General features: G+C 31.6%; 2 protein-coding genes and 1 pseudogene across 2 annotated transcripts; all 3 read right to left on the bottom strand.

The window, feature by feature from the left end:
• Nucleotides 1-38,012: 38,012 nt before the first annotated feature.
• On the bottom strand, nucleotides 38,013-38,556 carry LOC148204407 (dihydroneopterin aldolase 1-like; annotated as a pseudogene).
• A 4,180-nt stretch (nucleotides 38,557-42,736) lies between these two features.
• On the bottom strand, nucleotides 42,737-43,174 carry LOC148204406 (uncharacterized). The gene has a single exon (XM_088104710.1). It carries the CDS (start codon nucleotides 43,172-43,174, stop codon nucleotides 42,737-42,739), a length of 438 nt encoding a protein of 145 aa, XP_087960836.1.
• A 9,760-nt stretch (nucleotides 43,175-52,934) lies between these two features.
• Nucleotides 52,935-66,037, bottom strand: LOC124847173 (phosphoinositide phospholipase C 2-like). The gene is made up of 9 exons (XM_088105612.1): nucleotides 65,632-66,037; nucleotides 65,165-65,361; nucleotides 58,048-58,183; nucleotides 57,740-57,946; nucleotides 57,313-57,500; nucleotides 55,785-55,902; nucleotides 55,429-55,572; nucleotides 55,250-55,336; nucleotides 52,935-53,607 (listed from the first exon to the last, which is right to left on the bottom strand). Exons 1-9 carry the CDS (start codon nucleotides 65,962-65,964, stop codon nucleotides 53,302-53,304), a joined length of 1,716 nt encoding a protein of 571 aa, XP_087961738.1. The 5' UTR covers nucleotides 65,965-66,037; the 3' UTR covers nucleotides 52,935-53,301.
• Nucleotides 66,038-72,089: the final 6,052 nt, after the last annotated feature.

Genomic DNA, 72,089 nt, shown 5'->3' with positions numbered 1-72,089 from the left:
TATCTCATGATTTGATATTGGAATGGTAAAGTATGAATGTGAGCACGCTAAGCTGGCGGTTCATCCTGATATTTCGTGATTACTCATTTCGTACGTAGAAAAGGGTAAGTCATGTGTGGGAATGACAGGAGGTCCTCGTCCTTATGGTTAATTTGGACAGAACGGACTAACCTCGGGTGGCAGTTGTTGATGGTATCCCAGTTACTACATCACCCGGGTGCACGAACGTCGTAGATACACAGAATTCATACAGTCCGGACAGTCAGAGTCTAGTATTAGGCTTTGCATGAAAGAGTTAATGAGTTATCTTGTTTAAATTGATTGAGTGAGATATATGTTGATAATTGAATTAAATTACATAAGCTTACCCTATTTCCTGTCTTGTCCGTTTTGTACGTTCGGTGGTTATCCTTCTGTTGCAATGATCATCTGTGTGGATGTGAGCAGAAGGAGAAGCTTTGCTGGAAGAGGCGCTGGAAGAAGAAAGTTTGGTCTAGGTAGAAGTTAAGACGGAACAGTAGAGCCATTCGGTCAGTAGTTAGTTTCTTTGTGTGATAACCGTTTGGTCATCTGTTGTTTTCTTCTTTTGTATGACTGTTCGGTACGTTTTTTGTAAATCGTTCGGTCTAGATTGCATATTTGTACAGTTTTAATTTCCCCGTTATCTTGTAAGGTCATTCGACCATAAGCGTACGTCTCATCTTTTGTAAGACTGATCTAAAATATTATTAATATGTGATTATTTATAGTTTTTATACTGTATTTTTGACATGTTAAATTACTTCATAGTGTATGTATTGTCTTATTGTTATCTTTTTTTATCTTTCTAGAGTTTAATAAATTAAAATAAAAAAATTTTAAATAGATTTACATAACTTTTAGTTATTTTATCTAAATTTTTATATTGACTATTTATTTAAAATTATAAATAACATCATTTAAATAATATACCGTATGACTATTCAGTTAGTCACGGGATTGGACAATTAATTTTTACCATGACTTTTGAATGAGTCATTAGTAAGATAAGACATTAAAGAAGATAAACTGATCCATAAATTATCATGATAATTAAATATAATGCTATAAATTATCATGATAATTAAATATAATGTTAATAAATTTAAAGATAAAGTATGATATTTATAATTAGATTGTAATTAGATAATTGTAATTCAAAAGTCCACTAGCTTGAACTTCAAGATAATTTTTAGATCCTAACTAAAATTCACTACGGTCGACTTGATCTTATATATTAAAACAAATAATATATTTTTTTACCTCCGATTAATAGATTAATAAATTAAACTTTAGAAAATTTATTTAAAAGCTAGCTTTGAGAACAATTAACATTTTAAAATCTATATGACGATTGGCTATAATACGTTATAAAAGTTATATTTTAGAAAATTCATATATCACAAATCTTAAGAGATTTGTTATAATTTTCCTTTTTAGAGATTTTATAATATAATAATTTTATGATGAAAATTAATTTTGTCACATATTTCTCGGAAACCTTATTTTTCATTACAGAAATAGGGTATTGGTGTGTTAATATCTTTTATATTTATATTTATATTATATATATATGTATGTATATGTGTGTATATATATAATGTAATTTTTTATTAAATAAAAGTAAAAAAATTAAATATATTATTTATGATATATTTTACTTAAAATATATAGTAACAAAGTTATTGATAATGTTGTATTATAGTTTAAAAATATTAGTAAGAGTAAATTAGGAAAATAATATATGTAAGACGGTGTCATTCTTTTCAAAATCGCTCTCTTCTCTTTTGTTCATTTTCTTTTTCAAATTTATCTCTAAATTCCTGCTTCTAATCCAATCAGATGTTTAAATAGATTAAATCCCTATTTACTCTAAAATAGATTAAATTAGCATGTATGACCTAGATGTGAATGCAATCTAGTCTCGCAAGATTAAGAAGTTAATATAATGACTAAGCTACGTACTTATTGAGGTATATAAGATAGTTTTTAATATGTCATTTTATAATTTTGATATGAATATAAACATTTATACTATGAATTTAAATTATTACGATCGAATTGAAACGAGTGAAGAATGAGATTTGAACAAAACCTAATTTGTATTAATTATTTGAATTGTTTAGATATATTATTAAAATCTTTTTGAAAATATTTTTTTAAACTAGTTAATTTTGTCATTATTGAGATTGATTTTTCTACTAATTTTCCTAATGTGGAGCATTTTTGCTCAAGTCGAAGTAGAACATAGATTCAGACCTTATCTCAATCATATATTTTCAAGTAAAGATTTTTTGCTCAACAAACATAAATCCACAACTCAATTATTGAATCTGTCCAAAATTCAGTCAAACAAAAAGAAATTCACTCAAACAAAAAATGTTCACTTAAGCGAGTCTATTTTGACTCAAACTAATTTCTTTTTCTTTAATGGATTGTATTTTAACATTTATTATAAATATAAAATAAATATTAGTTTATATATTTAATTAATTTATAATTTAGTTTAAATTGTGTATGCTATAAAAAAATTATTGTTAAGACTGATAAGAATGGTCTAAATTTGTGGTCATATGTGTGAATTTTGGGTATTAAATATTAAGATTTATGTGTTATAATAGAGATATTGCTGATAATCAAGTTACATAAGATAAGGTGAGAAATGTATTCAGTGTTCTTCTATGTATACAAGCAAATATAAATACATGTGTGATAACATCTAAACAATAATTTTGCGTGGATGTTAATTTACGTCAGTTTTATTTTTTACTTCTAAAATAAACCCTTTTTTAAATCAATATAATAAAATAAAAATGTATTTTTTGATTTAAAATATTATTAAAAAATATATTTAATAAATGTTTAAAACATACACTCCATTGTTTTTCTTCAAAACTTCATATTTTTTTTGTAATATTAGTTATAAAATATATGAAAGGAGAAATCTCCCACAAAATCATTTCCAAACTTACATTATTTTTTATTATTATATTGAAATAATGAATACTTACAAAGACAAGTAAACAACGTAGGTAAGAGTGTTTGTCTTCCATACTTTCACTGTTATGGTTGGGTTATGTCATAACCACTCAACCAAATCATGCCAAAATAAGGTCAGTGTCAAGCTTTTGAGTCTACGGGACCTTTTGTCCTTATTTACCTTTTTTTAATTTCTTAATTATAAGTTAAACATCAATATCTAAACATGTAAATTTCTTTTTTGAAAATTTATGCATCATTTGAATTATAAGAAAGAAAATGGGAAAATAGACAAAGAGACTAAAAAAGAATAATAACAGAAAAAAAAAAGTTATCTAAAGAAGATAAAAGAAATAGTAAAAATGAGTGGATATAGATGGTAAATGTTTAACCATATAAAGAAAAACAGAATAAAATCTATAAAGAAAGACATACATGAATCTAAACTTACATAATGCTAGTTTATCCTTCAGCATTAATCAATACTTTAATTGTTGTGGGTAATAATTTATGCGAATTCTTTGTCTTAGTCAACAAATAATTATTATATAAATACTAAAGCAACTAGTTCAACTTTCACAAGAATTTCTCCTTTTATCAGAAAAAGGAGTGATTGAAGGTTGTCTAGTGAGGTGCGTTGGAAGTAGTCTAACCACAATTGAAAAAGAAAAAGTGATAGAAGATTTGGTTTGAAGAGTTGAGGAATGAAGAAAGATATAAAAGACAATGTTTAATGGAGAAATTGATATTTATAGCTGTTCATGTCATGTCAATGCTGTGTGTGATGGGAATCATCATTATCGTATTACATAGTGGGAGGCATTTCTTTGACCAACAAAAATGTTGTTTAAGGAACTTTTCAGATTTTCTAAATTATTATATCTACAGTTTTTATCGTTAACTTTTTTCTTCCTTCCCTTCGTATACCACTAAACCGTATTTTCCCCACTGGTGAACGTGAGATATGAAAGGGACGAATTGCAAGTTGCGTTTTTTTTTTCATTTATCAATCACTTTAATGGTTACGTGTTTGAAAAATTTATACTTGTAATCAATTACTGTGAAAATTAATGAAATTATTATGTAGTGATTTATGATAAGAAAAACTTTTTGATTTTATTAAAGCGTATTTCAGACTGCATTGTTTGTCGGAAATCCATTAAATAGTTGGTGAATTGTTAGTCAAAACAATGGACCGAACCAGATGAGATTTCTAGAAAAGACTATCCTTGGTTTCATCATGTTTTACACCTAATGACAAGGTCTTAATTAATAGGGTTATTAGTTTTGTAATTGATGAGTTTCAGGTAAGTAATGGTGAAAATCAAACCGTAGGACTCTTACTTTTGAAAAACATGTTCAACTCATATTCGTGTTCATGAAAAAGTTTTCTAATGCATAAGCAATAATATATTATCTTATATCTTTATTTATACTTTTTTTAATTATTTTTTTAATATAATTGACTTAATTATGACTTAAACTTTCCTAACCTTGACCAAGCAAAATAGTTTATTCTTATTCTTTCTAGTAAAAATACTATCTTGGCTGCTTTGTTAATTATGGCAAAATAACCACCTATTTTGTTTAAGATTAATTTCATCACTTCTATCACAACCTACTCCAACTCCTAACCTAACTTGCTTCTTATTTTTGTGACCTGGTTATCGAGTTTACCCAACTTCAAATCTTTAGTTTCTCCGTGCAGCTCAATCGATCTTTTGTGTTGGTTCGAGAATCCAGATTTGGCATGACCACTTTAAATTAACATATTTTTTGCGAGGGGACGTACAATGTCATTTTAAGACCAGTCGCATAACACTCCCTGGCAGTCTTTTGATCAACACAGATGGTGCAAATTTTTTCATATCTTAAAGGAAATTCATAACCAAATGGAGAGTGAACACTATTGCCTCAAACACATTTAGGCATTGTCGATCAAACAACATGTTAAAGGATCAAATTTGTGTTTGTAGGTTGAGATATCTCCTTGTATAAACCCGTTCATCGAAGAACCTAACATTTTGCTCATTATAGGGTACAATAAGGTTTCTAGATATACTCATCTTCTGGAAAGTTTTCCAATGATGTTGACCGAGTTGCCTTGGTCCACCAATACTTTGTCGATGCCATAATGAACAATCTCAACAATTATCACCACAGGATCATCCTCATAAGGAACATGGGCCTTGAAATCTTCATTTGTGAAGGTGATTAGGGGCATGATGTGTACCCTTTTCTCCACTAAGAGCATGGTCTTAAACAACTAGATATATCTTTTTCGTGCAGCTACTAAGGACCCTCCTCCCGCAAATCCTCTGAAAATTGTATCGATCATACCCGCAGGGGACTGTCCGTACTTTGGCTTCTAGTCCAACTTCGTCATTGAGATGACTCTTTGTGGCAATTAATCCTAGGTGCTCGTTGGGGGTTGGAGTCAGACTACGCCTATGAGGTGACCTTCTTCCCGACCGCTCAATTTTGACAAACTTGGTTAAGTGCCCCACCTAGATGAGTTCTTCAATCTTATATCGTATGGAAACACACTCTTTAGTGGTATGTCTGCAGTTGTGATGGTATAGGCAATGCATATATTTTTCTACATTTAATAGAGTTGGCTTCTTTCTTTGCGTAGACTATAACATCCTAATTTTCATGGTGTTCAACTATTGTAAGATATATTACATTTTAAATAAAACAAAGAATTTGATTCGAGGAAAAACGTATAAACTACTATTACAATTATCCAAAAAATAACATATACTTTCTTAGAATTTTATTGATTTATCTGTGTTATATGTCTACTTCTATAAACTTGATATATGATTATTTTTGGTTTATTAGCTTACTCTTTTTTTGGTCTGTTTGTGTCTTTCTTCTTGTTTGCAATGACCACCTTAATGGTGTAAGTAGATGAAGATATTTCAGTTGATCAAGTGCAAGACAGGAGTGGTGCTAAAGTTTAGAACATGAAAAAAAACCCTAAAATATAAATTAATCATGGATATCATTTAAAATCTTCTCTATTTTCCACCCCTAAAGTAGTCAATCTAGCTATATATGAAAAAATTTAAAATTCATGATCTTATATAATTACAAACATTTTTGTCATTTTATCCAAGTCTTCAAAGAACAACAAAAAAGGATGAAAAAGCTGAATAAAAAAAGTATACTCACATTTTATCCAAAGTTTTCTAAAATTTGCATTCTAAGCATATTCCCTTCGTGTATCATTCTTAATTTTAACATAAATAACATTATAAATTCATAAATAGGATGTAAAACTAAAATATATATTCTCCTTTCCTATCCATGAAAATGGTGGCACTAGCAACAATACTTATGACATCTTTTAGCAGCACCATTACATTACAAAAAGAATTGTTATATAGTAGAGGTTATTTTGTGGAAGTTATAAAACCCTCCACAAACTAACATAATTTATGATGATTATGATATATTGTCTAAATAACAATAATTGTGGAGGTTTTACTTCTTTTTTAAAGAGGTTTAAAACCTACCCAAATCATAATACCCTTTTCACTTTCATTGTCCCATTTTTTTACATTTATTCCCTCCCAAAATTTTACACTTAAACTTTTTTTCTCAAATTCCAAAAACACTATCTAAACCCTAAGCGCCAATTTCCCCTCCCTTCTTCCTTCCCAAATTTCCTAATCTCCTAGTAAGTGCATTTGGGGTTTGTAGACTATTCATTTTCTTCCTTCCTTCCTTTATTCATCGCTCCAATTTCCCACTCCCTTCAGACTGTCCATTAGTAAACATGACAACTTTTACTATTTTTTAAAGTTTACTATTTATTTTAACTTTTTTTTTATTTAGTTTGTGGAAAATGGAAAGTTGCCTAGTCATGGAAAGATATACATTGAAACTCATAAAAGAAAGGATGAATCATTTGTAAATGACGTAGCAAAAGATATAGCGGTTAGTTCTACTATTATATGATTTTCAAACATTTTTCCTCAATATTTAGAGTTTTAACTACAAATTGTTATATGCCTATAGGCACAAATTGAAGTAGGTTTGTCTCAAAGCACTCTTAATGAATCAGAAGTTTCTCATAATGATGTTGTTGGTAGAGTGTTAGGCCCAGAGCATTCTAAGAGAGTGTGATGCATGGGTTTAGGAGCAACTCTTACTAACTCATTTAGAAATACAAGATTTCAACTTACAGATTTAAGCCTTGCCTCATTACCATTGCCCTATTATCAATATCTTCTAATCAATGACAACAGAACTACAACAATTTAGAATCCTAGATTCAAACAACCTTAGGTGCACTAAAAGAAAAAATGATAATAAAGGAAGGAAAAATTCTTGATAAATATGTAACATTCTTTGATTGTCAACCTCAAGTAAGTTACTAGAAAAGTTGAAACATTATGCTTGATATACTCTAATTATAAGGAGTCTTTATACTCTTAAGTGTCAATGCAAGTGTATAAGTGCATCCATACACTTGCAAATTACACCTATGCCACTGATTATTTAACTTTAATATTTTTGTTTCACCATTTTAAGAAGTTGGCGATGCAAATGAGCCTAAGTCTTCTTTAGGTACAATAGAATCATCTTGTGCTAGCAACATTTGGGGAGTTTATGATATTTTTTAGGATGAAACTATATTTAGTCTATGGATTTAGTGTAATTATGGAATAAGTTGTAGTTGCATTTCAATTTAACTTAATTTTATGTACTATGGTATTTTTGAGAATGAAATGTTTTAATGATATATATTTGAATACTTTGGTAAAATAATTTTGTCATTTTTTTTTGTCTCCATTGGAATCTTGCTACAAATAAATAATGTTGACAAAAATATGAGCATCTTAATGGTGAGATTGTCATGTAACACAAGCAAAATAAAGTAGTAAACTCACAAACTAAATAATACAAACGAGGTAGCTTAAAACCTCTAAATTTTAACTGTCAAATTGAATAGGGTATTGACTAAAAAAGAAGAAGAGAAAACATAGGTATTATTTTCAGTAAAATAGTTGAAAATAAATTAGGTTTAAAACCTCTACTGTAACATCCCATTTTGGTAGAATAAAACTACCAAAATAAAACATTACATAAATGACAACTTACTAGAAGCTATAGACTACCAATGAAGAAGATCTCACACTTGGAGTACAAAACTCTATCTATGCTTGATATGATCATAGATGGGGCAAGAATGAAGAGTTTTAAGAGTGACAAGAAACATAAAAAGAAATAGCATAGGTTTTATTCCTATTCTAGTTTCTAGTTTTAAGTCTCACATCTCTTAATTCTACACCATCTTAAGGGTATATAAGCTACCTAACTAGTCTAAAGATCAAAACTAAAACTATACATGAGATAACTAGCAATACAAGCAACTAAAAGAAGAACAGAGTTATTTATTCTTCTTTCTTTTAAGTCCAAGCTATGTGAAGTCTCACATTGCTTACACCTTAAAGAAAAAAAGACTATATAAGCTTCTTTACAACCAAACTAAGAGAAAGAAACTAGAAACTAGAATAGGCAAAATATAAGCCTAAGAAAACCTATGTTATTTCTTTTTATGATTCTTGTTACTCTTAAGACTCCTCATTCTTGCCCCATCTATGATCATATCAATGTTGCTACTTCACTATCAACCTCACTGTGAAACAATTGAAAAGACGTCCTCCTTAAGCTCACATCATTTAAGGTAATCATCGCAAGAAATCACACACAGACCAAAGACAAAAACAAGGGTAAGTTAAATGTACAAATAATTCATAATACGTCCAAAACATGTTAAACATTTTACACAAGAGACATATATCACATCAAACCAACCAAACACTTTATGCATAACAACCCTTTTTACTGACTATTCAGATTAGTATGAATATTGAGCTATGGTAGTTCGTGTTCTTGTTGTGGTAAAACAGCTGGCTCACCCCAACCTCACACAAGGTTAGTCCGTTATCACTCGCCTTAAGCCAAGGTAAAACCCCTATACTATGACCTCTTGTTGTTCTCATGACATGCCTTACCCCTCTCTACTTGAGAAGGAATGGAAATTAGAATGTCAAGATGAACTCCAAGACTGAGCTTCCCATATTCATACTTACAATATTTGAAACCATCACTGAGAATTCCTCCTTGGAACTCTCTTAATCAACCTTGAAACCACATGACACCATACATATGTTCATATATTTTCACATGAATTACCAACATATAACATCACTGATCATACTTCAAGGTACCATAAGCAACCATACCATTAATCTCAAATCACTTCAAAAATAAGTATAAAAGCATACAAGGTGATGCCCAGGCGCCCAGGAGTTGGTGCCTAGCGCCCTAAAACACAAAGGTAGTGCCAAGGCGTTAAAGAGTTGGAGCTCAACGCCCAAAAACAATGATGTAGCGCCCAAGCGTTGGAGGGTTGGCTATCAGCGCCATGACAAAAGCAAAACCTCTAAAAACCATACTTTGGACACTTCACCCCCAACTTCTAAATATCTCTAGGACCCTCCAGATTCTGAGAAAACTCTGAAAACATTGTTGTAACTCAAATTGACCCATTGAAACCCAAATTCACTCCTATAAGCTACCGAAACTAAATTCTAAATTTTCTAACCCCCATATCAGTTTACCAACTGCATAACCAAGTCTATATACACTTGTTAGCACACTCCAACACCTTAGTTTCCTTCCAGCAATCCTACTTTCAATTTCCAACACCTAAAACCTCCAAAATGGACTAAGGTGTTGATAGGGAGAGAATGTGTGTTATGAACCCAATCTCTAATTCTTCTGACACAACAAAAATCTTTATTTTTGTTTGATACATATGTTGGTTTACAAATGTCTCTATATGGTTAAATACATATGATATCATGTTTATTAGTCTGCATACTACTATGATCATAACTGTGTTTATATATTCTGTATGCATGATAAATGTTTTGATAAGATAAAACATCAACCACAAATCAAATTTGTATGATAGAATCGATTACAATGATGTTGTAATCAATTAAGCTCATCAAATAGCTTATGTTTTAAATTGTGACAGAACAACAAGTTTTAAATTGATTACATTAAGTATAAAATAAATTTTGATATGTGCTACGATGAGTTTTGAAGAGAAAAAGTTTTCAAAATTTGCTAAAGTGTTTAGCTTAATCGATTACACTATGTATGTAATCAATTAAGTATGTTATGTTTTGAAAACTATTTTAAAGCTAAGTCATCACTGTTCTAACGGTTATATTTTTAAATATGTTAACTGACATTTATTGCAAATCGATTAAATTAATTGTGCATTCAATTAGATCTGTTTGAATTGTAATTTTGTTACATCTGTCACTTATGTAACCGATTACATTACTAACGTAATCGATTAATCTGCAACTGTCATGATATAATTATATATTGACGCACTGCATATTGAACTTAACGAATTAATCATTCTAAATTTTCATATTTTATATCTTTGATTTGAGAAAACTATTACAGGTGATTGAGAAGCTCCAAGATTCAGAGATTTGGAAGCAAGACTATGGACGTAATTGACTGATCATACTTTGCACTACTGAGGTGTTTCTACATTGATCAAAAATGTGTTTTCGCAATCTCAGATTGTTGTTCCTTGTTTGTGTGTGTCAGGAAGAAGAACAAGGGGTTCTTGACTTTGAAAGGTGGTCTTAAAGGGTTCTGCAACAAGGACGTGTGGTCCTTTGCGCATGTGTTTTCTTTCTATATTTGATTGTTGAGTGGGAGAGGTGTTTACATTATGATAGTGTTCTCTGTAAAACCTTTGGTGTAAATATCAAATCATTATAGTGAAAGATCCTTCAATCTAAGGTTGATTGGAAGGGAAACTGGATGTAGGCATTGAGGCCAAACTAGGATAAAAACCTTGTGTTTGATCTTATTTCCTTATCTCTTTTACTTTAAAATTGTGTGTGTTTATTGCTTAGATTACAAGAAAGATTAAAGATCATTTAAAGTTTGTGAGAAGATTTAAAAAGCATTCGTTTTTAGTAATCACCAATTCAACCCCGCTCTTGGTGTTAGAAACAAGGCATTTCTTTTCTAACAATTGGCACCAGCGATGGTTTTTAGAAGTTATTTGAAAAAAATAATCGATTACTCTTTTTGTAAAATCGATTAAGTGATCCTGATGGCCTATGTTTCTCTAATAATGAGGAAGAGTGAATTTGAAAATGATTATGTGCTTGTTACTTGTAATGATAAATGCATTTTTGTTACTAATGGTTTTCATGAAACTTTTAATATAGGTATATTTCAGAAATCTTCCCAGGAAAGAAAGATTGGGATCAACATTCTTGAAACCAAAGAAAAGGAAGCAGACTTACTGAAAGAAAAATTTACAAGATTCCTGAATATAAAGAGGACAAATACAAATCTCAAGAATGATCAGAATATGAACAAGGATCGAGCTTTACAGGATGTTGATCTCAGTATGATGGCCAAGTCAGACACAACTAGGCTATGTTCTGAACAAGAAGAAAAATAATCCATGTGGTATTTGGACAGTAGATGTTCGAGAGATATGATAGGCGATCCTACTAGATTCACAAGCCTTTCTCACAGGACAACTAGTCATGTCACTTATGGTGATAATAACAAGGGTAAAATCATTGGAATTGGTAAAATCTAAGCACGCTCTTCATATGAAATTGAAAATGTGTTTCTTGTTGAAAGTTTAAAACATAATCTGCTTAGCATTATTCAACTTTGTGATAAAGGGTTGAAAATAACGTTTGAACCAAATCATTGTCTTATAAGTAATGGCTCTACAGATGAACTTTTATTAATTGGAAAGAGATACAATAACATTTACATCATTGACTTTAGAAAAACCTCATTTAAATCTGTTGTATGCTTACTTTCTAAAGAGGATGACGCTTGTCAAAAAGGGAAGCAAACAAAGACATCCTTTAAAAACAAGAGAGAGATTTCTACCACTAGACCTCTTGAACTTCTTCATATGGATTTGTTTGGTCCCTCAAGAGTCAAAAGTCTTAGAGGAAATCTGTATGGATTGATAATTATTGATGATTACTCTAGATATACCTGAACATTTTTTATTGCTTCCAAAAGTGAAACCTTCAGGGTATTCAAGAAGTTTGCAGCCATGATACATAATGAAAAGGAGCTTAAAATCAAGTCAATTAGAAGTGATCATGGTAGGGAGTTTTAGAATGAGTTGTTTGATGATTACTATGCAGAAATGGGGATTTCTCAAACCTTCTTTGCACCCAAAACTCTTGATGGAAGAAGGATCCAGCTGGTTCTGGTGGTGGAAGCTATCAACCAGATCTTCTTCTCTAAACATATATGGATGCAACTGCTTCTATTTTTACAACTAAATGTCCGATACAAGAAGCTGGTTATGTGAATGAATGGATGAAAGAACGCATCAAAATGAAGAAGGATTGAAAGAGTAGGTGTGTTCGGTGGAATGCATAGGTAAGGAATCAAGAGGAATTGAAGCAACACTCCAATCGGTGGTGATAAACTGATGAAGCGGTGATGGAGAAAAGTGGAATGAAGGTAGAGATCTGGGTGTTGAAATGTGATGCAGATGGGTGGAGAAATGCTAGGAATGGAGCCTAGCTAGGGAGAGAGGCTAAAGGAAACTCTCAAGCTCTCTCTCGATGCCTTCAACAAGAAGAAAGTTCTGGAGAGAAATTGACATAATCAATTCTTCATTCAAATCAAAGGTATCTTTTACAATGGCTAAGCAAGCTATTTAAAAAGGAAAAATACAAAGGTCTTGGTTCACGCCTTCACTTGGCTAACATTCCAGCAATGCCAGCTATGCAAGGGTGAATAAACGTGAAACTCCACGTGGACAATAAGCAAACAACTTGGTGAATAAATGTAGTGGCTACGTGGGCAACAAGCTAGCAACACATGGACAACAAGTTTGGTGCAGTTTTAGCCACTGAGCATAAACTCCCTTCTGCTGGGCATCAAGCTTCTTTCGTCTTCAACAAAGCTGCTAGAATATGGCTCATGTTGGGCTTCCTAGAGTAGCTTGCTAGACAATTCTATAATGAATCCAAGTGAAGATTTAACTTGATTCTCCACTCTAGAAGTTTCCTTGCTTCTTAATTCATCAAGCTTCTTGGCTAGTTGATCCATGATTTCTTAGCCTTATTAAACCCTACAAAACATATACAAACATATTAAAGACAATCCTTCTAAGACTTTAGAGAAAGAAAATCAAGAAAATGCTTTTTTAAAAGTCCTTTTCTTAGCCTTAGGTTAAGTTGGTACTCCTTTGAATGGAATGCCCTAAATGGGTTTCCATCAACTCCTCAACAAAATGAAGTTGTTGAAACGAAAAATAGGGCCTTGGAAGAGCTTGCGATAACAATGCTTAATGAAAGGGATTTGCCAAAGTATTTTTGAGCAGATGTAGTCAGCACTGCATGTTATGTACTCAACAGGACAATTATCAGATCCATGCTAAAGGTTACACCCTATGAGTTGTTCAAGGGAAGGAAACCAAATATCACATACTTGATACTCTTCGGTAGTAAGTGTTTCGTGCTCAATAATGGTAAAGAGAGCCTAGGCAAATTTGAGTCTAAAGTCGATGAGGTTATTTTTATTGGATACTCTCTTTCTAGCAAAGCATAGTGTTTAATAAGAGAAATCTGTGTTGAGGAATCTATGCATGTTGCATTTGATGAATACCTTGATAATTCTACTAACCAAATTCATTCTAGAAAGTGTGTAGATGTAGGTGATTTTTCAGGTGAAGAGGAAGAAAGTGAAGAAATTCATGAGAATGAAACTCTAGAGGCTACTACTAATCCTCCTAGAGCTGAATCTGTGAAAGAATGGAAGATTCCAAGAAATGTGTCTACCAGCAACATCATTGGGGACATCACAAGAAGAGTGTCTACTCGAAGGTAGCTCAATCAGTTTTGCATGAATGTAGCATATGTGTCACAAATTGAGCCGAAATTTTTTGATGATGCACTATCTGATGAAAACTAGTTAATGGCAATGCAAGAGGAGCTAAATCAATTAAAAAGAATCATATTATGTTCTCTAATCTTCAAACAACTGGGTACATTCGTCAAAATCTTAGAAACAAAACCATAGGAAAACATGAATAATTTTAGGGAGATGATGACCTTTATAAATAAAAATTATTTAATTGGTGATTTTATTTATAAACTCAATTTTTATTAATAAAAAATCAAGTTTATTTTTAAAGACCACATTTGTACTTTTTTCTATTTTTTAAATCTTAAAAAAAAACTTAAAGATAATTAAACATAATATATTTCTTTTGAATAACAAAATATTCTGAACTCTTTTATTAAAGGAGTTGAATGATTTGTTAGTGTTTTTGAGCTTAACTTGACAGCATTTTCTATCGTCTAGAAACAAAAATGCGAAAATAATTGAATGCCTTTAGTGTTGGTCATAGAAAATATATATTGTTCTTGAATAAGCTTGAAAATACCATTTGTTTCTACCACACCCAATAGTTTCACATCATTTAGGAGTCAAGGTCTAAGGCAATTTAAATACTTCTTCCACCCTCGAAGACACCTTTTAACTATAAAACCATGATAGAGTATAAACTCCAAAATAGACAATACCTCGGATGCATGGTGATTGACGTTAACGATGTAACTTGACGGACTTTAGATTAAACATTGACACCCACCATGAGGTCAATAACAACGTTCTAAATAAATCATTAGTCCCCTAAGTTCTTCCTTGAAGATAAACCATCATTTTCCTTAAACCTCAACTAGAAAACTTATATGTTCCTATCATACTCTATAGTCTCACATCACTTAGAAATTAAGACCTAAAGCAATTTTTTCATTCTCTAAGATGTCTTTAAATGACAAAATCATGACGGAGTTCAAGTATCCAAAACGAAAAATACTTCAAAAATACGATGATTAACTCTAACAATGTCACTCAATATAGTTGAGATCAGAACACCATTATTTAACATTTTCTTAAAAAAAAAATTAGGAGAAAGAAGATCTCCTTGTATCACACTTCCATACGAAAGAAATAACACACAAAACTACCATTTATTCTAAAAGAAAAAGTGCACAGTTTAAATTTCCATTATCATGAAGTAAAGATGTTATGAAAACCAATACTATTTAAAACTTCCATAAAACAATTAATTACCATCTAATTTAATAAGTTAAGTAATTATATATAAAAATTAAAATAGTAAATTTAAGTTGAATGGATGAATTTTGATCTGAACCGATCCAACTAACTGATGAGCAGACCTAATTAATTTGCAGTCCCACTTTAAGATATGCTATTATTGAAATGACGTAATTTTAGGTAGTTTTAGATATAACTAAAACTTAGGGCTGAAAAAAAAAACCGCTTGAATCCGATCAAATTCGAATTAAGTTTGAACATATAAATTTGATTAAATAAATATATAATGTTATAGACATAAAACTAATAACATGGACAATTAAAATCAATTTTAAATAACGATTAAAATTTTATAGATATTTTACTAAATTTAAATTTATATTTTAATATTTATCTATTTTTAAATATAATTTAAATTTTATTTTTAATATCATATTATTAAAACTTAGTAAGTTATATAAAATAATTATTATTTATTCATACATTTTAAAAATTCATTATATTTACATTATTTGTTCAAAAATAAAAATATTTTTATTAAAAAGTTAAATTTAATATAAATTTATAATTCGAAAAACTGTATTGAATTAATTTTAGAATCCGAACAACTCCAATTAAATTAACCTGATAAATTAAAGGAGTAAATACAAATTTTAAAATTTTAAATTTAAGTTATATTAAATTAATCTGAATATAATTCAACTTATAAAAAGATAATGTAATGAAATAATAATTTTAAATTTTGAAATAAAATTAAGAATTAAATATATTTTTAGTTTTATAATAAAAAAGAAAATCAATTTTTTTCAAAATTTTAAATTAATTCAATTTTTATTTTTAGAGCAATTAAAATTTAGTTATTTTAATCCAATTTTATTAAATTTATGTAATATATCAAATATATTTTTTTAATTAATAATAAAATAAAAGTATGTCAAACGAGTAAAGAAATTCAAATATTATCATATATTTAAAATATCAAATAAATTTAATATAATTTAAGTTGAAAAATTAAATTCATATGTCTCTACAATAAAGAAATTAGATTAAAATTAAAAAAAAGAAAACTATTTTTAATTTTTATTTAAAATTAAAATTAGTAGACAAAAATATATTTAACTTATAATTAAAATATTAAAAATAAATTAATTAATAGAGATGATGAAGTTACGGACATGTCTGAAGAAGTCTATGCTGTTTCATGATTTGATTGTAAACTGGTACCGTAATTCGCGAATATGCCATCTTGGTTGGTTCTTTCTTTCTGGCACACCCACACGTACAAAGTAATCAAAAGTTTGTATTCGTGGTTCGAAAGCGCGTGCATGACACTGTCCAATCACTACCCAACAACACAACGCTGTAAGGTAGAGAATTAACGGCGCGTGAAGGGAAGAAATAGCAAATGTAATTAAAATTGAAAGAAAAATTAGTGTTAGTGGTGCAGGCAGCTTTGGAAATCATAATTGATTGACTTTATTGAAGTTAGCTATGAGAAGAGGCTCACTCACTCACTTTCGGCACAAAATGGACATTTCTTATTTTGGAAAAAATCCAACTTAGTACATTTTCCACTGTACCACATTTTAAGGTCAGACAAAACCCTAACTCATAAGTTAACTGTAGGTTTCACAGGTCGGTCGCACTTTTAATTCACCAACAACCAAACTCAAAATATACATATACAATGTCAAAATCAAAATTAAAAGGGAAAACCTATGTTTTAATTCCATTATTGGTGTTTGGGGACTATTTTTTATTATCTATAAAATAATTGAAAGAGAGACGACTTTATATATTTTATAGAATTTAACAAATAATTCAGTCATTAATTTATAGAAAAAAAAAGAAGATAAAGGGTTTTAAGTACACATTTAAGAAAATCATTTTTTTTAAAATTAGCGTTATTATGTCTTTGTCTTTATCTTTTGTTCCAAAAGAAATGAAAAGGTTGAAGAAAAACAAAACTTGATACAAAATAATAAAATGTTTTTTTTTTCTTTTTGTTGAAATGGTATATAGGAAACAGAAAAAGAATTGTATTTAAAAATACAAAAAAAAATATCTATTTGTGTTTTTTATATGTATGTTACTTTATTTATCTTTTCCTTTTCCTTCTTTTTAACATAACGAAATACTTTTTTAAATCTTAATTTTTTTTTCGTTAATCTTTCCTTCTTCCACCAAACATATACTCTGGGTGCATTGAAGTAGACTTTATATTTCAAATTCAAGAATGTTATCACTAATTTGATAGACCATCCTTGTTGGATTAATCAAATCCAAAAAGATTAACCAAAATTGTCATAATTGTCATGTGTGAAGCATTACTCTTTTCCTTTGTCATTTCTAAAGTTAAAAATATTCTCAACTAGTCTTAAAAAGTATACCTAATATTACTTTAAGTGTTGAAAATTATTCAAATTTATTTGTAAATTATTAACTTAGGTATTAATTAAAGTAATCAAGAATTTCATTTATCGTGTTTAACTTTGTCTTTTTCTTATAATAACACATGCTTTATATATACTTTACAACATTTACTACTTGTAAGTACTTTCAAACACAAACTTCTTTTTATTCTTTTATTTCTAAGTTTTTCTTATAAATAAAAGTGTATATAAATAACATAATATAATTATATTAAAACCACTGTAAACACTTTCAAACACAGACGTCTTTTTATTCTTTTATTTCTACATTTTTCTTATAAATAAAAGTGTATATTATTAACCGAATATAATTATATTTAAACCATAATTAATGGAAACTAAAAAATCATCATCTTTTTTTCAAGTCAATCGCCAAGTCGACAAGTGTCACACTTTCTATTTTATGCAATTCTGCCAGAGTCATTTTCTGACACTTGATTCCACTATCACTCAAAATTATTCAATAAACTGAAATGAGGAAGAAAAGTATACATAAATTGTTTTTAATTTTAACTTTAAAGTCATATAACATTATTAAATGTGTTGTAATAATAGTATTAGACTTAAAATAAAAGTACATTTTTTTTCGTGTAAAGGGATATATCCCTTCATATAATTTAGTGATTTCTTAGATAAGAAATGATGGTCAAATGTAAATAAAAAAATGAACATAATTAAATAGTTACTTTTATATATTTTACAAATGAAAAAAAATTAAAATAAAGAAATTTAGAAATTGTAATTCTGAAATTATGTAATTAAGAATAATTTAATAAAATTTATTCATATTACATACAAATAAGATGATCTACTTTTTTATAGTCTCTTACTCAGTAACTTCAAGATTAAGCATGTTGAACTTGAGATAATTTTGGGATAACTTATGGGAGAGTAAGGGCCAATTACAGACAAGAAACTCGTGTTGACAAAGTTTCTTAAAAATCCTGTATTTTAATTTCACTTTTCTTAGTTAATGTTTTACACTATGGTAAAAACAAACTAAATGAATTTTTTATATTTTTTAAATGTAATTTTTAAGTGTTAATTGAATATATCAAAAAGATTATAAGATATTTACTATAGAAGAAATCACTAACATCAATCGAATTTAGAGATAAAAATTAATTAATTATTATTGACTAATTTACATATTATTTTATAAATTAAGAATTATTAACATCTAAAATACTCTTTATTATTAATAAAAGAGTACAACTTATTTATAAATTAGAGTCTAAATTATATGATAATACCATATTAAGTTTTCACTATATCATTACATCTGCCATATATATTCTATGCGCATGACAATAGTCTAATATTAATCTTCTGTATATCTCATGTAAAAATATTTATAATAAGATAATCACCTATACATATTATTGAGTACGAAAGATTCTTCATTTCAAATATATGATGGAAAACCTTGATCAACTATTAATTTTATACATTATCTTGTAAGTAATATCTTTCCGCATCTTTTTTTGACAATTGATTTCAATCCATTACATTTCATAAAATAATCTTACATAAATACAATAATTAGGAATAAACAGATATATATATATTAAAAATAATTTTGAAAAGGAAAATAAAAGATATATTAAATAATATTGTTTTTACTTAAACAATATTCTTTATGTAAGGCCGAGATTAATACTTTTATAAGAGAGAAAATTAATAAGACCCAAATTCTTATTTCAACTATGAAATCATTGTTAAAGGAAAGGATATTCTCTGGAGCCCTTACAGGCATGAAAAATATTTGTTTATTAAGTGTAATATAATATAATTATTAGAATATATAAAATTTAAATTATATTTTGATGGTGTTGAATTTAGCACTTGTGTGATCCATCCACATAAGTAGAGAAGTTTTATTTGTTAGTGTTTGCCAGAAATGGAGTGTTGATGAGTTTAACGATAAGATGTGGATTTGGTTTGATGCGAGTGATGTGACTTCCATTGTGAACATTAGAAAAAGCTTTAAATGGTGCGAAAAGATGTAATGAAAAGAAAGAAAACGAGCACAGATTGTCTGGGACCATTATTTTATGTTTAAATAAATCTATTATGTATCTTTTAATGCTGTAGAATATATTTTCATCTTTAAAAAATATTGTAATAAGCTATTATTAATATTTTAAATGTATTTATGTAAAGTATCTCCTGAATAAATAAATAACTTTAATATCTCCTCAATTTAGTCTTAATCATCTCATGTAAAACTTTTAGTTCAATTAACTACTTTTCATGATCAATTATTGAGATCACACTATCACATATAATTGACTTTACTTTTGAAGACTTGTATCTTAAATTAGATTCCAAGATTGTTTTCATCTATCATACTACCTTACATAAATATACATACAAAGAACTAAATATTATTTTTTATATAATATAGTAAATTCTCTCTAACCTACTAAATAATTCTTTTTCACACGAAAACTGAGTAATAAGACACCTAATGTAATCAGTAAAACCAAAATAAATCTCTTTTCATTTAACGCACGTCCTATAACTTATACTTCCTCATTGGAAATATTACTATTCATAACAAGTCATCTCATTTTCAATCATATAACATTTTCATCTCCATTTTTAATTCAATTTATCACACCACTAATAGAAATAATCAGTCATCGTATATCATATCAAAAATAAAACAAATATACCATCTTTTGAAATAATTTTACTAATTTATTTTTCAATGAATGATCTACAAGGAAAATAAAATGAAATCAGAAAAATATTAATATTTCCTTAGAAAGGAAAACTATTAATTCATTTTCTTTTTTTTATAAAGCTAACATTAAATTTACCAAATAAGTACTAGAAGAAAAAAATATTAAAAAATATATATACTCATTAGAAAAACATAAAATAGAAATTCTTACTTTTTTTCATATAAAAGAAAAGATAATACAAAAATAAAATACATAATTAATTATGTTTTTAATCTTTTATTAATAATTACATATTTTGGTTATAATAAAAATAATCTCAAAAATCATAATAAATTAATATTTTTTCTTTATTAAAAAAACTTCATATTAATCATTGATTACCATCGTTTAGTGATATTTTTAAGAAATATGTGTTGAAAGTCTCCTATTAACTAAAATTAATATCAATATAAAATATAGAAATGAATGCAAACTTTACTTCAAGTTAGTTTTGTAGAGCTGAATTAGGTTTAAAGTTCATTCCTTAACATGATATGACAATTATATATTAAAATCTATTCTATCGAATTTATCTTTGTTAAACATATTGTTTTGTCCTCTATTGGACCATTATCAAAATATTCATTAATGTTAAAATTTACTTGAATAATAAATTTAATAAGTAAGTAGTAACTGAAATAATTAATTAGAACATCAATATTTATCTGAGATTAAGCATATAGGTTTTAGAAAATAACAATTAATTAAAAAATAGTAAAAAGTATACTATAGTTTAATTAAATTTAGTGATTTCCATCCATTTTTTTTATCGTACATATTTAAAAAGTTAAATATGATACTACGTATACATGTTTAAAATAATAAATTGTAAAGTTATTTAAATATCAATTAATAATTTATTAATAAATTATAACAACTTTACTTTTTATTTTCTCTTAAAAGTGTAGCCATCTTACATAGGAAAAAGTAAAATTCTTATATAATAATTGTTTGGATCGGTAACAACCATCAATTTCAAATGTAGTTTGTCAACTTCCTTATCATTTTCTTATATCCTTCTCATTGGTCTGATATGCACTTGGCACCCTCCCCTTTCGTTTGTCCATGCAAATTCATTCGTAATTATCTCCTACTATTGCTAATGGATCATTTTGATAAGCTAAGCTACTTTGTACCTACTATTGCTAATGAATTGTGAAATTTATTATTTTTTTAAAATTCAATTTCTCTTAAAGGAAATTGATGTCATTGGAATATTTTTACATGGTTAAATTTGTAAATACATATAGAATCTAATCAATTAAAATGAATTTCGATTAGTTTAAGAACGAATTTCTCTAACTTTTGTTTTTGTGTAAGATGTTTGTGAGAGACGAAGAAAATAGATTAAGAGTAGTGTAATTTTTTTAAATGATACTCTATTATTTTATTTTTAAAAATATTAAATTGTAAATAGGTTTTTTTAATAGCCGATTTCATTTTATTAAAACTTATCATATCTCTAAAAATAATTTATGTGGATTTTTTTTTCTTTTTTAATAAAACAACTCTAAGCTTTGGAGCTGTGTAATGAGTGAGTTGTAGTAGGAGTTTCTTAAGATAATGGAAACTAATAATTTATTTTTTATTTTAATTATAATTACATGAATTGAAATCTACTATGAAGATGAAGATGAAGATGAATATAATTTTAATTTTGATTTGGATTGAATTGTGGTTGTGTTGATGAAAATGAGATGTGCAATATTGTTTTGGGAGTTTGATGTGACAGAGAAAAGTTATAATGGTAGATTGATAAAATTGTTGGATGAAGAAGGGAAACTTGATCGTGTATATTGAGAATATGATCATGTATTATAGAAATAGAAATGGTATTGAGAGAGTTGAGTTATGGTTAGATCTATATTTTCGTAAGGTTGAGATTCAAGTATTTTGATGTAATTGAATTGTTCTATGATATATGTACTTGTTTGAGAATCGTGGTAATTTGAAATTCTACAATATTTTAGAATGATTTCTATGCACCATAATTTATAAGATTGGTATATAGTATTATTGTGTGTAAGAATGCATTGAATTGATACTTCTCATAGAATATAGAGTCATATGGAGTGATATAAGTGTTTGGTAATGATGAAAAATTCCTAGTCATGGTCAAACACTTTCAAAAAGAGTGGAAATCATCCTTGAAGATGATACCAACTCTACCTTGTGGACCACCTTTGGAACCATCATGGAACATAGCTTGAAGAGTAGTATAGGTTCTTTAGGCCATTGTATTCAGCCATGTAGTATAGGTTTTTTAAGGCTTGTATTAAGACCTATTTAGCATAGGGTTTTCTTTAAATTAGACATCCAAACCAAGTGGAAAGTGTGTGTCATGTGTCATGCTTCCATTTGAGAGGATTTGCCTTTTGTAGTGGCCATATGACACTCTAGGATTGGAGAGGTTTTATTTTTGGTAGTGACCACATGTCCCTCCACCATTAGAGAGGATTTGTGACACTTGTCTCCATCTGAGAAGGGTAGTATTTTGGCCAATGAGTGCAAAGGTGAGAGATTATGCTTTTAGGGTTTTTAAGAGATACCCTTATCTATATATAGATTGTCTCCTCTCTTATAATTATCTTGGAATTTTATTAATGTTATGCTGCCCAAATTTGGCCATACATTTCCTAGATCAAAACTAAAGCAATTCTAGAGGCCCCTCTAGTCACCTTCCTCCTTGAGTTGGCCTCACCTCTCTTGGAGCTACCAAACACTACACCATCACCACCATATCTCCTAGAGGTCATGAGCTTCTACATCATCCACACCTTAGTTCATCATCCTTGGACCATTTACCACTAGTTTTTCACATTCAAGGAAACATCCTTCCATACACATCTCCTAGTTTTGGTTCAACCTAATTAAGGAGGTTGCTATAATGTAACTAGTATAATATGAAAATTTAATGTTATTAACATTTTATTTTTAATTTTTTTTTGTACCATTAGGTGCAAGTGTGTGACAATTGGGCATCACAATGAAGTTTGAGAAAGATCAACCACTATTTTTCTATTGTTAAGTGTGCCTTGAGTATCATTAGGAGCTACAGTTCTAGTGGCTTGGGTGTTGGGCAGTGGAAAAATAATGTTAGGTGAGATTTTAAATAAAAATTTAGAGGGTTCTAGTGGAAAATGGCGTTGAGTACTAGGCACAACTTGGATAGTGAGCCATTATTTTGATTGCACTAGACAAACCTTTTATAATGTTGGGCAGATTTTTTTAAAACAAATAGTTCTTTTGTTTTATAACATTGGGCGGTGGATCTGTTATGCTAGGTGATTTTTAATTTCCTTTATTGAGAATTTTAAGTTATAAGAATTATATTTGGTTTGATAGTGTGAGGTATGAGTCAAAGTAGTTATTTTCAAGGGAAAATACTACTTTTGTGTGTTGAAGTGTATTAAGGAGATTTCATGAGTGAGATTATCCTAACTCTACTAGTATTCTACTTATTTAGAGAAATTTATCTAAATGGTAAGAGTTGAATGAGACTTCACAAAGTAGACATTATGATATGACAAATGATCATACTTATATAACTAGTAAGGTTAACCTTGTCATGACTTGATGGAGGATATTGCTCCTTATATTGTTATAAAATTGAGGAATTAGAAGTAAGTATGATAGTTGCAGAGTCTCATGAGTTTATTTAATATACTAGTCTACCAAAAATAGGGTCTAGCTTTATTTTGTTGTTTGAGCCGCTTTGGGTTAATTTCTTTTAATAATGTAGGCAAATACTTAGTATTTGATTTGATGAATGAGAACTATTTGTGTTATTGGGCCAATTTCTACAATGAATATTTTTGTTGAATGAGCCATTGGGCTGAAGTTTGAAGAGAGATTATGAAAGTTGAGTTAAGGGTTGATTGCATCTTAGATAGAAGTTCAACATTATTTTGATGTGTATACACACTTTTAAAAGACATTAATTTTTTTATGCATTAGTTTACCCTCACATTCTTTTATTTTGTGTTTTTGTTTTCTCTTTATGCAATGATTATATGATAATACGTGAGTAGAGAAAGACATAAGTGGTTGTAATAATAAAGGCAGTGATACATGTTTAGAGGTATCAAGGCAAAAAAATTATATTAAGTGGCCAAACATTTTGAAATATTTTTAAATTATATGTAGCAAAGATTTTATAAATTTTTTAAATTATATATAGTATATTAGGAATTGATGGGAATTAAATTAAACATATTTTTATTTCTTTTATAAAGCTTAACATTTAATGTTAATAAATACAAAATACAAAATCAAATATAATAAAGAGTAAAAATATATGAATATAGAAAATAGAGTATTAGAGTTGATAGATGTTTTAAATTAATGAGACCATATTATTTTAATGTTAAAATAATTTAATAATACAAATAGAATTTTATAAACGCGTCTCATTATCTAAGACACTTATTATCTCTCTAGAAACTTTTCTCTAGACTTTCTCTCCCTTCTCTCTAAGTTTTTTAGCTCTTGAGTTATCTCTTTGACGATCAGAAGGTGCCTAGACGATCGCGGCAGTGAAGTCTACAACTTCATCCGATCAATTTCTCTAAGAGTAAGTTAGCTTATACTCTTTTCTTTGATCAATTTTTTTTCCTTACATGCTAGCTCTCTTTGTTTTGAATGTGAAGTTTGAGTCTTCTATACGACTCTCTACTAATTAGTGGTTTTAAGGTATACCATGATCATGTTTTTGTGAGTTGTAGGTGCAAATAGAGTTCCTTGAGCTGGTGGAGTCATCTTAGCTCTTGTAGAGCAGTTTGGTCCTTTATAAGGTAAGAGAAACTAATATTGTCCTTAATTTCGTGTTATGATGCATGAATTTATGTTTGCTATGTTGTGAGGAATTATGTTTGGTTGAATATGTTATGATTGAGATTATTGTTGTGTGATGTTTACATGTTGCTGAATAGTATTGGTCATGTTTGAGAATTGTATTGGTTTGAATGTTTCATGTTGTTTTGGAGTATAAATGGTATACATTGATATAGTATTGGGAAGTAGAGAGTAGGCTTGGTTTTTGGTCTAAAAGGAGGGTTTTGATAGGCGGAAAGTTGAGTTAATGATCAAATGGGAGAAACTGAGATTTTGGGTCTGTCTTATGGTTATTTTTAAAATTGTCTAGGCCTTATGTTAAGCAAAATCTGAAATGGAATTAGTCAATGGTTGATAGGTTTATTTTTGTGTTGTTTTTTTATGAAAATGAAGGTTTGGGGTCTGTTTTTGAGTCAATTGTGACTTGTTTAGACCTATACTTTGCAAAGTTCTAGTTTAAAATATGTAGAATCGATCTTAGGTACTTTTGAGTTGTTGAGTTGTCTAGTGTATCTGGTTTCTAACCAAATGACCAACGTGGTACTCCATTTCCATATATAAACATATTTTCACATCAATCCTAGTGTTAGAGAACCTAAATTGATCATTTGGATAGGTCTAAGGTGCACCTAAATTGATCAAGTGTAATAATAGATTATTTCAGTCAAAATGTTATCTTTTCTTTAAAACTCTCTGGAATAATCAATTTTTAGGTATGATAATTGATTATTTCAATCAAAAGGTCCTCTTTGTATGAATTTTTTCTGGAATAATAGATTATCAAGTGTGATAATGGATTATCCTAAAGAAAACCTTAAAATTTAAATTTATATTGGGCATCTTGTATGCATGTTTGCTTTCTTTTGTTTTCTTTTTTTCTGTTTCTTATGCATGGAAATGTAATGATAATGTATGACTTTTTTAGTAATTTCAATGGAATTTTTATGAGGTTTTATGCATGAAGTTATGTATATTTCCAAGTATGGTTTGGAAAGGAATTCCAAGGAGAAAATTCTTAATGGTTGTCTCAATGTATTATTGTAGGAGCTTAGTTTTTTGGGTTATACTGACACTCTAATGGTCATCCATTCAAAAGTAGAGAGGGGGTCATGTGGTGAGAGTGGTAAGAGGTCCTAGTCTGGGAGCCGATACCATTGGCAAAGAGAGATGTTTAACGGACTAAACTTATGTGGTTGCTTGGGGTGTGCTAATTGTTCCACCACCACAAGTGCACAACCCACCATAACTCGACAATAACACATGAGTCCAGATGTTATAATATGTTTTGGCGTTGTACTTAGTTTGAAAGTGAAATATAATATATGATAGTTTTATGAATTACATGTTTATTCTTTTGATATTAGCTTATTCTTTTGTCTTTGTCGGTTTGTGTGTGCTTGTTTTCTCTTTTGCAATGATTATCTTAAATGGTGTGAGCTTAGAGGAACGTCTTTCCAGTTGACCCAACGCGGGGTTGAGAGTGAAACAATGACATAGTTAGATGTTAGTTCTCCATGTGTAAGTCTTTTCCTTTAGAAACCTTTAGGTTTTCTTATCAATTATGATGTTTGTAACACTAATTTTAGTAGTTTTATACTAGTTAAATGGGATATTACAAAAAACATTTATTAAGATATTTTTTTTATTTTCTCTTCCATTGTTTTTGAGTTTTTCGCTCGTCTTTCACTCTCACTGATTTTCTTTTATTTCTGAAAAAAAAAAACTTGTTATTTCTTCTCTAATTTCTCGTTTATTCTCTTCCATTCTTGAACAAAACAAAAGGTAAGTCTCACTTAGTAGTAAAGTATTAGTTCAATAATTATTGATAAGTTCAAGAATATCAAAGAACAAGGACAATCCTTTAAATATATGTGATTTCTTTTATAGTTATGATTATACTAAATTATGTATTCTTTTTTATTGTATTAATTACAGTAATTAAATATATAAATATTCCGAATTAAATAAAGTAAGTTAATTCAATTGAGAAAACAAACTAAGCTTTGTATGCTGTTTTTTAGTACCATATAAATTATAGATATATGTATATATAAGTGGTACTATGATCATGATAACCCTATGTACTTTTAAAATGTTTTACTTTCTAAAACAATTCAAACTTATTGAATATCATTAAATGCATCCTCTACCTTTACCGAAAAGGAGAATGCATAGAAAGATTATTCTTCTCCTTTGCTAAATATGGATTTATTGGGTTATGTTGCACAAAAATTAGTTGAAAATCTTTTATATTTTATTCCAATGAGCTGAACCAACATAAAAAGACGAAGAAGCGATGAAAGCTGTACTTTTAATTTACATGTACTTTTAAATAATTTTTAAATCAAATTATTAATTATATTTTAATTCAAACATGATAAATTTGAGGATTGGAAAGACAATGACAAATTTTAGAAAATGTTTTAGAGTTGTCAAAATTATTTTTTATGTGTATAAAATTTGTGTGTATATATATATATATATATATATATATATATATATATATATATATATATATATATATATATATATATATATATATATATATATATATATATATATATGGATAAAACATTTTGGACCAAAGCTTTCCTCACATATTAATAAACTCTACCAGCGGAAAGTTGAAAGAGTAGTGTAAGATAGTTTATTTGTTTACTCTTCTAGTTTATAATTTAATGTAAAATAAGTTTAATTATGTTTTAAGTTTTTATAAATTTGAATATTTTTAATTAAGTTTATATTTTAGAATTGAATCATAGCCTTTAAATCTTTTATTTGAAGTGACTATCTTATTTAATCATCTTGTTTATTTATCTCTACGTGTAAAGAAATATAAACTTTTATGTTAATATAAATCGGAAACACGATCGGAAACACGATTAATGAGAGCAGTAAAAGTCACTTAGAGTAATAAAAATTATATGTAAAACAAGATGAGACAAAAAAATTAAATAATAAAGATTCAATTAAAAAATAAAATAAAATTTAAATACAAATAATGAAGACTTTCAAATTGACATCATAAAAACAATTCCTCATAAAAATAGCAATCACGAAACACAAAACAAAGGTAAACTTCTCTTACATTAGGTGTGATTATTTGCATCTTCTTCCTAGAAACCGATGGAACACCCTGCAACCTTGAATGAGCTTCCAAAGACCTATTGATAACAGTTGAAAAACTGTTATTTTCATGCTTAAAATTGATACTAAAAGCAACCTTTATACTTAGAAACTAGCTTGAAATCATGCTTTTCTTCATATTTTTAGAAATAAGAGAGCTGGACAGGTTTATGCTTGATTTCAGTGTTTTTGTGCAGGTTTTAAGGTGAATTTGGTGAAAGAAGTGAAGAAGGAGAGATATGGAATCAGAAAAGACATCAAAAAGTGCAAAAGGAGAAGCTGAAGTCACCGCTCAGCGGCAGTTTACCGCTGAGCGGCACTCAGGAGCTCACGGGAGGACCGCTGAGGGGCAAAATGGCCGCTGAGGGGAAGAAACGTGACACGCACTTACCGCTGAGCGGCACTTTAATGGGCTTGGACCTAATTTTCTGTAATTTACGAATAATATATAAGCTTTAGGGTTTCCTAGGGTTTGTATCTTTGGCTGGAACGAAGCAAACACTCTCTCTTCCACCCCTTTGAAGGAGGATCTTGGATGTTGAGGCTTCCTCTTCACCTTTTTAGGGTTTTATCTTTCATTCTTTCATTGTTATTCATCTAGGTTCACCATGAATATGGTGAACTAAACTCTGTATGTTTGTTGGGGAATCAATGTAATCTTTTGAAGCTCTCATATATGGAATTTGTTTTTACATCTTTTATTTAAGATCTATGCTTTCTTTCATCATTAGTTAGGGTTTTTCCTCTTTGCTTAATGCTTGCATTGTTTAACTCATTCGATGCATGAATATTGGTTTTGTCGATACGGGCGCGTACGGGGAAGTCTAGATCCGGGGAATTTCTCCCAATTTCATATTGGTTGTCGTTAAGCTCCTGCACTTATGAACTGATCATTAGGAATGCTAGGAATTGTATGAACTCGTGATTAGGGAGAAGCCTTCTTGAAAGGTACTTTAGAGAGTGGCATTAACAATGATGATTTGAATGTTGAATTCCTAAAATATATGAGAGTGGATAAGATGAAATTGAACCCCAACAAGATATTCATACATATATTTCATTGAAAGTGTTTATCTTTTGCTTTTGCCATTGATAAAAACTTCATGCATACATATTTAAATTTTCGTTTCTTGCATATAAAATCCAAATATTTCGTCTTTAAGTCATAGCTAATCAATAAACCACACAACTAAACTAGGCCGTGAGTCCTTTGGGAAGAACGATACTTGGTCTTACCAAGTTTATTACTTGAACGATTCGGTCATACTTGCCGATTGAAAAACAAGTTTGTGACATCATATTTTGATGTTCATAAATTTGTCCATGAAGTTTTTGGCGCCGTTGCCGGGGACTCGTGGTTTAACTGGTTAATTTGTGTGATTATTGATTATCTTCGACTTTAATTTTGAATTTCTGTTTTTATTTTCTGTTTTTATTTTTTTTTTCGGATTTTATTTTATTTTATTTTATTTTATTTTCTGTTTTCTGTTTTTATCTTCTCCTATATCTTTTTGTGCTAACCAAATATTCTAGGGTTTTGTGTTCTTGTGTATGCAGGAGGCAATTCGAACTAGGAGCAAGAAAACAACAGAACCTCTTCTTGAAGGTCTAGACGAGAGTAGACGGAGGAGAAGAATCCGAACATCTAGAGAACTTTTCCCTCCTCCGGAAACTCTGTTGCAACCATCACCACAAGGTTCTGTTCATAGCACAGAAAATATGGAGAACAATAATATCAGAAGAACTCTTGCTGACTACACCAATATAGCTGGACCTCAGCACTTTAACAGTATAGCTAGACCTAGAGTCAATGCAGCTAACATGGAGGTCAAACCAGCACTGATCCAACTGGTAAAAAGCAACCAATTCAATGGGTTATCTCATGAAAGCCCATATGAGCACCTCACAACCTTCAATGAGATTTGCAACACAGTCAAAATTAATGGGGTGCCAGATGAAGCGATCAAACTTAGTTTGTTTCCTTTCTCATTGGGAGGCAATGCTAAACTTTGGTTAAATTCTTTCCCAGAAGGAAGTTTCACAGATTGGGAAGCAGTGGTAACAAAGTTTTTAAACAAGTACTTTCCACAATCAAAGGTGACAAAAGGCAAGCAAGAGATATCTTCATTTAAGCAGGGCATGGAAGAATCACTGGGGCATGCATGGGATAGATACAAAAGTCTACTAAGAAAAACACCCACGCATGGCTTTGAAGAACAGGAAGTAGTCTTAACTTTCCTTGGAGGGCTTGGTTCACAAACCAAGATGATGCTGGACGCCTCAGCAGGAGGCAATATCAAATGGAAAACTCCAGAGGAAGCCACAGAAATTATAGAAAACATGGCTACTAGTGATAATGAGCTGCACAGTGAGAGAGGAGCTCCTATGCAACAAAAAGGGGTTCTCCAATTACAGACACATGATGCCTTGCTAGCTCAAAATAAAATTCTAACTCAACAGCTGGAAACTCTAACGAAAACTCTTGCACAATTACCTAAAGAGTTGAAAACTGCTGCACAGGTACAAACCCAGTTGTGCGAATTATATGGAGGTGACCATAACAATGGTCAATGTGCCTTTCCAGTTGAAGCTGTAGAGGACGTTAATTTCATGGCCAATCAATTTCCATACCGTCAAGGGAATTACAATCAAGGGTGGAAACCACACCCAAGCATTGGTCAAGGACAAACTGGGCAAGCTAGTCAATATAATAAGCAGCAGCAGCAACCAACCTTTTGACAACAGTTATCTATGCTTAATGAAAGATCAACAAGGTTGGAAGAAACTCTTCAGCAATTCATACAGAAAACTGAATCTTCTCAAAAGAGCACTGAAGCTGCTATAAAGAATTTGGAGATTCAAATGGGTCAGATTACCAAGCAATTGGAAGAAAGGCCAAATAGAAATTTTGGGGCTAATACTGAGGTTAACCCCAGAGAAGAGTGCAAGGTGGTAAAGAGTGTTGATGATGATAAAGTTGAGTTAGATACAGAAGAGAGAAGAGACATAGAGAGCAACAATACTTTTCCTTTTCCAATCCATCAAGGGAAACAAATGGACTTCACAGAATTATTCAGAATGGTGGATAATGAAGCACCTTGGGAACAGATTCTACAGCAAATTGCAGTTTACACAAAATCTGATGAAGAAATCTCTACAAAGAAGAGACGTAGAGATGATGAGGCAAAAGAGTGTATAACTGTTAAGAAAGAGTCATTCCCTCCTAAAGCATCAGATCCAGGAAGTTTTTCTATCCCTTGTACCATAGGGAAGAAAAAGGTAAAGAAAGCTCTCCTTGATTTAGGTTCAAGTGTTAACTTGATACCTTATTCTTTACTGGAGCAAATCGGCAATGTTAAAGTGAAACCTGCAAAGGTTAAAATAGTAATGACCGATGGATCTTCAAAGGAGCCATGTGGGATTGTAGAGGACATTATAGTTTGTGTTGGCAAACTTCAGTTCTTGGCAGACTTTGTGGTGATGAAGATGGAGACAAAGAAGATACCTATCATACTTGGAAGACCGTTTATGAAAACGGCCAGAGCTATCATTGATGTAAATGAAGGTATAGTAGTGCTTCAGGACAGAGAGGAGAGAGTGGTGGTAGACGTCTTCAAAGATGAGACGCAAGCACAGGAGGAAGAAGCTAGTTATAAAGCTGCATTTCAAGATGCACCCATGACTAGCCGTAAAGATGAAAATCTCAAGGTTGCAGGTAACCATTGTTTGTTGTTTCAGGTACCCAAGGAAGAAGAGACTGGAAGAGGAGAAAAAATTCCTAGTGACTGGGAAAAAAAGAAAACTCCAACTTGGCACACCTGTAAGAATCAAGAACAAGTTGTGGGTTGTGAAGGGCTTTAAAGAGAAGGAGATGATAGAGATAGAGTCTCCATATTCTAGAAGGACCAAAACAGTTCAAAGGAAACAGCTGAGGAGTTGGTGGAATGACAACATCAACTATAAAGAAGATGGAACTTGAACTTTATTGGGTCAAGCTAATGACGTTAAAAGAGCGCTTGCTGGGAGGCAACCCAGTGGATTTAAAGACTTTTGATTTGGTTTTGTAATTTTTAATTTGTGAACATTATTTTTGTAATTATTTTGTTGGAGATAGCATCTACTGAAGGATGCTAGGTGGTTAAGTATCTACTGAAGGATACTATGTTTGCAACACCTGCTGATGGGTGGTGGTAAGAAAATTTAACACCTACTGAAGGGTGTTGGTGGATTTTGGGTCAGGCTCGTGACGTTAAACAAGCGCTACCTGGGAGGCAACCCAGTTGATTGAATCTTTCTGTTTGTTTATTTTAGTTAGGGTTTGCATAAGCATTTTAAACATTGAATAGCAGGGAACCAATAAGAGGCATGTATGGGAGGCACGTAGGTTAAGAAAAGAAGGAGAAGAGCACATCACGAAAGTGCCGCTGAGCGGTAATTTACCGCTGAGCGGTACTCTCGCAGAATGGGCTTTAGTTCCCCTTAGCGGGACCCGAGCCCATTAGGGTATTTTTAAACCCTAAGCTGCGCACTTGCTCACACTTTCAGATTTTTCTCTGCACAAACACCCTCACATACCTTCTCCAAGGTTTTCCACATATTTTCACTCTTTCCTCTTAAGAAAATTTCTCTTCCACTCACTTGTTCACTAGTGTGTCATCAAAGTTTGGGGTTGGAAGAGAGCATTCTAGCTTGGAAGCATTCTTATTGCATCTAGTATCTCCACCCAAGTAAGTAAAATGCATTTTCTTCATTCTAGGGTTCTTGAATTTGAATGTGATTGTCAAAGCATGAATATTTAGGGGTTTTGATTTCTATGCATGATTTGATGATATATTTGATGTTTGAACCGATTAAACTGCATGATTATGAACTGGAAAACTGAAAATTGCATTTGGGTGGAGTTAGGACAGCTTTAAAACAAGATTTTCAAAAATCTGCAGAGTTACCGCTGAGGGGTAAACTGCTGCTGAGCGGCACTCTGCCAGATTTGGTTTTTCTGAATTTTTGCATGTTGGAATGTGGCACTGGTGGCACTGAGGGGGAATGCTGGCCCTCAGCGGTGGTTTAGCTTCGAAAGGAGTTGTGTTCTGTGTTTTACTAATGATTAACATCATGTTCTGTGGTTTTGTATTTGTGTTTTGAATGTAGGAATGACATCCTCTTCAGGAAAAAGATTGAAAACCATGGCAACCAAGAGAAAGGAAAAGGAACCAGAGCAACCCCACTCTAGCAGGTTCCTCTCTAGGAAACATGAGAAGCACTTTAGGGTGGTTCAGGACAGGAGACTTCTGATGGAGAGAAAGGTTGGAATGATACCTAACTTTGCTCCTCAATTTGGAGAACAAGTGTTAGGGAATGACTGGGGAAAGCTAGCCACCTATCCTGCACCTGCCAACATAGCTGTGGTAAAGGAATTTTACACCAATGCAAAGAAGATTGCTGATTATCCAGCTGAGAATTATTTGGGCTATGTCAGAGGCCATGCTATCAGGTATGATCCTGATTCTAGCAATAACTTCCTGGACACTGTGTGGGCTGGTGAGCAATGCCAGTTTGCTCTTTGCATGGAGGAAGGTGCTGATTATGAGGATGTGGAGAGAGTACTGTGTATACCTGGAGGACACTTCCAAAGGAATCGATCTGGCTCAGTGGTTAACATTAGGAGGACGGATTTGACTCCTCTTGCAAAGTATTGGATGGCGTTTTCTCATGCCAACATTCAGCCATGTTCACATGTGTCAGATATTACTCTCAGCAGGGCACTATTCATCTACTGTGCTATCAGAAACTTGAATGTTAATATTGGGCATGTGATAGCTGATGAGATTAGTGTGTGCGCCAATACCTCAAACAACAAAGAACCACTAGGACATCCCTCTTTGATCACTCACCTTTGCAAGATAGCTGGGGTGGACACTTCTGCTCCACCATTTGAGAGGCCAAGAAAAGCTATTGATGAGGCTTATTACAGACAGTATTGTGGAGGTGAGGAAACAGCTCAGCCAGTTCCACCACGCCATGCTCGTAGAGAGAGAGGGCCAACACAGAGCCAGACATCTGCTGAGACACATGAAGCAGAACCATTCCAGATGAGGGACATATATATGTCTCTTATAGGTGCTCAGTTGCAGTCCATTCACAGAGGGCAGGTGGCCACTGCTGAGATGATTGTGGGGATGTATGATACACCTCCAGCCCACAGGTGGACTATGGATGAATTCCATAATGTGGTAGCTTGGCCAGAGGAACCAGTGCATGGAGAGGAGCTGGAGCAGCTGAAGCTTCAGCTAGAGAGATGGAAGAAGATGAAGCTGATGATGATGATGCATTTGAAGATGATGAAGATGAGGAAGAAGAAGAAGATACAGAGGACAGCTCAGACTGATGAGGAGCTGAGATAGCATTTACTGATAAATGCTATCATATGATTATGCTTTTGTGGTTTAAGTTTTCTGAACTTATTTGTTTTTGTTTTTAGATTAGGGTTTGATGTACTCTATTGAACACCTGGTTTGTTATGATGGTTTGCTATTAATTGTGATTGTGTGATAAGTAATGCTGAATGATGCTTATTGATTGATTGATGTTGAGATGATGTGCACATTAAAATGCTTATACAGGTGATTCACAAGCTTTGTGAACAAATGCATGATATTATGATTGTGATTGTGAGATTAAGCAGGATGTGTATGTCAAATGTGGATGAGCTTATATGTGAGGTTTTGAGCTCCAGAGTTTTTGGTATGATTGAATGTTATTACTTTGGAAACATGAATGACTTTGCCCAGGTTTTCTATGATTGAATCAATTGCTTGTTTTGCATCATATGATCAAGGCCGTCTGTTGGAACCCTTTTTATTGGCCAAATTCATAAAGTTAGCCCACTAAAAGAGAACACTTTGTGTTCTATCCTTTGAACCCTTAGCCTTGAACATACACTGAAACCCTTGATTGAAAATCTTTACCTTGAGTTAAGTAGAAAATATTTTGTGGTATTGTTAAATGTTCAAGTTTGGGGTTGTTTGGAAAACATGAAAAAGGAAAAGCATTGAGCTAAGAGCTAAAAAGTAAGAATATGCAAAGAAAAAAGAAAAGAAAAGAAAAAGAAGCAAAGCTCAATGCAAATGCAAAGGCAAGTTGGGAAAAATAAGAATAATTGTGTGTTATGATTCTCTTAACTCAAGGATTTTGTGATCCAGAAAAACCAATTTTCTTGTTAGCCCAGCCACATTATAAGCCATTGAAAAGTCCTTGTGATGATGCATGCTTGTGAATGTTTTTGATTGTGGTAAAATGAAAGGCAAAGTTGATTCATGTGACATTGTGATAGTAGAGTGAATGAGTGATTACCTCTTATACACTTGTGTGTTGAGTGAGACACTTTACCTAGTGAGGAAATATTCCATTAGCACATGAACATCCATGCTTAATTAATTGGTCATTCATGAAAAAGAGCATTTGTTGGGTATTAACTGACTTTGTGAAACATTAAAGCATGTGCACATCTTGATTGAACTCTTGGTCATAAGTTTGATTGAAGTTTTTACTTATCTAAAAAGAGGATTTTTGAATGAGTGAACCATCATATGAATTGGTTGAAGATGGAGTTACATCTTGTTTGCTTGAGGACAAGCAAAGTTCTAAGTTTGGGGTTGTGATAACAGTTGAAAAACTGTTATTTTCACGCTTAAAATTGATACTAAAAGCAACCTTTATACTTAGAAACTAGCTTGAAATCATGCTTTTCTTCATATTTTCAGAAATAAGAGAGCTGGACAGGTTTATGCTTGATTTCAGTGTTTTTGTGCAGGTTTTAAGGTGAATTTGGTGAAAGAAGTGAAGAAGGAGAGATATGGAATCAGAAAAGACATAAAAAAGTGCAAAAGGAGAAGCCGAAGTCACCGCTCAGCGGCAGTTTACCGCTGACCGGCACTCAGGAGCTCACGGGAGGACCGCTGAGGGGCAAAATGGCCGCTGAGGGGAAGAAACGTGACACGCACTTACCGCTGAGCGGTATTTTACCGCTGAGCGGCACTTTAATGGGCTTGGACCTAATTTTCTGTAATTTACGAATAATATATAAGCTTTAGGGTTTCCTAGGGTTTGTATCTTTGGCTGGAACGAAGCAAACACTCTCTCTTCCACCCCTTTGAAGGAGGATCTTGGATGCTGAGGCTTCCTCTTCACCTTTTTAGGGTTTTATCTTTCATTCTTTCATTGTTATTCATCTAGGTTCACCATGAATATGGTGAACTAAACTCTGTATGTTTGTTGGGGAATCAATGTAATCTTTTGAAGCTCTCATATTTGGAATTTGTTTTTACATCTTTTATTTAAGATCTATGCTTTCTTTCATCATTAGTTAGGGTTTTTCCTCTTTGCTTAATGCTTGCATTGTTTAACTCATTCGATGCATGAATATTGGTTTTGTCGATACGGGCGCGTACGGGGAAGTCTAGATCCGGGGAATTTCTCCCAATTTCATATTGGTTGTCGTTAAGCTCCTGCACTTATGAACTGATCATTAGGAATGCTAGAAATTGTATGAACTCGTGATTAGGGAGAAGCCTTCTTGAAAGGTACTTTAGAGAGTGGCATTAACAATGATGATTTGAATGTTGAATTCCTAAAATATATGAGAGTGGATAAGATGAAATTGAACCCCAACAACATATTCATACATATATTTCATTGAAAGTGTTTATCTTTTGCTTTTGCCATTGATCAAAACTTCATGCATACATATTTAAATTTTCGTTTCTTGCATATAAAATCCAAATATTTCGTCTTTAAGTCATAGCTAATCAATAAACCACACAACTAAACTAGGCCGTGAGTCCTTTGGGAAGAACGATACTTGGTCTTACCAAGTTTATTACTTGAACGATTCGGTCATACTTGCCGATTGAAAAACAAGTTTGTGACATCATATTTTGGTGTTCATAAATTTGTCCATCACCTATACAAAAGGTAGACATCCATTACATCATAATAATATTATAGGAAGGAAGAAAAATAGAAAGGAAAACTTACGCTTCTAATATATTTTTGATGGACAATGTGTTAGTTTTCTTATGCAAGGAACATAAGAGAACTACAAGAGAACGATCCGGAACAATAACTAGCAATTGCCAATGACCCCTACAAGTTCTTCACGGTTTCCGGTTTAATAATAAGATATGCCTCGGATAAAGTAAAAATATATGGCAAGTCAAATATATAAAAGGAGCACTTCACATGGGTCCAAATCTGGATCTAGGATCTGGTCACCAATAACTGCTTCTGCCTAATTTGCTCCAAACCTTGGGTGGAGGCAGGATACAAATAGGGGAGGACGATTGTTAGATCCTACACATATTACAATCCTCAGTACGTTACTAAACAGGATGAAAATAGAGAAACTATTATGAGCATTTCTTCCTGTCATACCAAACATAAACGATGACTATATTATATAGGATGTCTAAATTTTGGAAGATGAGAGAAAAGCAATACTTAGGCAACTCTATCAATAACTCTCTAGAATGTCTTTTTGTTTTGGAGAGACCAAATTATCTTTACAGTTTATTTTGTATGCCTAACTTTTTAACTTCTAATTTTATCAGCAATACTGACTCATGATAGAGAAAAAATTAATGGCCAAGGGAAAAAGTTATATTACTTTTGTGTCAAATGGATCTTGAAAATATGAGAGTGGAACCAAAACACATATAAAAGTTTAGCCTGACAAATCGCTTCTCTGTCTATGAATCTCAACGCCTGAGTAATCAACTAGACCTTAAACTGCCACATGAGGCTTTTCAACCTTCACTCGAACAACAAAAATTTCTTTATGATTTGTTAGAGTAGTTATTGCAATTTTTTGGGCCACTGATTCCAGAAGGTTGTGAGGTGACCTTTCAAGAACTTCCTTAACTATACTGCATCACAAATTATTGACATGTTAATCGGATTATACCTACTAAATTAAGACATTAACCAATATGAAGAGTGACACTAGAAATTCATACAATCAAATGATGAAAGCAGAACCAAGACGTTCTAAATTTGTTGGTCGCTCACTCATATATTGTTATGTAACTAACTGTATCAGATAAGTGATCAGCTTTGCCAGCAGTTGCAAGATCCATCCAAGCATCTATATCTATCACGAACTTCTAGCCCAGTTTCCTTTCTTCTGGCTTTGCTCCATGAAAACCATGGAATGACAATCCCCTCAGTACGAGTTTGTCTCCACATGCCTGTGCATCAAATTCCATTTTAGCTAAAATAATCAGCAAATAGAAATAAAAAGGTGTATTTTATTTTAAAAATGAAATTAAATAGTCCTTAGTTAAACTATCTCATACTGATTCATATAATCACTAGTACAAAAACAGCGTACAATGTCGAATATTTTTTGCCTTTCACGTCGAATTCGAGAATGACGTCATATCGGGAGACATTAAATTGACGTTGAATTTAAAAAATCGATGCGTCGAATTTTGTCAATATACGACGTTAATTTAACGTTGAATTTTGTCAATATACGACGTTAATCAATTTTTTTTAAATAATTGTAATCCTTTTTTACAAGTCTACGAGACCTTAAAAGCAGAACTATGAACGGTAATATAGGATCAACAACAAATGACAATAACAAACAACAAACAAGTTCAATCAAACAACAAACAAGTTCAATTAAACAACAACAATAAACAAGTTCAACCAAACAACAATAACAACAAACAAGTTCAACAAAGAAAGCAACAAACAAGTTCAACAAATAAGTTTTTCAAAACGAAAACGAAAATTAACCTTCAAAAGGTGGGTTCATCGGAATAAAGGGTTGCCACTAGTGAGAGAGAAAGCAGAATGCGCCTATGAAGGACAAGAACACGAAAATAATCAGTGAAACAAACGAAAATCATACTTAAAGTAGTTAGTTAACATGCATTTGTATCAAATGATAGAAAGATTACATGTGATGGTCGTCAAACTTCGTTCGAGAAAAGTTTGAGCAAAGAAGAGGGTCTCGTGCGCTAAGATAAAGTGAATGAATTTTCAATCTCCCTCTCAAATCTTTATTGAATTCACTAACCTTTTGACGTCTAACGCTGAGGCATTCGACGCTTTATTTCCTTTTACGTCGAATTATAATTCTAAACGACGTTTAATAATTGCATTTATTTACAAAATTGTCATCGGTCATTTTTAACGTTGACTATTGAGTGGTTAGACATTGAACGTGTGACGTTATATGCTATTTTTGCACTAGTGAATAAGCAAATAGGAAACCATGTATGTCAAGGCAGCAGTAAACCAAAACAACAACAAAATTAAAGTATAAAACATGTACATTGAATTTCTCAACAGAAAATGCTTTAGCTGATAATCAAGATGGAAATATAGAACATTAACTTGCTCAGTATCATATACATGTACACCATGTACATTGGAGTCAAGAATGTAGGCTCTTAACAAAAACAAGTATGTAATAAAAACACAATTTGTCATCGTTTAACACCTCTCTACTATTAGGGGAAGACAGGTTCAATACTGAAAAAGTCTTTTATCTGAATTTTAAACAACCAAACAGAAACATAAACTCCAAAAACAAATTCCCAGAGATTTTCTTCCAGCCAAACCAAAAATACCAAAAGCATGTAATTTTAATTGAAATAACTAAAATCAAATTTCATATAGATAACATCATTATGGTGAGTAGAATAAAGGGCTAAAGGCATCTTTGTCGCGGTCTAAAATCGAGTCAGCGAGCAAGGACATAACGGAAGACAGTGAAATCAAAGGTGAACCCTAGATTCGAAGGTTTGTTCGGAGGAGATTCTAGGGTTCGAGGTTGGAAGGGATTTAATCGGTGGAAAAGGTTGGAACAGAGATTTAATCGGTGTAAATAGATAGAAATTGATCTCAATCGGTTAAAAATGAAGGAAGAGGCAAAACAATCGGTCAAAAGGTGACAGATAAGGAAAACCTAGAGGAAAATGAGGTTTGGTGTTTGAGGCGACGCTCGAGGTAGCGAAGAAGATGTAGTTCGGTGAGGAGCAAATGCGAAATCGAGAGTGCTTCGAATGAGATTAGGTTTTGGTGTCCTGATTCTCTCAAGGAGTAGAGAGCATGAAGATGTGGTTCGGTGATGATAAGGGAGGAGTGTTCTTGGAGGAGTGCGTGGTTTAGAGAGGAAGAGAGGAACGAGAGTGAGAGGGAACGTGAAATTAGAGATAGCGAGAGGGAAATGTGAAAAATTAGAGAGGTAGAGAGATATTATGACTGATTTTCAAAACTTAGTCATAATACATCAAGAAATTTTCACACCTTGTGATAGGTGTCCATATCACGTAATAATAGGTTTTGAACTTTTTGACAAGTTTGCCACCGCGTTTCATATTATAACTGATATACAAAAATACGTCGTAATATGTCTTAAACTTATTTACAAGTTTGCCACCGTGTTTCATATTATGACTGATGTACAAAAGTACATTATAATATGTCTTACTTTTATTACAATTCTGCCACCGGTCAACCTATTATGATGGATAATTTTTATCCGTCATAATAGGTCATCATAGAAAGGTATTTTTCCACTAATGAAAACTTCATTAAGTTTAAAAAGTCTTTCATAAATTAGGATACTTGTAATTGAGTTTATGTTAAAGTTTTTTCATCTATTGACAAGTCAAAAGTTAAATATTTTTCAATTAAGTTCCTAAGATTGGATTTTTTTTAACCAAGTGACGTGATTATTATCATATATATGTGTTAAGAAATGTGAAATTATATGATTAACATAAAAATAAGGTTTAAATGCTTACTTCGTCCCCATGTTAAGAGGTGAATTTCTATTTAATACCCGATTTTAAAAATGCCTCTATTTTATCCCAAAGTAGTATAAATTGTATTAATTAGACCCCTTCCGTTAAATTCACATAAATGGAGTTAACTCCCAACTAACGTGACAAAGGAATCTGCACTTTTTCTTCTCTCTCCTCTGCTTTTCCTGCAATGTCCCAACTTTTTCTCTCTTTTCTATATCTTTATTAAATATTTTTTTTCTCTCTCTTCCTCAAAAGCTTATCTTTTCGAACACAGATTCACTCATTATTCAAAGTAGTAGTCTGGTTCATCCAACCGTTTGGTGTTCTCCTCATGCTCCCACTACCTGTGACCGTTCGGTCCTTGTTGCTCCCACTGCATGTGACCGTTCGGTCCCTTCTGCAATCACTGCATGTGACTGTTCGGTCCCTTCTGCTCCCACTACATGTGACCGTTCGGTCCCTACTACTCCCACGACCTTTGATCGCTCGGTCCCTTTTGCTCCCACTACATGTGACCGCTCGATATTAACAACGGTGATTTGTTTTGTTTACAAGTTGCAGCACCCACCCGATTGCGTCGTCACCGACTTCCTCTGCCCCTAGGTTCACGACGTGGCGAACAATCTCCACATCCCTAGACTCGCATTCAATGGCTTCTTCCTCTTCATCATGGCCGCCATGGAGTCCGTGAGATCGAATCCCGAACTTGTTTCCGACGCTGGCCCCTTCGTGATCCCCCATTTTCCCCACCGCATCACCTTGTGCTCCAGACCACCAAAAGGGGTCACCGCCATCATGGAGAGGCTTCTGGAAGCAAAGATGAAGAGCGACGGTCTCATCATGAACAACTTCATGGAGCTTGACGGAGAAGAGTACATCCAATACTACGAGAAAGGCAAGGCCCACAAAGCTTGGCATCTTGGGCCAGCATATCTGGCCGCGACAGTCAGTGAAGAAAGGGCCGAGTGACTCCAGTCCGAGAAGATCTGGTCGGGGCGGATCCGCGTCGTATCTCCTTGGGACCATTGCGAGATCCGCCTTGAAGATTCAAACTCCGGTGACCCCTTCGATGCGTCACATTCTCAGAGTTGACCGTTGCAAGGACCAACCCCGCCGTTGGAGTCACAGTCTCGGAGTCTTCGAGTTACACTCTGTTCCGTTCGGTCAAGTCTTCAACAGACCGTTCGGTTCAACAGTTGAGCTCAGCTTCCACAGACCGTTCGGTCATACATTACAAAACCATTCTCGTGCTCGGCCATTCTATGCAACAGTGCTCAACTGGTAGCTGACCGTTCGGTAGAGGTTCCCAATAAGACTGTTAGACGACTCGGTCAAGTATTCACAGTTCATGCGATCCAACAGTCTCTAACCGTTCGGCTCTGGCAGTATCAAACCGTATGGTTCTGTGCAGTACGTTCAAACCTTCTCAACCTTTCAAAGAGTGACTGTCCTGCAAATAGTAATTGAAATAATTAAGCCCAAATAATTCAAATTAATTAAAATAAGAATTAGTCTTGAAATTAAATCCAAATAGTGAAAATGCAACAATAATTGAGAATTAAGCACAATTCACTAACAAAATATGGCGCGGAAAGCTAAGTGTATAATGAAAAATGGTGACTCATCACTCCTCTTCTTCCTTCAATCTACCAAGCTCCAGCTCGTGTTCCCTGAGCTTACCAAACAGTGTAGCCATATTCATGTTAGTTAAATCTTTGGATTGAGATATAGTTGTTACCTTTGACTGCCAACTCCTGTTAAGACTCTTTAAAATCTTGATGTTGATTTCCTCCTTCCCAAAAGCTTTGCTGAGAGCCATCAAGTGGTTGACAATGTGAGTAAACCTCTTCTGCACATCATATATGGTCTCTCCAGCCTTCATTCTGAACATCTCGTACTTTTGTACCAAGGAGTTCTTTCTCGCTCTCTTTACCTCATCTGTTCCTTCATGTGTAACTTCAAGTACTTCCCACATCTCTTTGGCACTCTTGCATTGTGAAACCCTGAGAAACTCATCCATAGTAAGAGCAGAAGAAATAACATTTTCTAGCTTTAACATCATATTGTGCTCTTTTGTTTTCCTCTTGACTCCACTCATAAAAGTTTTTCAAAACAGGTTTTCCGTCAATTAATTTAGTGGGTTCAAAGGGACCATTTAGATTAGCATCCCACACACCTTTGTTTACTGACTCCAAAAAGATTTGCATTATGATTTTCCAAAAAGCATAAATTTCGCCAGCAAATAGAAGTAGTCTATTTGTGCATGCACCTTCGTAGAAGGTTTGAGAAACAAAATGTCATTTCAGGATCAAATAATCGATTATGCAAAAAGGGTAATCGATTTGTTTTTCAAATAACTTTTGAAAACCAGCTCTGGTGCCAATTGTTAGAAATAATGAGGCTTGTTTCTCAACACAAGAGGGGGAGGGTGAATTGGTATTTTATAAAAACTTGCACTTTTCAAATCTTTTTCGTAAAGTATAAAGTTCTTGAAACCTTTCTTGTGCAGTAAGCAAATATGTGTGCAATGAAACAGTAAATGCAAATATAAAGAGATAAAGGAGAGAAAATCAAACACAACTTTTATCCTGGTTCGTGCTCAATGCCGACATCCAGTCACCCTTCCAATCAACTACTGATTGAAGAATATTTCACTATAATGATGGGAGAATTACACCAAAGGTTTTACTGTGAATACACCCTCATAAAGTATACACATTTCCCACTCAAACAATCAAATATAGAACAACACCTGCAAACACAACACCCCACAGTCTTGTTGCAGAAACCCTTTGAGAATCCCCTCTTAAAGTCAAGAGCACACTACTCTTCTTCTTGAAGCGCACGTTTAGGGAAACATCAAGTCAAAGATTGCAAGTCTTCTCTCCTGATCAATACAGATACACCTTCAATTGTGCTAATGTGATCAGTCAATGTAATCTACAAAGATGCCTTACAAGAATTCTTCAAACTCTCTGCATTCTTGATTCTTGGAGCATATTAAGTAATCTCTAAACTTTCTAATATCAAAACAATCAAGTATGAAAGTTTTAGAATGATCAAAAGTTACAGAAACAAACCAGTGCGTCAATTTATAGTTACTGTCATATCAGACACAAAGTAATCGATTAGGTTAGTAGTGTAATCGGTTACATAAAAACTATTATAACAGTATTACAACTAACTCAATACTTAATTGAATGTATAATTAATGTAATCGATTTTCATTTAATGTTGGTCAAACATATTTAAAAATATGACCATTATAGCAATTATGACAAGCATGAAATCATTTTTCAAAGCTTAACAGACTTAATTGAATACACAACACATGTAATCGATTAAGCTTAACACTTAAACATATTTTGAACAATTTTTCTTCCCAAAACCTCATTGCAACACATTTGAAAAAGATATTTACAAACACACGAGTTTTAATCTATTCAATACCTTATGTAATCAATTCAAACTAGTTTTTTTGCCACAGTTCAAAACATAAGTTGTTTGATGACCTTAATTGATTACTAGAACATTGTAATCGATTATGTCATGCATATATGCTTTTGTGCTTGTGGTTTTCAATACACATAAACATACAGTGTGCATACATAGATATAATCATATCATAATCACAATAGTATGCATAAATCACACAGTATGTCCAACATATGCATTAGTCACAGTATATGCATTTATCACAGTAAGCATGTACAAATTCACATATGTATAACACAACACAGAAACATTTTTCTGTTGTGACGTTACAACATTCATGTGTTGTTGTTTTTAATGTGTTTTCATCATCAAAAACAACATAACAGAGATTGGATTTCGCTGTCACATTGCTCCCCTATAAACAATACTACTTATATTATAAAGGTTTAATAGGTTCGGAGGTCCCTATATTTGCGGGTTCGTTTCACTTGGGTCCTCTAATTTTAAAAGTGATCAATTAGGTCCCTAATTTAACAAAATTGAGTCAATAATACCCTTTCCGTTAAATGCAAGGGAATCTGAATGCAAATTAAAAATTGCAGAAATTGCCACGTATTAAGCTCAAACTCTGCCACCTGCAAATAAAATGATGCCTCAGCATGCCACCTGTTTAATTTGTATTCAGATTCCCTTGCATTTAACGGAAAGGGTATTATTGACTCAATTTTGTTAAATTAGGGACCTAATTGATCACTTCTAAAATTGGAGGACCCAAGTGAAACGAACCCGCAAATATAGGGACCTCCGAACCTATTAAACCTATTATAAATTAAAAATCATTTTTATTGCTCTCTTGTTAAAAACTTGTTAAATAATAAAATTATCTTCCTTCACATAACTTACAAATGCCCAAGGGACTATCCTAATTGTAACCATTCACGGGATCTTATCCACTATGTTTTTTCAATAAAAAACAATAAAAATTATTTATCATTTTAAATTAATCACAAATCTAATTTATATTATCTACAAAATATTATTTTCTTAATACGTAAGAATATAACATCCCAAAAATACAGTCTAAAACTATATAAGAGAATAATCACATTAAATAATAGGCTTAATTACCTACTTAGTCCCCATGTTCGGAGGTAATTTTCTGTTTAGTACCCGGTTTTAAAAATGTAGGCATTTGGTACCTATGTTTTGAAATTTGTATCGATTGAATCCTATCCAGTTAACGCCATTATAATTGATAACGTTTTTTTGACTGTGTATGTGATTTGTGCAATCAATTGCGTCGTGGCAATGAGGTGGCTTAAGTGACTTGACGTGGCAGGCTGAATTGGGAATTTGAAATGGGGTTACATTTTTTAAATTGGGGAAATAAACTAATTAGGGTTTTTTTTATCGTACGTTAAAAAACATTACGAATAGTAAGTTAGAAATTGGGGATTTTTCATTCATTGTTGTGGTTGATAGTGTGGAAGGATTTGCGAGCAAAGGTTGATACTGAGTGAAGGATTGTCGTGGTTGTGGAACGAGATTTGTTGAGCGAAAAGGCGTTGTGAAGTATCTTGCGGTGTGTCAGCTATTGCGGCGGGTGAGCGATAGCGATAACGGTATCCCTTTGGAGGCGGAAAGGTGAAAGGTGCAGTTTTTATGAGTTCTTTTATGTAGTTTCGGTCCCCCATGGTAATATGTTGGATTCTTGTCCCCTTAGTGTGTCATGTTGTGTTCCTGTCGTGGTCCCCTTTGTTGTGTTTGTAGTGGTCCCTTTCTTTAGTGCCTGTCGTTTTCTTATGCTTATTGTTTGTATGTTTTTGGTCTTAGATGCAAGGGGGAAACCAATCATAACAATGTTGGAAGAGATTCGTATATACTTGATGAAGAGGTGGGCATCCAATAGAGAGAAGATAAGTAGATTTCAAGGTCTCATTTGCCCCAAAATTCAAAAGAGGCTACAAAAAGAGTTACAGAACACAAAATATTGGCTACCAAAGTATGACAACTTGTGATTTCCTTTACTATTGTTGTTTATACTGTTTCCATTTAACATTCATTCTTTATGATTTTGCAGTTGGTCAGGGATGCAAATATTTGAGATCTGCCATACATCCAACATAGCTGAAAAGTATGTCGTTGATTTAGAGAAAACAGACTGTAGCTGTAGAAAGTGGAGTGTATCAGGAATTCCTTGCTCTCATGCACTCACAGCAATGAGGTTTTTGAACATGAATCCAGAAGACTTCATCCCGCACTGGTTCAGAACCTCCACCTATGAAGAAACATACATTCCAATAATTTTCCCTCTCAATGGACCTAATCTATGGCAAAGGACTTCATATCCTGATATTTTGCCTCCACCAAAACGGGTCTTGCCAGGTAGACCAAAAAAGAAAAGAAGGCTCGAGAGTTGGGAGCAAAAAAAGGATGATACACAACTTGGACAAAAAGGAATCCCTAAGAGATGTTCCATATGTAGAGAACTTGGGCATAGAAAAACTAAGTGCCCACAGAGAAGTCAACAACAACACTACCCACACCCTTCTCAACCAAGTCAACAATCAAACGAAGAACGTACACCAGACCCAACTCAAGCAAGTCAGATAACTCAAGAACCCCAGACTGATGAAATCACAGCACAACTTTAGATTGTTCTAGTTTCAAACATTAAGTACATCTTTGTTCTATTTTGGATATGTACTTTGACTTTAAATAGTGTTGCTTTGCTTTCTGTAGTGTATTTTGCACTTAACAATGTATACATTTTGGATGATATCTGAACTATTTTGGATGATATGTGATGTTTTTTGAAGTATTTTCTGTCATATTCTATTGTCTGATTTGATATTTTGCACTTAACAAACGCTCGCCAGGAGAACGAACGTCCAATTCACGCTCGTCCAGCGAGAACAGGACGCTCGCCCTGTGGACGCAAGTACGTTTAGTGGACGCTCGTCCAGCGAAGCGAACGCCCAGTCAGGCAGAACAGGACGCTCGTCCAGCGAAGCGAACGCCCAGTCAGGCACAAGAGGAGGCTCGTTCAGCGAACTAAGAGGACGCTCGTCCACAACCGCTTAGTGGACGCTCGGCATCGAGAAGTGGGACGCTCGTCCACGCTCAGTGGATGCTGTTTTTCCACTTGTGGGGATTTTGAACTGGAATTAACACCTATAGGAGATTCGGTCTGAGTATAATAGGAAGGTTGGAGATTGGGTCTGAGTATAATTGTAAAGTGTACTTGAGCCATACTAAAAAGAGATTATTCTTAGTGTAAGTGAGTTAAATTATTATACGGTTGTAAAGTGTTACATGAGTGTCTTGGGAAACATAACACTTCTCTGAAAATTAGAACGATTTGGTACTTCTTGCCAGAAACATAACACTTCTCTGAAAATTACATTCTAATATAACCATCTTCTTCATTAAATACAATGGCATTAGAAACACAATCTCATTACAATTTAACTAACTTCTTCATCACAAAATGTGACTGATACAACACTTCAACAAAATTAAAACATAACACATACAAAGACGATATTAATCAACCCCATCAAACATAACATCCAGATTAAGACCTTTTCCCTTCTCTAACAAACCAAAAGTGATTTTTCCAAATTCATAATCTTTCTCCTTTGCCACCCAATTGTAGTATCCCTTTCATCAACATTATCTTCACTGGCCCATTTGAAGAAATTACATCCTCGCACTTCTTCATTTCGACTACGCTGTACAAAACATGCAACCAAAATCATCTAAGCCAAAACCAAATAAATGTATCCGAAAATAAAAAACACCACGAAGGGAAGAAACCTTGTAATTAGGGCAGCCCCAAAAAGGCTTGCCTTGGTTCTTAGCAGTTTTTGCGACTCTCAATACGGCAAGCTCTCCACAATAGCATATTTGTGTGCCAAGCATTCCTCTTGATGAAGCACCACGACAGCTCCCCCGTGAGCAAGACGAACAGTCATTCGTTGACATTGCGTCGTCGTCCACACCAACAAAACAACCCCAACCCCAAAAATGAACCACAATCAGAGAAGAGAACAGGGATACGACACCCACCTCAGACGAAGCAAAGAACGAAGGGCACCCCACCTCAGCGACCTTCTTCACCTCAGAAAACAACAATAGTTACTCAACATAGGGCACCCACTTCACACCAACCAAACAACGAAGGCCACCCCCACCTCAGTTCACCTCTTTAACCTCTGCTACTAGCTACCTATAAAAAAAACCCTAATTAGTTTATTTCCCCAATTAAAAAAATGTAACCCCATTTCAAATTCCCAATTCTGCCTGCCACGTCAAGTCACTTAAGCCACCTCATTGCCACGACGCAATTGATTGCACAAATCACATACATAGTCAGAAAAACGTTATCAATTATAACGGCGTTAACTGGATAGGATTCAATTGATACAAATTTCAAAACATAGGTACCAAATGCCTACATTTTTGAAACCGGGTACTAAACAAAAAATTACCTCCGAACATGGGGACTAAGTAGGTAATTAAGCCTAAATAATATTACAGATCAATCTTACATTAAAAGAGAAAATGTGCTTATGGTCGAACGGCCTTACAAAAAGAGCTAAAAAATTAAACTGTACAAGGTAAGCTATTCTGACCGAACGGTTTACCAAAGCCAACACCGGACGGTCATACAAAAATCAAGGGAAAAGGGTGATCGAACGATCACCTTGCTATCCAACTAAACAACTAACCGAACGGTTCTACTGTTCGGTCTTAACTTCTACCTCTACTAAGTTTTCTTTTTCAAGCGCCTCTTCCAGCAGCTCGTCTCCTTCTGCTCACATCCACATGGATGATCATTGCAATAGAAGGACAACCGATCGTACAAAACAGACAAGACAGAAAGACATAGGGTAAACTTATGTAATTTAATTCATGTATAAACATATATTTCACACAATCAAAACCAAACAAGATAATTCATCACTCGTTCATACAAAGCCTAATACTAGACTGACTGTCCGGACTGTATGAATTTTGTGTAGCTACGACGTTCGTGCACCCGGGTGATGTAGTAACTGGGATACCCTCAACAATTGCCACCCGAGGTTAGTCCTATCTGTCCAAATTAACCATAAGGACTAGGACCTCCTGCCGTTTCCACACATGACTTACCCTCCTCTACTGAGGATGAGTAATCACAGAACATCAGGATGAACCGCCAGCTTAGCATGCCCACATTCATACTTTACCAAATTTCCAATATTCATTCATGAGCTATTTCTCCCCGAAACGCTCGTTCATAATCCAATTCATTTCATACACATCATCTTTCATTAACAAGACCTCAATGAGATCAATTTGAATAAAGTTCTCTGAAAATACCAAATGTCGAACGTTAACTTCTACTTGGAACAAGACCGAATGCTTGGAGTGAGACCAAAGGTCTCCAGTTCCAAGCGGATCAAAACTGAGACAGAGAATCATTGATTTAAGAAAGGGAGTGATAACATAATATTTCTCGAGGATGATTAGAATCAAACGTTTAAATACTAAGTGAGCCAATTGGATGAACTGACTCACGAGTTAGACCGAAAACTAATAGGCCTAGGCCGAATACCAAAACTCTAGGCTGAAACCAATTTAAGACTGACACTGTGAAGATCTCAAATAAGGATAAATAATTGAATCAGGTGAATAAATCGAACGTCAATAAATATACTTAGCTTTTGAATGAATTAAACATCAAGGACAATTAGAATGTCAGTCGAAGACCGAGCACCGAAAAGGGCAAACCCTATTGAGTTTGAACGAATGTTTATATTTATATATATATATATATTTTTCAAAAATGATAATGAGTACCTGGTGTAAGACCGAGCACTTATAGAGAAAAGACTTGATAAATATAATAAGATACCATTTGAGTAGTGTTTTAAAAACAAACGAAAATATACAAATACATATAAATATACTTAAGTTTATAATCGAATACCAAGGAACAACTACGCTTGGCCGAACGCTCACGCATAGTATTACAAAACGAAGACACTCGTCCTCAACTAGGATTCTTCCCAAATTAAAGAATCCAATTCCAATCAAGTTCACCAGAAAAACCGAACGGTCAAGGACCGTTCAGTGACGAACGTACACTTTCATAGGAAAATTTCATATTAGAATTCTTTATATCAATTCATTTCTCAACATCTATTTTCATAAAATCAAACATCTATATCATAGTAAATAATCATACTTCATATAGACAAAGCATATCAACAATCATACTTCATATACATTCAGCCACTCAACAACATGCATTCATTAGCAACGTACGTACGAACGAACATACAATTAAATTAGATAAGTTTCCCTTACCTCTAATGTGATCGAACGCTCAGCTCGTATAGAATAGTTCCCCACCAGAAATCCTAGAATCTTACGGTTCACTCTTTATGAAACTAAACCAAACAAAAATACCAGAAATGGCTCAGAACGAGATTTTGAACTCATGCAACCAGAACTTGGTGTGCATGTTCCAGAAAAACGTACGACTGAAAGAAGAGAAGAACTTACCAGCTCAGCTTCACAAACCGAACGGTTTAACTAGAAGCTCTTGACGCCGGAAGTGCTTTTGCGGTGGCTGAATGGTGATCGGAGAAGAGAAAGTGAGTGTTTTCTTAGAGAGAATATGAAGGAAATGTAGTGAGAAGGAGGAGAAAAATCAGATTTTCAGAATCTGGGGAAGAAGGGTGCATGGAGTGAGTGGCGTGGATTTCTGAAAATCAAAGTTTTGCTTCAACGTCAAAACGAGCGTCCGCTCATCTGCCAACACCTGCCTTCCGCCAGTTGAGTGTCGAATCCTTCGCTTGACACATAGAATCCACTCAGAGAGATTTTGGGTGCGTTTTTAACTAGTTCTGACAAAAAACAAATAAATAAGATAATATAACAATACAACATTTTCCTTCGTCACTAAAAATAATCAAATGATAAAAATTGATTTAAAAAATATAAAAACTATAAATAGTCAATAAACTAAAAAGAATTAATTGAGACTAATTAAAATATATAAATTTATGAAAAAGTCAAGCTTAATTAAACCTTATATAAGTACGACACGATGCTTACTAATAAGATTTTTATTTATTTTTAAAGTAATTATTTTTATTAGAGCAATAAATCAACTTAAAAGAAAAGAATAATAAAACGGTAGAACGGAACACAGAAGACAGATTGCGTTAACCATCTTCAAACTTTACCTTTTTATCCTAAAAGAATTTGAATCCGAACCCGATCAACTTGGTTTTATCCATCAACAATCCTAGGATGAATGCGTGTCGATTTTCTGCGGATGTGGCCTTTTTGACACCCTTAAGCAATTTTGTAAGACAAAGAAAACATAAAAGTAAGATTGAGTTGTGTTTCTTACAACTTTTTGTCTTTGATTTTTCTAAATAAAAAAAAACTTATGAGAAAAGGGAGATAGAGACACACGCTTTTCTATTAATTATAAGAAAAATTTTCCCTAAAATTTAATGCAAGAATAATTTTGGGATACAGAACGAAATTTAAACAATTTATTAATACTATAATTCTAAGCACCACACCATAGTATACATCTAACACATGTCTGAAAAGTTTAGAAAATAAGCAATTCAAAATGAAGTTACACTATAAAATGCAAATTTATTACTTTAATTTGAAAAGATAGAAGTCATATTTTTTAATAGGGAATTTGGAACTAATATAGATTTTTTATGTTCATAATTCAGGATAGCAAAAGCTGTACTTTTGGAGTATTACTTTACCACGTAACTATTTTTATGTGAAACAAGTTACACTTTAGAAACACGAATTTTCTTTTTCGTTTTCTCAGAAAAATAAAATGATAGACTTCAGTTAATTTGTTTCAAACTTTTTTAGATTTTTAAACTAATCTCATGGTTGATGATAAACTCAAATTTAAGATGAAACTTATTGAATAGTTAATTCGAATGGAAGATTAATTCATTGGGTTGACAATGAACAATAGCTTTGTGGAAAGAAAGTCTAAATAAAATGGCTTTAGCCTTTATGACATGTTTGAATGATAAACATCCACCACATTTTAGATTCTTTGGTACAAATCATGAAGAAGTTTTGCCAACTCAACATTTCACCATGTACGAAAAGAAAAACAAGAATGTACACATAGGTCTTCTAACTTAATTCGAAGACCTTTCTAAGATATGTCCCACAATATTTATTTCATGCCATCCTTCTAGCTTGCAACTTCTACTAATAATATCCTTCAATGTTGGGATTTAAATGACCTATAATGATGACACCTCATATTGGAACCAGTTTTTGTTAATGTTATTGTTTGCATTTCATCAATCACCCATTAAATATCATGATCCAATAATTCCATTTCAAGTCCAAAAGCAATAATACAATAATTGTAATAAATATGCTAATAATAATAGCAACATTAAAATCTTACCCTCATTAATAAAGAAAAATATATAAAGTTCATTTTGGAAAGAGCATTTGGTATTCTCTAAGTTTCTATTTCTATAAGGTTGCTTCTTCTAAGATGAGAGGGCAAATAGGAGATTTCATTATTGTATGGAGGTGCAGGAAGAAGGCGTGAAAGATAAGTGGAAAAATACGTTAAAGAAGAAGCTGTCTGCATTAAGTTATGGAGTTGTTAACATTGTAGCAATGATGATGAAACATAGGAGTTTTAGTAGCGAGGAAGATTGATTTTTGTGGGATACGGAAATGTTTGTTCTAAAGAGTGTTAGGAAGAAAGTGAAATTGGATGAGAAGTCTGACAGACTTGTAAAGTTCGCCCTTGCGGTTGCGCAAACGAACTGCACGAATGCCTTGTCGGAGTTGAGAGACAGGTAAACATGTTTGACCGCCAAAGTCACCGCTTCCAGAAAAGTCACGCTCAACAACTTTGATGTATAGAAGAGCCAATTCAGGAGTACTCAATGGGAAACTGAACTCTTCATTCCACACTGGTACCCAATCATCTTCAATTGTTCTTGTGTATTTCATATTTCTATCAGCGGGAACACCGTGAATGCCGATCTGCACATCATCATTAATCTCAATACCTACTAATCGGATTGAAATTCTTTTTTCTTTAAATATTTATAACCCTTCTTTGAATTTGGTATTTGAAGATTAAGGTCACACTTTACTAAATTAAAAAGATCAAAATGATTTTTTTTAATTAAAAATTAAAAAAAGTTTATTCAAAATTTTAGAAATTGAAAGGATAACTTAACCAAATTTTAAAGATTGTTAATTTGGAACGAGATAACCAATAAAAAAATTAATATTTTTTTCTTTGCATTATCCTAAATTTTAACTCAACTCTAAAATATAAATCATAGAACTAGATTATCTCTTTACTTATAATATATCTAGACTATTTTCATAAGAGTAAACTATAGTTTTAGTTTAGAAAGATATATAACACTACTGTATTAGTCCTTATAAATTAATAATAAAAGTGTTAATGAGAGTTAAGTTAATTGACATTAGTTAACATAAGAATAATTTATAAGTAAATTCAACTCGATTTATTTTTTTTGGTGAATTAATCTATTATAGACTGATGAATTAGATAAGTTGATATATTCTATATACGTAGATAGGTGAGTTGGTTCATCCATCGTAAACTTTACGATTAGGTGAATCAATTTATTATAGACTAATAAATGATTGTTTCACCTTATACTGTAATCATTTCATTTGCATTTTCAATTTCTAAAAATAGTTTTTAGAAGATAAATTTTTCTTTACTGAATTTCAAAATTCGTTGAAGAATTTTTCAAAGACATCTGATTTTGAAATTTGTTAAAGCATTTGAGAAAAAAATTCTATCAAATTTAAAAATTTAATAAAGAAAAACTCCTTAATTGAATTTTGAAATCTAATAAAAAAAAAAAGAATGTTGGGTTTTTCGAATTGTGGAGAATAGTTTTGAAATTTAAAAAATGTTTAGAAGGTAAGATAATTGAAGGTGTAAAATAAAACAACCCTAATGAATTAGGTGAGTTAGTCTACTAAGGAATAACTCAAAAATATTTTGTTATTCAAATTTAGTTTATATATTTATCACACTATAATAAAAATAGATGAACTCAATTCATTTTTCAATCAAAATACACATATTTCATCAAATATTATTATAAAAATAGTAATTAAAAATTAAATTTCATCTTACATAAATATTTCTTAAATAATCAAATTGTCACTCTATATAATTAGGAAAAAAATTTATAAAAAAATTCATTAAAAATGATAAAAATAAGAACAAATTATTGTTAATAAACTGGTTCGAACCCAATTAATCTATCAATTTAATATTTAAAAAAATTAACTTTTTTAACCTAATCTGACTTTAAACCAATTTTTACATCTCTAAAAGAACATTTGAAACGAAGTCAATAAAAATATTTAATAATTTAATCTAATTTTTAAATTTATTTTTAGTCATTTTAGTTTTTATATATATGTTAAGATTATCATTAAAGTAATATGTTTTTTTTAATTTTTTTATTATACAATGAAGAAGTCATTTACTTTTTCTTAATTTGATGAAAATAATAACTTGCTCATCCGCCAAAATATTTTCAAAGTGAGGTGAAAGAATGAGTTGTACAATAACAAAATGATCCAATATTAAACTTTAAATATTAATTTTGTTGATGAAAAGTATTACCTGTACACGGAAGTCAGGAGGAGAATAAAAGTCAAAATGGGTTGGGCTGAAATCTGAACGCCACCCATCACCCATGTATACCAAAACCTGCTTTATCAAATTTAATTGGATAAAACTCATTTGAAAAAAAAAACAGCGTTTTTCTTCCTACACCCCAAATTTAATGTTTTCTTGTTTACCTGAAGAGTTGTTTGGACTGGCCGAACCGCTTTTGGATCAAAAACATCGTTGACATTCAATAATATGTTTGGTTTTTTAACATAACCACAACCACCATTGGCTCTGAACATTCCTTCCATGTACCTAAGATAGTGCCCTCCTCCCTTAAACAAAACAAAACATACATACACAATAAGAATATTAAGAGTACTACTTTCTATATAATGCCCTTTTAGACTATTATCTCCTTTAAACCTTATAATTGCTACAAACCTTTTCATTTTCAATTGTCAAATACGTTGGTCTTTTAAATGTTATATATCTTTTAAAAAATTTCTTTATTTTATTAAAGTTTAAAAAGTGAAAGTCCAATTACCTGCATATTAAATGCTACCATTTGAGCTCCATGCATCCATCCAATCATGGGATCGTAATTAGACGAATCCAGACGAGTTCCTTTTGGATATATTCTAAGCAAATTTCTTTGGGTGAATCTACGTGATAGAACAATATTATAATAGTTGTATTAATGAATATTATGGTAAAAGAAAATATTGTTTTTTTTAAATATACAAGATGTCATTATGAAAAAATCTCTTAAGAGTAATAAATGTTGAAAGTCTCACGTCTACCAGTAATAAAGTGAATTAGAGTATGTATGTGGATGAAAACCTTACTTTAAAAGTCGATTTTGTGGGATTGAGTTAGACTTAAAATCAACCTCTTAACATGGTATCATAAATATGAGTTAGAACCCATACTAGCAAGATTTGTGTTTGTTGGACATATGATTTCATCTACTTTTAGGCCACTATCAAACTAATAATTAATGTGTACTAATAATTAATGTGTAGTTCCACGTTCAAGATGTATATACCTTAACGTAAAAGATGTGTGTTAGAAGTCTCACATCGACTAAGTTATTATATATTGTGAGAGTTTAGAGTTTAGACTTAAAGTTACAAATCAAACCTTTTACATACTTATTTAGTTGAAAGTGGTTCATAACTTTTTTTTAGTGTACTGTAGTGAAAGCTAGTTAAATTTTAAACTAACAAAAAGACATGTATGATCTTAAATTAAAAAGATGTAGAAGTTAATTGACTACCTTTAATACAATTTTGATATAAAAAGTGGATAACTCCTGGCATGGAATGAATATTACAATCATTTTCTACTTTATAGTTTAAATGGTATAAACATAAGCCATATGTTTTGATCTCATAAACGGTTTTATAGAATTTGTAGAATTGTACTATAATTTGAAAAGGAGGTTTAATATTGTATAATAAAGTTAGGCAAGTGATTCTTAAGTTATGTTCTGAGTATCAAGAAGAGGTTATAAACCCTTTTATATTTTAATTCCACTTTCTATCATTTTAGGTCTTTGTATAGAAGTTACATTATAAGAAAATTATTAAATAATTATTTTTTATTGTCATATTTTGGCCAAAGACATTTTTTGTTAATTGTTTATTGTCATCTTAGGCAACAATTTTCATTGTTGCTTATTGTCATATTTTAAGCCACAAATTTGAAATTTTGTGGCCTAAACAAAAAAAATCGCCTATAATATAATCAATGACCTCCTACACCATGACCAAAATTTCATTGCCTATTTGTTAGCCTAATTTAGGCAACAATATTTTGTCTTTAGGCCATAATTTTTTACTATTGTTTAAAGTAATTTTTGTTGTAATGTAATTTAGGACAAACAAATAATTAGTTATTATATCAACTAAGTTAGACATTAAGTTATGAACTAAAAATTATTTGTATTTAAAATAGTCTTTATTGTTAATAAGAATTTATAATTCATATGTGAATTAGAGTTTAAATTGCTTTCTAACATTAACTACTAACATTTTAACTACTTACTAGATCCAAAAAGAAAAATTGTTCACCTGATGATTTCAGTTCCATGATTTTTGGCAATATCTTCAAGCTCTTGCTCGCTCAAGCTTAAACGTCTGACTTGGTTATGATTAATCAAACAGTTTTTTAACTTACCTTTAGGTTTTCCTGCACGAATAGAAATCAAATCCCTATATTCAGGAGTATCATCCTCATCATCCTCATCATCTGAGTCATCCTAATCTCAACAATACAACATACAAAATCCGATTACAACAAGATTACAACCACTCCATCTTTGATTGAATTTTTTGTTATTATATTTCATCAATATAACATGATCTATATATTAACACTTATTATGTCTTTTTTATACTTTTAAATTTGAAAAAATATTTTCTTAACATAGCCTAAACCAAAACTATTTATCATATTTAATTCCAATTTGTTTAAAAAAGTTATTAAATAAATTCTCACCTTGTAATTGACTCTAGATTTGTCATGATATTCCTCAAGCCTATGTGGTGCTTCCTCTAGTATCCTTTGGTCTTGACCTTCATAAGAGTCTGGTGGTTTAGTTGAAATCAAAATTTTTTTCTTCAATCTCTCTGGAGAAGGAAATTCCCTCATTTGGTGTGGATTTTCAGGGTAAAATAACATATCTCCAAATGTGTCAACGAGCATCTGTAAATATGTTCATTTCCACTAAAATTGTTATTAGGTTTTTCAAACCATGATAAAGAGACCTAACTTATTATATGTCATGCAACATGAGTTAAAAAAACCTTAGCCACTTTGTCTTGAAGAGATGGTGTGATATGGTCTTCAAAAGTTATAACAACGGGATATGGAGAGGCAAAAAATGCATAATCCTTAATGGCAAGAAGGCAAGGTCTAAGTTTCACTGAAGAAGTAAGAGTCCTACATTTTAAAGAAAATCAATTAGTTTCATATATAACAACATTAAAAGTTGCTAATGCATGTAAAACAAAGTCTAGACATATACATATATACTTAGGTAGGACCAAAACATTTGATTTAGTGAAGTTAATCAATCTAATGAAAGAAATTGTTTTAGTATACTAGTTTGGTTACCTTGAGTTTTTGCTATGAAGGGAGTTGTTGGACATTATTAGTCCAAACCACTATTTAGTTAAGTCAAAGTGTTCACTGAATAAAATGAGTGAATATATAAAGATATTTCGAATGTGTTAATACAAATATTTTTATATAGTTTTATATTATTCCAATGTGTAATATTTTTATGGTTAACATTCTTTGTAAGGTCGTGAGGTTTAACAAAATTGTGGAACTCTCTACTTCCTATCGTTAGGTCAATGATTTGATATTCAATGCCAATATAATTATAATTAAAGTCTTGTTTCAAAACATGTAATGTGTTGTTCAATTTGTATGATATTTGAACTATTCATGTGTTAAGAATCTAAAATATAAGTTGAAAGTTTAACATAAAAATGAGAAAATTGACTAATATATAAGAAACAAAGACCAACAATAACTCAGTCTTCTGATTTTTAGTTAAATATGGTGTCATAGTCTCTTATATGAAATACTCGTATCTCAAAAGTGACAATTCTTCTTAGTCTACGTAGCAACAAAATTCTAATATCACTCTCAAATTTTCTCTTTCTTTCTGTATCAAATGAATAAATTTAAAATAATTTCATCCAACTTATTATTTTAGAATTTTTTTATTTAGATTTGATTATGATACATAATAATATTTATTAATAAATAGTTAATTATTTTTTGTGTGAAACATAAATTAATTTAATTTGTTAAATTTAATTGTGTTTTTGTAAAAATATTAATTAATTCATTAATTATATATAATAATATTTTACTTAAAAATTAACTGCATAACATTTAAGTAAATTCATAACAATAAAAATTAAATAACTTTGAGAAATATAATATGCTTCAAAAAGATTTACTTTATTATCTTTTCTTTTAAACCTTTTTCAAATTTGATTATTGGAATAACGTTATCACTTTGATAAAATTAACCTTTTTCATACTAACGTATTATTGTATTTGTAATAGATTCAATCAATCAATTATGACATATTTAGGACACTAACATTACATTGAAGTACTTTCATCAATTCCAATATATTCATATACATGGTTAAAGGACTATCCATAACTCAATATTCAAACAACAACAATCCACTTCTACAAAGGTGATAAACAATTTCTTTGCATTGGATCCTGTTATGAGACAATAATTGTGATTAACAATACCCTTTATAATTAGTTCTTAGAAATACATACCTCTATATATGAAACATTCTCTGAAATTGAGTTTTCGGTGCATAGGCTTCTTAAAAAAATGTTTACTAAATAATCAATCATGACCTTGCTCACAATTTTGCTCACAATTTTAATGTACCACCTTTCTTCTTTATTTGTCACTAATCGTGTTGCTGACTTGTTGGTACTTAAGTATCAATCTAACCGCTTTTTTGATTAATATAATCATTAAATTCTTATTTTATGGGTTGATCCAACATTATATCTAAATATATGTTTTCAAAATTCATTGTATGGAAAACGGAATGGAAAGAGTAATATTGTGAAATGTTACACGAAGATGCGATAATTTGATAACATTACAAAGTTATATAATGACTATTTTTTTTTATAATGGTTAGTTTTATAACGAATAAATTTTACAACAACTATTACATTTAAATACATCTTTGTTTCTACCTAATGTAGTCCAAATATTTTTCATGGTCTATGTTGCTTTTCAGATATGTTAGGCATGTCTTTCATGGGATATCATACTCTTAACACATTTTTATATAACTTCTTTTAACTCATAAATTCATCAAATTTGGTGTTTTTCCCTCTCATTGTACTTTTTGTTCATGCTAAACATATCAATATGTGGACTAATGTTTCCATTTACTCTTTTGTTTCTCTTTATTCTAGGGGCCCTTTTGTTTTATAGGTGAGAGATGTTGGTGAAAATGTTCCACATTCATCAACTTCAATTGACATCAATAGGTTAGAAGATGATGTATATATTCAATTGAAGAATAAATCTGGGATCTTTTTAAAGAATTGTCGACAAAGGTTATTTTGGCTTATTTCTCAATAATAACCAAACAATTTCAAGTTCAATGTTTTTTACCTATGGACTCTTCTGTGATAATATTATATATGTGTTAACTTTTGATTCACTATTTTTCCTTTGATTGATTGTTTCTTTGTAGCATACTTTAAAGTATTGAACTATAGGGTGAAATTTGTTTATTTGAGATTTATGTTGATTCATTGTCTTCTTTGTAAACATGTCATGTGTATCCAATGACAAATCTTAATAGGGGCATGACATTAGCCTTTTAGCCCCTTAAACTCTATTTATGGATTCACCACTTCTCTCCTTTCTTCCTTGGAGAGTCAATGTTGGTGACCAATGAGAGTAGTTTGTTCTTAAAAGGAAGGTGAAATTGTTCTATATAATTTGTTCAGGTGTAAGGAGAGAGTGATGTAACACGTGATTGGCAGGAAGAAAAGCTAACTTACATTATCTTGTGACACGTGAAGAATGAACTCTATAACTTTACATGGAGATTAGACATTAAAACTCACTTAGTCTGAGTATATTATTTTTATAGACAACAATTTTATTTTGTGAAAAAGTGATTCACCTAAGTTGTTATTCTTGCAATCAACAATATAATTTTTAAACTCACATTTGGTTTTTTCTCCCAGCCTTACTAAGTACTAATTATGACAAACTAATGACCATTAATAATAAAACTCCTTACCATTGTACTAAAAAATAGAAAAAAAAATGGCTAACACATTAACTATCCATACAACTCCAACAACTAACACATTAACCACCCATAAAACTCCAACGGCTAACACATAAGTCATTCAAACCCAACAAAACTTTCCTGTAAACTTAAATGCTTCGTCTATCATTTATTCTGATTTTCCACATGCATCAATTCCTCTTCCATTCGTTGATTGGTCACTCTTTGACCATGTGATATCAATTTTGTTTCTCATAGCACACATAGATCACGACAGTCATTGTAGCAACAACTTCTATAGATCCTGCTGCAACCACTAGCCACTATAACTTTAACCCTTTTCTAATTTGTTTCTTCTTTCTTATAGTAATAATCCCCACACTCGTTGAACATCTTGCTTCCCACAACAACATTGTTTTGGTTTCTATTTCCAGACACTTCATTCTTTGTCACTTCCTCAGTGTCATGGTTGTTGTTCTTGTAACTCAACACGACCGATTCAAATTTTTTTCTTAGTAGTAACGTTCTCCAAATCATTTTTACCACCTCAAAACTCTTCACTCTTTCTTGAAGCACACAATTAAGCTTTCGTAGGTAATGAATCTCGTCGTCTTTTTTATAGTTTCTTCGCCATGACCTCTTGTATCGCATTCACCAACATTCTTGATTTTCTCACTCATTACTCCTCGATCTCCATTCACACACTATTTGTGTGTTACACGATGAAACGATCGATCCTCGATATCATATTATGCTATAGCCTTGCCATGTTTGTCTCTAGGTCCACCACCTTCACCGTGATAATCTAATTGCCTTTGCTGCTTCAAGTGACTACATCACTTATCGTTGCATCTCCTTAATCTTCTTGTTATTCACCATGTTGTAGCTTTGCAAATTATTGATTTCTGCTATCACCTTCTTGATCTCTTTCTTTCGCGTGAAGTTCTTGTTCACCAATTCATCACATTCACATTACAATATCACGATCTCTGTCACCAATTACTCACCATACCGATCATCTATGCCACAATTTGCAACATTATTATCTAAGCTATTTAGATTCCCCAATGAGTTATGCAAGTTATCTAGATGCCTTACCAAGCTATCTGAGTTGCTTGGATGTCTTGTCAAGTTGTCCAGTTTCATGTGCTCGGCACTGAGCTATGTGTTATCATCAACAACACATATTCCTTTTCAACATCTGTTGTGAAAAGCTTGATCGTCTCTTCCCTTTTGTTTTCAGATTGACAATCTTTTGCATAGTGTTTAACCCTACCATAATGGAAGCATTGGTTTGAGTAGCACTCTTTTCCAAAATGGCCATATTTGCCACACTTAAAGCACTTAATATTTGAGTTACTCATCCGACCTCTTCTCTACTAACCTCATCCTTGTCCATGCCAATTTTGTTGGTTGGATTGCTTTTTCATCTTGACCAGGATATCTACCTCTACAACCATTACTTTTACGTCTTAGGTATCGTCCACTCGTCTTAGCTCAAGTGATCCGGCAAACCCTTCAACCAAGAGCATTAACATGTCTTAAGACTCCTCAATTGTGAACATCACGTTCTCAAAGTCATTGTGCACCATGGTTTATACCCAAGTTATATACTCGGATACTCTTTCAGTATACTTCACCTCCATGTGCCCCCCTAAGTGTTTGAGGTCGAACCTATTTCACTTTGTTATCCCTCTTGTATGCTTTATCTAATATGTCTCACCCTTCCTTTAAAGATTTTGCGCTTACAATTTTCTCAAAGTCGGACTCATCGATAGCTTTATACAATATGTACATGGTTGCCAACCTGGATAAGGATATTCTGTTTGTAAGATTGACCATCTCACTTAAACTTATCCAAGAACATTTTAGATACTCAAGCTGTCTAGATTTGATGTCAATTTGTAAACAACAAATTTACTTTGTGAAAAACTAATTAATCTATGTTGTTGTTGTTCTTGCATTCAACAATATAATTTATAAACTCACATTTTGTTTTTTCTCCATGCCTTACTAACAACTAATTATGACATATTACCGACCATTAGCAACATAACTTAACAAAATTCTTAATCTTTATACTAAAAACAGATAAAAACGGCTAATACATTAATTACTCATAAAACTCCAATAACTAACACATTAACTATTCATAAAATTCAAACTCTAATGACTAATACATTTAAATTTATTCTAATCCAACAATTTTGACCCTCTATATTTATTGATGGACATCTTTCATTATAATTGTCATTCTTGTTGTATATATCCAAAGGATAATTCCACACATTCAACTATTTTTGAACTAGGATCAATATTCGTTGAACTGAGAATGCCACATCAGGTTTCATTTGAGATAAAGTTTCACTACTGCTATCAACTTGATACTATAAAATTCGATTGGTGATTCTTCTTGTTGGAGATAAATAATGGATATAATGTTAGATGAAAGAGATATCGTGACATTGGAATGGTTAAATCATAATAAATGACAAACATTCTAAAGAACGAATATCCTTCTTTTCTTTCTATTATTTCCTGCCAACTATCCTTCACCCTTCTCCCTCTTCTTCGCTTTCAATTCGGCCTTGCTTAGGCTTTTGAGGTCTACATTCAGCCATCAAAGATTGCTACTCACAGACCATGTCAGGCTTCAGGGTGATTTTGTTCACTTTGTTGTTATCTATTTCATGTTTCATGCTTTGATAAGTTCTTCTTCATTTGTGTTCATCTACGTGTTTGTCTCTTCTTATTCTTCATTAATAATGAAATAGAATAGTACCTTTGTTTGAAGCAACCCCAAACAATTCTACTACATTTTGTAAGCATATATTCAGAGATATCTTCTTAAAGTCTCACTCTCCTCCTAAGTGACTATTACAGTGAAACACAACTTATGATATAAAAATTTATATACATTTAGAGTTAAAATATACTTAATGATTAAAATTAATTTTGTTTTGTTTAGAGTATTATATATGGTACTTTTACTATTGTATTACATGTATATGTACATATAATGGTTATCTACTTATGTAATATATTATTAATGATATTTATTTTGCAGTTGTTTTAAAATTATTTATGTATATATGATAACAAACAAAAATAAGTTTAATTTTTAAATAAATAAAGGTAGCATTAGTCAAGTCTCACATCTATCGATTAATCTTTTACAAGTAATGTAGCATCAACTGTGTGAAATGCCAATGTCAGATTTCGCATATTTTTCATATTAACAATAACTATAAACTATCACTATTTAACACCAGCCGCTAATAAATACCAAACATAAAAAGAAAAGTAAATTGAGCTTTTCATATATTTGAAGCTTTCTTACAAGGTTTCTCATAATGCTTTAAAATTTGTATTTTAAATTCGTGTATAAACTAAGTTAAACTGAAAAATTGTTTTTAATTTTTTAAGAAGTATTTATGGAAAACTCGCTTGAACAAATTTATAAGATTTTCCTAACACTAAAATCGCTTTTAGTGTTGAATTTTTTAAGTTAACACAAGCTTTTTATTGACACTATTAAGGTGTTTATGTTATAATACTAATATATTTTCTTTAAGATTTTCATTAACTATATTTAGATGTGAACATCTAATTATAAAAAAACCTATCAATATTTACCTCATGAAGATCACAAAATCACATTTGAAACAGGGATGGAAAATAAGATATTAAGTCATAAAATACCATCAAGTATAGAGACCTAAATGTTTACAATAAAGCTATCGAGGTCTTACTAAAGATAGTAGTGCTTTAGTGCATTAACATTCCTTCTACGAAAATTAATCACATTTTTTAAAACTCTCTTAGCTGTTAAGCAAAAAGAAAATTCTAAAAGGTACACTTAAAACCATTAATTTTTACTTTTTGGAACTTGATAGGGTTTCATATGTGTTTAGTTATAAAGCTAATAATATCCTTGACCTTAGAGGAAGACAATGATTGAGTAAACCTTTCTTCAAAAACAATACTATTAGATTTCAACATATCTAACACTGCACAATTTGTCTACTTATGTAAATGTTACTTTGTTATGACAGAAAAATTAAGCAGATATATCCACCAATTAACTACTGAAAACTATATAAATTCATACCCTCCATGATGAACTAACACATCGTCTCCTCTGGAATTTGGCCATAAATCTAGCTCAATTACTCTAACTCCTTTCTTCAATGCTTTTATTATCTCAGAAGTATTGCTAGCACTGCTAAGTTGATTTCCAGTTAAGTAGGAGTTGTGGCCTGTGTACATGAAATAATGAGCCAAAGGAGCATTCATGTCATGGTGCACCTGCAGATCAAAAACACACAGAATATGAGAAAGCTAAAAAAAGTATATATATATATATATATATATATATATATATATATATATATATATATATATATATATATATATATATATATATATAGTTAGAAGATCATGATTAACTGCATGAAAAATTTGCTCTACAAAACAATAATTATTTATATCAGTATGAGAAGGAGACATTAAATATTATATCAGAAATGTTAAGTAATTGAGTAAGCTTTTTCCAGTGGTGAAACAGATGTGTAATACCTCAGCAAGGGGGCCATTAAGGTCAGTCAAGAGATAACGGAAGAAGGCATCAATATGAAAGCCTCTCCTTTGAAATATGTTGAGATGCTTGAGACTGTCAAAAATGGCTTGAGCACGTGTGGTGACAGCTTCATTTTCTCCCTGAAATTCAACTAAGAAATTGCACATATCATCCATGGTCATGATGCCATCATGTGAATACTCTTCAAAAACAGTGTTGATTTCGTCAGGGGGTTCAACCACTTTGAGCCTAAACATTCTCCTGAAACAGAAACAGACTTTGAAGTGCTGTTTAGAGGTTCTATGAGAAGGGTGTCTAGTTGTGGTGGCCATTGTTGTTTTGGATAATGTCAAATGAGGGGGAGACACACAGAGATAATGGACAGAAAAGAGAAAGGTGTATCAGCTTTTGAAAATGACTCGGAATGTCTTGGAGCCTAAGTTTGAATTTATACTCTTACAATGTTCATAAGGAACATGTACAAAATACTTTAAATAGATTGTTTTTGTTAACTTTGTCTCTGTAAAGAAGAAAGAGATTACTTTATTTTATGCTTTGTGCTTTCTTTTACTATACATTTCAATAATAAGCATCTCGGGCTAGCTCTAAATAAACTTATCAAACGTTAGGAATATTCAGGGATGTGTGGGTAAAGATATGTATTACACAAACCAAAATGATGTAGTGAGAAGTAGCTTTTTTCTGGAATATCGAATAACTAGTTTTTAATGATCAAATTTTAAATTAAATTATAGCTTAAGTTATTCTAAAAAAATGCTAATAAATTCAATAAAAAAGAATAAATTTAACTTGATATTATAAAATCAGGTTTGAATCCCCTGTAACATTTTATCTTACAAAATTAAATTGAAAAAGTAAAATTTGACATTTATTTATATAGTACTATGCAACAATTTATTGTCAACCCTCATTGATATGATATGTGTAAAATATTCTCACTCAATTACGTTGCCATATTTTTTTCATAAAGACAACATGATTCATTTTTCTGTGACTATCATCGTCAATTAATATTGGGAATGAATCCAAAATGCATAACTAGATTTACGTATCCATCTTCGATATAGTAGAAAAAACAAATATCTTAGTGATGTTGGATTTGAAGGAGATGATCCCTGTGGAACTGTGTCATTGGAGACAAAAAGGATTGGAGAAGGAGAAGATGGTTTGGAATCAAATGTGATCACATCTTAAACGATGTTTTCATTGATATCACAAAAGGGAAAACATTGTCTCTATCTAAAAAATAGAAATGTTGGCAAAAGAAGAATCTTCAAGAATACATTTTGATGATGATAAAAGCAAGTCCAAAAACTTAAAGTGATGACAAAAAGATATTGGAAGACTTAATATTTTTTTGTGTGTATTTGATTGAGTCTTTGTAAGAAGTCATATATTAGTGAATAAATTGTTTCTAGGAATTAATGAGACATAAAGAAACATGCACAAAGATCACTCAAGAAAGGTTTCGTAAAGAAACATGCACAAAGATCACTCAAGAAATGTTTTATTTACCCAAGAAGCTTTATGATAATAGATTAACATTAATGACAATCAATTATCTAATTGAAATCAAGTTTTTTAGAAGAGTCTATGTGATAATCGATTATGATTGTAAGTAATCAATTATCATAGTGAAAAAATATTTTCATTAAAGTTAATGTGATAATCAATTATCTCTTTAAAATAATCGAGCGGCAGTTGTGACTTGACTCTTCATATTCATGACCTAATTTTCATATATATAAAAAGTCCATATATTTTTGGGGAAACCTATTTCAAATAGAACTTTTCATTTAGAGGTTTAGGGTCGTGACTTGTAAAGAAACTCTATGTGTTTTTGGAAAAGGGCTTTAAAAAATCTAGTGTATGTATAACAATAACTTTCATCAAGTGGGTTCTTATGTGATTGAGTGTTATTGTTGTTGTTAAGAGAAGTTGTTCATCTTTTGTGTGACTCAAAGGAAGTGTTTCATTCTTTATGTGATTCAAGTAAGGTATTTTTCATTTCTCAGGTCTTTAAGAGAGGTATTCTTTAAACCTTAAACTCTTTATTATGTGATTTTAAGTTTAGTTCAATTCTAGTGTTTGATTTAATCCCTCTTTAGAAAGATTAATTTTGTAGATTTTTTTTATTTGAATCAGTATAAAATATTTGTGTATGAATTTTCTATTCCCTACTCTCCTTATTTTACTAAAGTCATTAAAATAAGGGAAAATTTTAATTGAACGATGAACTTTGAAGAAAATTGCAAAGTATTAATATTTATCAAACAAACCAATTCATTCCCCTCTTGGTTTTTGTCCAAACGAGGATATTCCTCTACATGATTCTAACTGTTGGTATTAAAGCTTACTTTAATAGTAATTCAAAATTGTTGAAAATGGTTGGACAAATAAAAACTTTTGTAGAGGGCACATATATTAATAGACTCCTTTTTTTACCGGTGAAAATTATCCTTTCTGAAAAGTTAGGATACAAATTTTTTAGAGTTTTTTTATAGGAGCGTTTGGAATGAAATTTTAAATGGTCCATTTTTACCTACAATAACTGTGAATGATGTGCAGGAACCAAAGCCTTTTTCTCAATGGATTGCTCAAAAAAATAGAAGGGCTTAATATAATATTAGGACTAGAAATATTATTTCATCTGCTTTAATTCTTGATGAGTTTTATGGATCTTTGTGTGCAAGAGTGCTTAAGAGATGTGGGTTCATTTGTTGTAATAATGTTAGATTATTCCAAAGAGCGTTGCCCAACGGTAGCATGCCAACGTTCAAAATTTTTCAACGTGAATTAATTTTGCAACGTTGAAATCATTGATTGTTTTAATTTATTTTATTCTTTCCTAGCTCTATAAATAGAGGGTTCTTCCACGTTCCAAAACACACCAAAAGAAGTCTTCTCTCATTCTCCTTTCTTCTTTTCCTCTTTTAAACATATTTTGGGTTTATTTTATACTCTTTTTTAGAGACCCTTGCTAGTTCTGAGATCCTCAAAAATATTATGGGAAGTTCCTGTTGTATCCTGGGAGACTTGCGCAATACAACGCGGATAAGTCCTTAAGGACAATGAATCTACATGCCTCAGGAAATTTTGTTCGTGTTCCTGGAAGCTTTTATCCAACAATCTTAAGGACTTATGGCTAACATCAACAACTCAATCACGGAGGATCAAAACTTTGTTTTTCCAAAACTCAAACGGTATTTGCGAAACCACTTACGGACGTGTCAAAAGTTGAGATCTTCTCTAGATAGAACTTTTGGAGGATAGCAAGATGCTCGCAGCAACGATGGCTTCTAATCTCATTTGTAGGGACCGCGGATGAGGTTGAAGAAGAGAGAGATAAGGCGACAACTTAGAGTTCGTTGGAGTTAGGATGATGAACCCTAATTTTCATGTGTCATGCCTTTGTATTGTTTGAGGAAAGTTGGAGAATATTTTTTCTCGAGAGAAAGGAAAAGAAATAAGAAGATGAGGTACTTGAGTAATTTTTCGTATACTTTACCTACAAATGAGAGAATCACAACTAGGTATTTTCTCGTTTGCCAATCTTAAATATTTTAAAATTGTGGGGGTGTAGGTAATTTTACTTAATTACTTGAAGAAATAAATTTGGCTTTTCACCTAATGATATTGATAATATTCTAAATTTGAAAGTAGAGAATATGTCGTTATATATTTATATATGAACGACATGTCAATGATTGACACATGCAATCAGATAATATTTAAAAATTAAGGTTTCTAGGATCAAATTTTGAAATGAAAGACATAGGTGAATCCAATGTGATGTTGGGTATTAGATGAGACAAAATCCACTAGTGGTTATGTATTCACACTTGGGGGTGGTACGATTACATGGAGATCAGCCAGGCAAACAATTATTGCAAGATCAACAATGGAATATGAGTTTGTTGCTCTTGAGACGGTTGGTAATGAGGCTGAGTGGTTGAAAAACTTCTTAGCGAACATTCCACTAGGAATGAAAACAACCCCATCGGTATCAATACACTATGATTGCAATCTGCAATAGCTATAGCTATAAACAAGAATTACAATAGAAATAATAGACATATCCAATTGAGACATAATTTGGTAAAGCAACTACTAAAGAGTGGAACTATTTCCACTAATTATGTGAAGTCAGAACGGAATCTAGCAGATCCTTTGACAAAACCCCTGTGAAGACAAATGATATTCGAAACATAGAGGGGAATGAGACTTAAGCCACTTGCAAATAAACAAGTGATGGTGTCGCAACCGGTAGATCGCGATAGTGAGACGACGAGACTCTTTTAAAAATTATTAATGGTGATTTTGAAAATTAGAGTTTGGAGTCGCCACCATAGTTTATTCTGGAAAACTACGGAAAAACCATAAAAGTAAGGCATGGTCTATGAAATCAGAGTTTTGAGTTCGGGAGTCGGTTACGCGTAGGAAAAGTGTTAGCACCCCTATAGCGCTTGCCTGAAAGCAATACCTTTAATTAAATGTATAAAGTTGATGTGGTTTTCAAAATGGTTATTTCCCCCCGAAAATAATAGTACAATGAAAGAAAAATGGTTTAGAAAATTTGCGGAATAGGTTGGAAATTTGTTTGGAAAATAATTAAGAATAATTTTGGATTTTTAGGGAGATGAACCTGACATGACATTGCCTTGCTCCTACGTATCTCCATTTTTGATGGAGAATCAAGAATCCCGTAGTTCTGACTTTCTTTTCATTTGGAAATTTGTTGATATTTTTTTTATTTTGGAATTTTATGATTGTTTTGGTATTTTTAAGTTATGTAAAAAAGTATCACGACATGGAGAATGATTTAAATACAAAACAAGTGGAACGTGAAATTATTTTTGTGATTTTTAAAACTTTTGTACTCTGTTTTATGAATTTTTGACATGATTGAGAAAGATTAAGATGAAAAAAAATAATTACACAAAGATTCACACTTACTTGCAAGAAAACTACATTGTTTTTAATATTTTATATTTAATTATCAAGCAAATCTGAGACTTGACATGACAATCAAAATTATTATGAAAGATGTAATTGTCAAGCAAGTCCGAGACTTGACATGAAAATTAAAATTATTATTATGAAAAATGTAATTATCAAGCAAGTCCGAGACTTGACATGACAATAATTATTATTATGAAATTTTAATTGTTAAGCAAATTCGAGACTTGACATGATAATCAATATATTTTTAAGATTTTTATAAAAAAAAGAATTATGAAAGAAAATGTAGAATAAAAAACAGTAAAATAATTATGAAAATGTAAAACTTAATCCAAAAAACAAACTTTAACGAAATAATTCAAACTAAAGAAAAAAAGAAGAAGGTGAATGAATAAGAACCTGGATGAAGAAGACAAGGATAGTCCGATCAAGATGGAAGTGAAGATGGAAGCTTTAGGAGATGAAGAAGTTGATATGGAAAAGAAGAGATGTTGAAGTGTTGGATGATGATGGAGTATGAAGAAGAGATGTATTGTGTAAAAGAGGAATGAAGTAGAGTTTTGGGATGGAAATGAAGAGATTTGGTGTTAGAGAGAAGAAATGGATATTATGTAATTGTGTGTGTAAAATGGAGTGAAGAGAATGTGGATATTTATAGAGTTAAGGATGTAGAAAGTGTTAAATAAAATATAATTTTTTAAAAAATGAGTGGAAAAATAAAAAAAGTTAAGGTGGAAAATAAGTAAAAGAAATAATATAAAAAGTTGGTGGAGAAATTAGGTGAAATAAAATATAGTAAATAGTAAAAGTTAATGTGGAAATTAAGTGAAAGAAATAATATAAAAAGTGGGTGGAGAAAGTAGGTGAAATAAAATATAGTGAATAGTAAAAGTTAATGTGGAAAATAAGTGAAAGAAATAATATAAAAAGTGGGTGGAGAAAGTAGGTGAAATAAAATATAGTTAATAGTAAGAGTTAACGTGGAAAATAAGTGAAAGAAATAATATAAAAAGTTGGTGAAGAAAGTAGGTGAAATAAAATATAGGAAATAGTAAAAGTTAATGTGAAAAATAAATGAAAGAAATAATATAAAAAGTGGGTGGAGAAAGTAGGTGAAATAAAATATAGTAAATAGTAAAAGTTAATGTGGAAAATAAGTGAAAGAAATAATATAAAAAGTTGGTGAAGAAAATAGGTGAAATAAAATATAGTAAATAGTAAAAGTTAATATGGAAAATAAGTGAAAAAAATAATATAAAAAATGGGTGAAAAAATAAGGTGAAATAAAATATAATAAAGAAAAGTAAGTGAAAAAATTAGAAAAGTTAGAAAAGAAATTAAATAAAAAAAATATATAAAAATGTAATAGTAAATGAAAAATGTATGTGATGTGGAAGGTGATGTGGAGGGTGATGTGGAGAGTGAGTGGGATAAGAAAAAAAAGTGGTGAGGAAGTAAAAAAGTGTAGGATTAT

This window comes from Vigna umbellata, chromosome 1, assembly GCF_029865625.1.
Source record: "Vigna umbellata cultivar VRB3 chromosome 1, Vumbellata_1.0, whole genome shotgun sequence".
Lineage (NCBI taxonomy): Eukaryota > Viridiplantae > Streptophyta > Magnoliopsida > Fabales > Fabaceae > Vigna > Vigna umbellata.
The sequence above is the reverse complement of the archived record's forward strand: the minus strand, read 5'-3'. Positions and strand labels throughout refer to the sequence as shown.

What these genes read in the sequence shown, in the direction of transcription:
- LOC124847173 (XM_088105612.1), bottom strand. Translation starts at nt 65,964, where the DNA reads ATGGCCACCACAACTAGACACCCTTCTCATAGAACCTCTAAACAGCAC. An exon ending in AATCTAGAGTCAATTACAAG is followed by an intron (nt 57,501 to 57,739) that starts GTGAGAATTTAT and finishes TGTTGAGATTAG; the next exon opens with GATGACTCAGATGATGAGGA. An exon ending in CTCCTGACTTCCGTGTACAG is followed by an intron (nt 53,608 to 55,249) that starts GTAATACTTTTC and finishes GATGATGTGCAG; the next exon opens with ATCGGCATTCACGGTGTTCC.
- LOC148204406 (XM_088104710.1), bottom strand. Translation starts at nt 43,174, where the DNA reads ATGATGTTAAAGCTAGAAAATGTTATTTCTTCTGCTCTTACTATGGAT.